Raw genomic sequence first — 72,089 nt, forward strand, 5'->3', positions numbered from 1 at the left:
AGAGTTTTAAAGTAACGATGTTGGATCTAAATAACCTGATTATTACGGACCTATTTTTCAGAAGCAAAAAAAATATTATTGGCATTGCAAAAGAGAATTCTGAAAGCTGTAATTCATCTGGAGGCCACAACAAGAAGGCTATGTTTGTGAAAAGTAGGCAGCCAAATAGAAGACAAACACTTCTCTGTTCTGTTATCTTTGATAATATTTTTATTATCTATAAGCATATATGGTTTTTTTCCCTTTAGCTGGGGCCAGGTTCTATAGTGAGCATCAGAATCAGTGCTTTATATTTCAAGCAAAATGTAATTATTATTTTTTCCTCTGGTGATGTTATATTGGTATTTTTCAAACTCATAAATTTTAGGATGTGTGAACTTTAACTCCCAGATTCCCATAGTGTATGACATACTGGTTGTGGAATTGCCAAGATGGAAGTTGCCAGAGATTGAAAAAACACTGCTATGTATTAATAAAGGAACAGTTCACCTCTGAGTTTGTTATGCATATCACTTCGTGATGAGCATATTTTTTTTTGCTCAGATAACTGGGTTTCCCCCAAAATGCTAAAACATTTCCTCAACCACACACCCAGTGTGTGCAAACGTAAGTGGCCTGGCAGCATTTAGTTTCTTGAAATTGATATCTCCTTGGTGGAGTTATGTTGTGCCACAACATAGACAGCTGCTGTCTTCAGAATGTTCCTTGTAGAGGGTAACTGGTATTAATTTTGTTATGCATTTAGCTTTGGCCAAATAAACAATACTGTCATCGTGTATGCTTTTGTGTGTGTGTGTGCATATACATACATACATACATACATACATACATACATACATACATACATACAGTGGTATCTCTACTTAAGAACTTAATTATTTCCATGACCAGGTTCTTAAGTAAAAAAGTTTGTAAGTAGAAGCAATTTTTCCCTTAGGAATCAATGTAAAAGCAAATAATGCGTACAAACCCATTAGAAAAGAAATAAAACCTCGGAATTTGGGTGGGAGGAGGAGGAGGAAGAAGAAGAGGAGGAGAGTCACTGCCGAAGGAAGAAGGTGAGGTGAGGGGAATCAAAAAAATCCAAAACTTTAAGGCTTAAAAAAAAAAGAGGGATTCTGAGGCGGTGAGGAGGAGCATGTGCCTCCCATACATCCGTCAAGAGGCTACCTCCCATACACTGTGCCAGAGAGAGAAACCCAGGGGGAATGGCATGAAACTGGCCGGGCCTTCATGCCGTTTTCAGATTTCCTGAGAAATTTTTCCGGGCTCAGGTTCTTAAGTAGAAAATGGTTCTTAAGAAGAGGCAAAAAAATGTTGAACACCCGGTTCTTATCTAGTTCTTATCAAGTTCTTAAGTAGAGACGTTCTTAGGTAGAGGTACCACTGTACGTACGTACATACATACATACATACATACATACATACATACATACATACATACATACAATATAAAAGCAGTGGTACAGATACGCAATTAGAATTCAAGATTTTATATCTTCATCACTATTTAGTAAAGCCTTGTACTCTATATTCATTTTTGTTTGTTTATGACATCTACACACTGCCAGAATTTAAGGCCATTGATGGTGATAGTGATTCATCTCAAAAAGCAGTTATTTGACAATACAGGACAATTAAGTGTATTATTTCCACTAGTTAGGTTTATGCTTCATCCTAAAATAAAATTAAACAAATGGATTCATAGTTCGGATGAATCTGTGAATCCAGCTGCCGTCTGCCTCTTAAACAAGGAAAAATATACTTACAGCAACACCTGGAAATAGATTTGAGAATAAATGGGGTTTTATAAGTAAAACAGGGGAAAAAGGACATAAGCAGATAACTGGAATCTTGTTCAGAGTAGGATCTGTTGACCTGTATATCATTCTGGGCTTATCATTTACACAACTGAAACTGTTGAGGTGTTTATTGCCTGTCAACTAAAACGCTGGACTGATTTCAACATTTATACAAATATCTGTGTGAAATTCAACAACTTAAAGAGACATTGAGGCGAGGCCTTTCCAATGAACTAAGTGAGAAATTTAGGCTTTACCCTGAACATTGGTCTCACTACTGTTCTCTTCCTTCCTTCCACTACCCAAGGCCTTCTTCCTCTTGCTGATCCCTACTGGAAGAGGAAAATAGTCACTGTATTAATGACTTAGTAGACAGCAGAGAGTTAGGACAAACTGGAAGGACCTCACTCAAAAACATTCCCCTTATTTCAATCCTCTTCAGTATTAATACTCTCTCTTCTGAACCTTGGCCCAAAAGGATGCTGCCAACAATTTTTTATATTTTTTTCCAATTTTTACAATGTGGTTGGGGCCATTGGCTATGCTTTCTGGGATGGATATAAACCCACATGAGTTTACAGCCAAATAATCAGCAGTAGCATGTTTCCACCCTCGACAACAGTTCTCACATATTTGAAGCTGAGCAAATTCATGGCTTTTCATACTTTTTTGGATTTTCCCTTTCTTCTGTCCCAGGGATGATAGGGAATGGCAAGAAATTGTGGAATCAGTACAACACAACCAGAAAACAAGAGATTGTTTGATCCTGTGCTAGGTTATCAGCTGGAAAGCTCTCATGAGATCTCTCGCATCTCCAACATAATCCTTTTGCTGTCTACTTGGTGCTTCCTGTTTTTGCAAGTTAAGTGTTTCCTTTAAGGGACTGAAGATGAGGTATCAGATCTATCAAGTCTAAAGGCTGCAAGTAAAATTAAGGTTATCTGCTTAAAATTATCTGCTCTGACATTAATTCACACATTTAAATTAAACATTCTATGAAATAAATGGAGAAAAGGACTGAGAACCAATATAGTTGACCAACTACACAAGGAATATGGAATGGCCAAAGAAGAAAATACTGTATATGTCAAGCAAAGTAGGCAGGAGATCCTACTTACCGCTGCTACCAGTGTGATGCGCGCACAGCTCTAGCTGACCAGTGAGCAGGCACGCGCGTCCCAGTGAGATTTTGATTCTGCGCATGTGCAGGAAGCAAAATCTCATGAGAGGACACGTATGCAAGATTTTGGCGACTTTTTGCTGCTGCCCATGCGCAGAAGCAAAAAATCACCAAAATCTCATGCGTGCATCCTCTCACAAGATTTTGCTTCCTGTGCATGTGCAGAAGCAAAATCTCACTGGGATGCATGTGCCCACCTGCCAGTCACCTGGAGCTGCACGCACATCACCATTTTCACTATCAGTGCACAGTGTGGCCGGTACCACTTAAAAACCCAATATTGAAGCAAAGCGATGCTACAAGTCTGTTACAATCAATTATAATAATTACATAGTTCCGAGTTAGCCTTTCAAAGGGAATTTGCATTAGGACAATCAGATTCTCATAGATTAGAAGAGATGGAAGGAACCTTGGAGATTTTCTAGTCTAATGCTGACAATTCGGGGCAAATGGTTGTCCGGTCTCTTCTTAAAAGTCTACAGTGATGGAGCACCCACAATTTCTGGAGGCAAGCCATTCCACTGACTAATTGTCCTCACCTCAGGAAATGGTCTCCTTAGTTCTTGGATCTCTCCTTCATAGATTGCTCTGGAGAACAGGTTCTCCAAGTTGTTTTGGAGAACAGAGTGACTCCCTCTTCTCTATGACAGCCCCTCAAATACTGGAAGACTACTATCATGTCATCAGTAGCCTTTATCTTTGTTAGGACAAGATCTACCCAGTTCTTGCAACTGTTCATCATATGTTTTAGCTTCCAGCCCCTTAATGTTCTTTGTTGCTTTTTTTCTGCACTCTTTCAATGTCTCAACATCTATTTTTATATCATGTGACCAAAGCTGCTGCTGTTGTTGTTTAAATGGCATTTTCAGTATATGTAACAATCTGCAAAATAAGAAGCGAGAAATACAGTGAGACACTTTTTCCACTTGCAAGCGCTTCCCAGCAATGCTTCCTTACGCATGACATACTACAGTTCCTCACCCATTAAAACCTCTACCTGTTTGAGCCACAAGGTGGCAGCCTGATGACCCCAAATATCCCACCACAGGAGACTGCAAGAGAACGGGGTTCAGTGAGGGCATCTGGCTATTTGTTTGCATCACATCCCTTTGGAAGATTCTGGGATGAAAACCAAGTCTTAGGTAACATAGCAAATGAACTATAATTAATAAAAACACAGGTACATTAATGATGCACAGCTCTGGGCCTCTTGCAATATATTTAAAACTATAGGGATAAACAGGGTGCAAGTGAAGCTTTATCCCTGGAGCTTGTTTTTATCAAGAAGTGACAGCCAGGTTGGCTTGCACTTAATTTCATTTTTATTTAGAAGAAGAGAGTTTATTTAGGTCTTCAATGAGCCAGAGTTCTTTTTTTTTTTTTAGAAAGAATCCAAAAGAGGATTAAGGAAGCGCAACTTTCAGTGCAGCCTTTGTTTTGGTATCCAGTTACCACATCATGTGCTTTCTCCTCTGTGAAAGATAATAAGCTTGGACTCAGGATGAGATAATAGCAACCTCTGGTGATGCCCACTGGATTTTTCCCTCTTATCTGGCACATCTTTCAAAAATGAAATTTACTTTACCTGTGTATTTAAGTACCCACTGGTTTAAAGAAAATCTAGGAACCATCATAATTAAAGAGCAGTATTATTACCTTGTTTATATACTTCCAGCTATTGATGACCTTCTAACTACTACCACTATTATGTAGAGACAGAAAAAGGATGTAAACAGAACTGAGTCAGATGGCTGACTTGCTGGCTTGTGTCCAACTCAACTGCCCCAAAATGGAAGCAGAGCTGTTTCTCTTATGCAAGGATTCCTGGTGAAATACTTGACTCTTCTGGTTATAGTAAGCCACTTGAAGCTGAAAGGAAAGCTGCCTCCCAAAATATCAAGCAGATTTAATTTTACATCAGCATTATAAGATTGAGGATAATCTGTGAGATCCTGCTGGCTTTGGAGTCTGTTTTTCCCTGGTCTCATATCTTTTCCAGAACCTTTGCTAAGGAGCTGTTCATCTGATACCATATGATCTTCCATCTCTGGAAGTGGAACCTGAGCTATAATTTAGGAGAGAGAGCATAGGATTTTAAAACCTCCATATGGATTCAACATTTCAGAGAGCATTCTTCCCAGGAGCACTTTCACATTTACCAATTCTTTATGTGGTCTGGCATTTACCAAACTGGTTAGTTTTCCATTTGGGTTACTGAACACTTAAGGGTTTCCACAAGATTGGCAATGTCTATCTACTGTACTGAAAACAAATGTTCTTATACCTCCCTCCCCTTAAAGAATGATATAGTTATGAAAAGTTATACTTTCAAGTATTCTAAGAATCTTGATATCCTGCAGAATTTTGGAAATCACTTGCACAGCTAATGGCAAAGCAGTCTTACATTCATTCATTCATTCATTCATTCATTCATTCATTCATTCATTCATTCATTCATTCCATTTCTACATCATTCATCTCACTTAAATGATTCTTTTACCTTTATCTTTCCCAACTGTGCCTTGAAATGTGATATAGGTTTGTGTATTTTCCTGCATTAAAGAAGCATGAAGTTTGTTATTTAAGGACACTAAAAACACCACTTAATTTAGATATTTCTATTACCTATAGATCAGTGTTTCCCAACCTTTTTTGAGCCGCGGCACATTATTCATATTTTCAAAATCCTGGGGAACACTGAACGGGGGGGTGGGGGGGTGGCTAAAGAAAAGTTTTGACAAAAAAAAATCTTCCTCCATTTCGCTCTATTTCTCCCTCACTCTTTCTCTCTCTTCCTTCCTTCCCTTATTTCTCTCTCTCCATCCCTCTTTCTTTCTTCCTCTCTTTTTTGCTCTCTTTCTCTCTCCCTCCTTCCCTCCCTATATGTCTTTCTCTCTCCCTTGCTCTCTCTGCCTCTCTTGATATCTCTCTTTCATTCTCTTTCTTTCTTTCTTTCTTTCTCTCTTTCTCTCTCTCTCTGTCTCTCTTTCTCTGTCTCTCTTTCTCTCTCTCTTGCTAGCTCTCTTTCTCTCTCTTTCTCTTTCTCTGTCTCTCTCTCTCTGCCTCTCTTGCTATGTCTCTCTTGCTCTGTCTCTCTTTCTCTCTCTTCCTTTCTTCTCTGCGGAGGCCGGCGAAGGTTTTTCTTATTTTAAATGTTCCGGGTGGCAGGGGGATGCGGAGCCCGCACGCACACACACCCCCGACATTCCAAATTCTGTCTCAGCTGTGAGAAGAACGCCTGCCCCGCCTGTCCTGCAGCCCTTTTGCTGACAGCCTGGGACAAAAGCGCTCCGTGAAGGGACTGCAAAAGGGGCCGGGCGGGCATTAGCAGCCGGATGAGGAGGACGAGAAGCCGCTGCAGCCACCCCCAATCCCCCCCTTCCCTGGGTGCCTTCCAAAGGCCCCTGGAAAAAGGCAGGAGGTAGCAACAAGGCGCGAGGACAAGCAGGCAGCTTGGCGGAGGGGAAGCGCTGAGGGGCTCTCCTCCTTCCCCACCCCCGCACTTCTCTCCCGCCCTGGCTTTTGCTTTGCCCGCAGATTTCCCCGCAGTTCAAAAGGAGGCAAGAGGTGGCCTGGATGAAATTGTGGGGAAATCATGGGGCGAAGCAAAAGCCAGGGCGGGAGAGAAGCGCGGGGGTGGGGAAGGAGGAGAGCCCCTCAGCACTTCCCCTCCGCCAAGCTGCCTGCTTGTCCTCGCACCTCGTTGCTACCTCATGCTGCTCCCACCATGGCTGCGCGCGGTTCCAGTGCCCCTGGCTGAAGGTCGTCCTGTGGCTGGTCTTGGGCTTTACGGTGGCTTCCTGGTTCCCTCTCCTCCCTCCGCCTCTGTCTACCGCCAGCGCCTCATTCCTCGGAGCTGCCGCTTCCTTCCAGGCAGCCCAGCCACGCTGCCGTAGAAAGTGCAGAGGTTATTGCCGCCACCTCTGCCTCCACTCAGAGAGCCACCGTGGTTGAGCTGAGGGAGAGGAAAAGGCGCGGTGACCACGGTGGCTCCCTGAGTGGAGGCAGAAGCGGTGGCAATAACCTCTGTGCTTTCTATGGCAGCGTGGCTGAGCTGGACGGAGGGAAGCGGCAGCTCCCACTCGAGGAACCCACGGCAACAGGCGACGGCTTGGTGGGAGGCGACGACGGGAGACGCAGGCGGTGGGAGGAGAGGGAACCAGGAAGCGACTGTGAAGCCCAAGACCATCCATAGGACGACACTCAGGCAGGGGCGCCGGCAACGCCCCGCCCAGCTTGAGCTTCTCGCGGCACACCTGGCCATGTCTCGCGGCACACTACTGTGCCGCGGCACACCGGTTGGGAAACGCTGCTATAGATAATGCTCTTCCCAATTAATTTTTATTCATTGTGTACACACTACATTTTCCTTTGGTTTATATCAGATAAAGGCAAACCATGAACCAATTACTATATATCCCACAAGTCTTATTTTTATACAAACCTCTGAGATCATGCTGACTTATAATAGAGTTATAAAGTTTCAGGGTTCTTTTTCTTTGTAATTAAGAAGTAATAACATAAGTACAACCAACCCATTAATATGTCTATTTTATTCAAAAGCTCTATTCCGTCAAAATGTTCAGTAAAACTAATCTTCTAAGAATAAATTAGTGCTGATTTCCCCCCTCATTTCTCAATAGCTATTATTTTCAATTAAAAGAAAAGAAAATACATAACTCCTGCAAAGGGTATCAGTGGTCCACATTTTCAGTTTTCCACCCACAATTTAACACTTTTAAGGGAAGGATACTCATAAAAAATTCTTCTCATTTGCCTCCAATAATACCACATCTGAAGTTTGCCCAGAAAAATCCGTGAGCTACTGATTGGAAATTACATAGTTGTAGATGAGTAAGTATGTTTTAGTTCCTCAGGAGACTAGTTAACCAATGAGGGATTGTCACAAGCTAGGTTTTCAAGAGCAAGTTTAAGAATGCTTGTAATGGGAATTAAGAGCCATCAACATACACTTAAAAGAACTGGTTTGTCTGGTTTACAGATTACTTGTTGAGGTTTCAAAATAGAAAAAGAAAACAAAATGCCCTGATCTAGTTAAGTACTTAAAAATGAAAAGTAAAATAATAGCTGGTCTCAACTACTGAGGAGAAAATGTTTATATATTAATTTTAAAAATTAGGCTTAGCATTACTGTACATTATAAAATTCTGTTTTCCTCAGATAGGCAGAAATAACTTTTAAGATTTTCTGAACAGAAATATTAAATTATTTTAAAACTGCTGTTTGAAAATACTACAAATGTAGACTTGAATATATTTGACCTTATATCATCACATCCGATCAGTAACAGTTAAATTATTAATGTAAAGTGCAATAAATAAGGTGCTTTTGGCAAAATTAATTACTTGTTTTTATTTTTCTCTGAAATCACTATTTTCTCCTCATAGTTTATATGTGACCTTAGTATTTTTTTATGTATCATTTTTTTAAATTTGTAATTTTAAACAAGAAAAAATGCATACATTGAAGAAAACTCTAACAATTTATAAAGAAACAAAGATTAGTTGTGCTAAAAGATTAAAATAACCAATTTCAAAGCTAACTTGTCAATCTCCAAAAATTATATAAACCTGGATCAATTCCAAAATATGTCTAAATTGTAACTAATATGATTAATATTTCAAATAATTCTCTCTTTGCGAATTCAGGGATAACAAGTTAGAATTTTCAATAAATAAATTTTAGTGTCACTATGCAGAATGTAATAATTTGTGAAAAAGATAACTGTTAACAGCTAGTTATATATTAAAAGGCATGTCAGAGTTCAATCTTAATATGTCATTTGAGGATCCGACCACTAAAATTTAAGTGAACTTTGTGCGCTTGATAGCTTTTATAGTTAGTTGTACAGTTCTGCAAAAGTCATTGATTGCTAAATCTGGGATTCCATTGAAATTCTGCTTAATGTTGCCAGAGATCTGTCATATGGCAGCTCCAATGGACTGGAAATTTTGACTGATTCTCCGGAAACTTCAGAATGAATAATTAAAGCATCAGCACTAAATGATCTGATTCTGATTCCTGAGGAGCAGGATGAAGAGGAGGAAGAGGAAGAAGAGGAGGAGGAGATTTCTGGTTCTCCATTTGTTGTCTTATCACAACTTGTATATTCTAGTTCCTTTTTATCCAAATGCTTGGCACTATAATAAGGAGCGTAAACCTCAGTGGTTTCTTCAAATTGCAGGCAATTGACTTTATAGTATTTTTTCTTCAGTTGCAGAACATCATTGAATCTGTGTCCCCAGAGGATTTCTCTAGGTACATAGGAACTCCTTGACTGATGTGATGTTCCTGTTGAATCTCCAGTGTAAACAAATGTAACCAGGATCTCAAAATTGTCCTTAGCCAGAGTTTTCCTGTCAAAATCGTACAGTGGGCTATCCTGGTTAATTTCATGGACAATGGTCACTGGAGTGGCAAGAATGATCTGATCATTTAGGAGTTTTAAGTCTTTGTACTCCAATATCATCCTGCCCACCCTGTCTTCCACATACCTTAAGAGCTGAGCTCTTACCGTTCCTTCTACCATATGATTAGGTCGAAAATCACCTATCCGCCACATCAGACAGAGTTTACCATCCCGTAAGCCTACTGTTGCATAGTAGCTAAAGCGGATGGTCTGAGCTCGCTTTCGGGCAGTGGCCATTTTTGCTAAGGCAGCTCCAATAATGAATGTGTCAATGATGCAGCCTAACACAGATTGTAGGACAACTGTCAGAATTGCTGCAGAACACGCATCAGTCACACAGCGAGATCCATAGCCTATGGTGGTTTGGGTTTCCAGAGAAAATAAGAAGGCCCCTGTGAAACTATTGACATTGTCCACACAGGGTGTGACTTCCTCTTCTGGCAATAAGTCTCCATGGTGGAGTGCAATGAGCCAAAACACTAAGCCAAACAATAACCAGGATAGGATGTAAGATAAGGAAAAGATCACAAACATATGGCGCCACTTGATATCTACCAGTGTGGTGAAAATATCAGTCACGTAGCTCTCCCATTCCCCAAATATATGTTTGAAGTAAACATTGCAACTTCCATCTTTCTGAAGGAATCGCTTTTGCATTCTTTTAATCCCCACTGATGTAGTTTCCTGGTAACTCTGTGAATGTTTGAGTTTATTTGCTTCCATGCTGATCAGTTTGTCGGTGTACTCCGCCATGCTTTGAGTCGGTATTGTAAAATTCGTTTAGGAGACACGTTCATTCATCTGTTGATCTGTCCTTCTCTCTTCATTTATAACCTGACAGGGAAGAAAACAAAAAGCAAATTTAAGTTGGACCCCAGTTAAATTTTGAAGCCATATGTGGAATCCTTATTAACTTAAATGGGATATTGAAACAATACATTGTTTCTATGTTGCACCCTTAACTCAATATACAATTTTCAATGGAACACCCTTTTCTAGTGATAGTGATTCTTTCAATTTCTGTCCATCTTGATCTTATTTGATCTTATCTTTAACTTCATACATTAAGTGACTGAGATGCTGAGTCAGTACTCATGGTCAAAGTATCCTTCAACCTGTTTTTGACAACAATTCTGTGGATACAATCAGGTCATTTCCCTTGGCAACTGTATGGTCTTCTCTGGAATGTGTTTCCAACTTCCCAATCTACTATTTCCTAGAGATTTCAGGTGTTAATGTCCAAAGATCCCTCCCAATGAGAAACATATGGAGAGTGCTCTAGACAGCAAAATTTTTCCATTGTAGCCTCAAGGTGATCGACTTGGCTTTCCCTATATCTTCACCTTTTGCAAAGTAGTAAAAAACAATAATTTTAATGTACCTTTAGACCAAATTATTTGATCTAAATATACATATAAATGGCATCCACCATTTATATGTATAAACGTCATGATTTTTACAATTCCAGTGGGGTTTTATCCATGTTTTGTTGTTCATCTTCTGGATGCTCAATTGGTTGGGAAGTTTGCAAATATTGTAAAATAAATAGATATAAAATAGGTCCAACCTAGCTTCCCTTCTAAACCTAAAAAAGTTCATACAGGTGCTGCCACCTACTGAGATGTATTTTATTTCAGTTCATGTTTTTGGCACCTCTAATGAAAATCTCTAAGTCTCTCATAAAAGTATTGGATTCCTCACCCTACAAATACCTATGAAGCAAAAAGAACCTATTGTTTAAATTTTAAAATCAATGCACATATGCTTATTTCTGACAATAGTGTGACTGCTTTCTTTATGTGGCTGTTCATTCAAAATTAATTTATGGTTTCGCTTGATTTCTGCCTTTGGTAATAGAAGACTCATATGAGGAACTCTTGGGTTTATATTAAGTCTTAACATCTAGATGACAAGAAAAGGTATCCTTGACACTTAAAAAAATGAGTGTGAGCCATTGTACTAAGTGCAATCTGATTGCTAAAATACATACCAAAAAACAAATTAAGTTACTATAGTTTTTCCAATTTCTCTGTTCACAAATACAATAGGAAATGTTGAGAAGATGATGGTGCATAATTTCCATGTTTTTCCCGCTTAGACATTAAGTTTACATTTGTAGAGAATTTTGTTGCTTGTTAACTGGTTGTATAACTTGTAGTCTGAAGTAGTATAATCAGTTCTGTTACTTCAGCCCTGTATCTTTTTAGTATCATTTATTTGCTGTGCTACTTTACCTTTACTTTACTTTATTTTTTAGTAGCAAGAGAAAGTTCCCTATCTGCCATAAGAATTCATCTGGTGAGAATGATGGAAACTTGAGCTCAAAACAGTTGTTATACATAAACTTTCCTACTTCAGTGATACATTTGTAATTTTTTTTCCTCCTTGCCCCACCCCCACCAACCTCCCTCTGTATTGTGTTTCTTACACACATAACTTTTACAAGCAGAGATTACCAATTTAGAGTTACCAAAAAGGTTAGTAAAATAATGAATGCTTCCCCACACTCCAGCTTTTTATTGTGAAATATTTGCCTCACGGAGTGTAGTCCATTTCATTCAGGATGTGTTAAAGATCAAGAATTCCTTAGCCATATGAACAATAATGTCAGCTGCGCGAATACACTTTTCCAAAACACTTAAAAATCTAGCATACTTTCCTTTTCTTTTCCGGGACGAAAACGAATGTGACATATGGTGACATATCCTCAGAATGTGGCCTTCATTAAAACAATAACAACAACATAACATTCATGGTTCCAAAAATACTTCTGGAATGCAGTTATTGGAAATATTCATAGGCTTGATGTAGCTGCGGCTTTACGCACCCCTTCCCACTTTCATTTCTTGTGTTTTCAAGAGCTATCTCATATAAATAAGAATGTGATTTGTATTGTATAACTGAAAGTCTTCTCAGTAGCTAGAATGCAACATTTCTCACAGAGGAAAACAACTAGGAGATGTATTTTGAGGAGATAGGCCAACTCTGGCATCTGGAAAGAGATCCATTCCATAAAGCCAGTTCTTCAGCACCTGTCTTCTGGGTAGACATCATTATCTTATCTGCAGCACTGACAAAGTTGTTGAAAATGAAATATAGTGCCAATAATAAAATTCTTTGACTTGGAAACTGCTCATCATTTCAGCCACCCAAATTGTAGACTTCAGAAGGACTTTGTGTGAAAGTAGTCCCCAATTTCTGTCTAGCCTCCTAGTCCCTGTTCAGAGTTCCCTGACAGGCACTTACAACCAGTAATGGGCAGCCAAATTTTTTACTGCCACACTGTGGGTGTGGCTTATTTTGTGGGTGTGGCTTGCTGGCCATGTGATCAAGGGGGAGTGGTTTGAATGATGATCATCATTCAAGTGAACTGTTAAGTCCTCGACTTACAACCTTACCAGTGTCGCTCGCTGGGGTGACACTTTGCTTCGCGTTTCCCGTGCTCTCCTTCCTGGGTCACCCCGCCACCTCAGGCTGGGTAGCTAGGCAAACAGGTGCTGCCAGAAGCATAAATGCTGCCAGCGCCGCTTCCACCCACGCCTTCTGCTTGCACCTCAGGTGGGAGGTGGCCACGTGAGGCTGGAGGGGAGCCAGGCAGGAGAGAGAAAAGCTCATCCGAGGCCAGGAAGGAGGAAAGAGGAAAAAAGCAAGGAGCACAGACGCAGCAGCAGCAGGGAAAAAAAGTAGAGCTGAGCCGAGACCAGTAATCCAGGAAGTGACAGCCGCTGATCAGCTGGAGCTGTGCACGCATCTTCATTTTCGCTGGTGGAACTGCGTTCCACTCCATCCTGCCTGCTGCCCATTCCTGCTTACAACCCAGATTCAAAGTTCTGCTGGTTGGTCTTGTGACCACATTTTGGGCAGTCTGTAACTGGAGTGCATTTATGACCATCATGAGCTATGACCATGATAGGTAGTTTGTAACTCAAATACTACCTGAGAATTATAGTATCCACTCACATCTCTCTCCTCGATGAACTCAAGCATGTGAAAGATGGTAAAACATCTTTCTGTATCTTTATTATGTACCCTAATGAGAGACAGGAAAAATAATTTGAAATGTGAGCAGCCAACAGAGTATTGTCATGGAGACATCTTATCTAAAGCAGGGGTATTTTCTGGCTGGGGAATTCTGGGAGTTGAAGTCCTCCATGTTTAAAGTTGCCAAGGTTGGAGACATCTGATCTAAAGGATGATAAGCCCCTTGTCATCTGCTTCCAGAAACTGATGGAATCTAAATGATGGCAGAATACTCTGGGTAAGGCTGGCTCCTGACTCCCAAGCAAGATATCAGAGAATCCAGTTGAAACTCTATTTCTTCTATGAGAAGATGGGAAGATACCACTCTTTGGCCAATCAGGACTAAATCTATATTTTAATTTTTTGCCCCTCTGTCTACCTTCCCCCTCTTTAGATGGACAAAATTCAGATTCTGCGTGCTGCTCCCTTACAGATCTATAAATGACATATAATCCTGGCCCAACATAATCCAGCCAGGCTTGTATAGAAATGGGAGGGACTTGGAGGCTAGCTCCACCCCAAGATAAAAAGGCATATCAGGTAGGTCCAATGCCCATTCTCCATGGTGGGTGGAGCTAGCCTGCAAGATGGGACATACCAAAGTAGTCACCAGGAGTCGGAGGGTCAATTAATCTGGATGATACTTTCTCCATCTCTTGCCACTTGGTTCAGAACCCTCCTCTCAAAGGCTGCCGCCTCCAAGGTGAAAGTGTCCATTTTGTAATGACAGACAAAGGAAATCAGCTAGGGTAGACCATGCAGCAGTGGTGGCCACACTGTGAGTCGAATGTGCTGTTTTTCCTAAGGGCCAAGGTAGGGCCAATTGTTGACATATGAATCCATTGGCCCATCATGTATGAAGAAGCCTTACGTCCCATGGAGGTGGGTTGGAATGAGACCTCAGTCTTGTGGCTTGAAGAGGTCCATGTCAGAATTATTTTGAATTTGCTTTGGAAATGTGGTGGATACAAACCAATGCGAAGTCTGAGCCAAGGCCCTGATGCCTGCCTCGATCCCCCTTTTTATAGCCTCATTTATTCTGTCCTGCACCTCCTAACTCTCGAGCTTGTCTTCAGGGGGTTCCCATGAGAAATGTCATCAATGGCATCCCTGTCAGGTGACCCCACACACACACATCAGTGTCCCCTAGTTCCAGGTCCATGTTATCCAGTGACATGAAATTCAAAGCTTGTGTAGATGGGTTGCGAGAGAGCTGCGAGGAAGCCATGCTGTCCTGTTCCTTATCAGGGAGTCCAGGCTGGGCCTAAACTCCAGAAGGCTGACTAGATTTGGACGTATTCTTATCCCTTTGACTGGGTGTTTTTTGGGTAGGCCTAGCCTGCTTGAGCTTGTCAACTTGAGTTGAGGCCTTGGCCCTCAGGGGGATTGATCCCTCTCCAATTAGGATTAAGGTTGCATAGGCCTGGGAATCCGCCTCCTCTGGGGCTGGCCTGTTGGACTTGGCCCTGAAACTTGCTACCTACCTGGGGCCTCTCTCCGCCTAAATCAGCCGTTCCACCATAATCCCACTCAAAAAAGTCCCTGGGGTTGCCTGAGGTGAAGGGAGGTGATCTAGGGCTGCGGGCCTAGGTAGTTGCTTGTTCATCACATGTTCTTACTCAAAAAGAGAGCCAGCTGGGATGAGTCTCACATGCCTTCCATGTGGCTTCACTGGAGGATGGCTGCTGGGAGTGCCAGAAGTCAGATAAAGGCTAGTAGGGGCTGAGGGCTTCTGTCAGGGCAAAGGGAAGAACAGCAACTATGGGAAAAGCAGGGATGATAATCTGACTGTAAATCCTTTGCAAAGTCATTTATCTGGGAGCCCTGCCACTGCATTTGCCGATAATAGTATTGCCGAGCTAGCGCTTGAGGCATGAGCCTTCACCATTGAGGAGAGGAGCGGGAGCGGCTTGCTGATCTTCTTTCTGCTGTAATTTTCTCCACTCGGCTTCTATTCCCCTGTCGTGTGAGCTGCCAGTTCCTATTCTGAAGATTCAAGCCCCATGATCAGGCAGACTCACAGATGCCTTCACAGCCAGGATCCGTTTCAATGTTTATTGAAACGGATGTCCAAGTGCTGCCTCTATGTTGGTTGAGGCAGGCAGGATTCTCTTGATTACCACTTGTTGGGGGTTAAGGGAAAGGAAGAGTCTTGCCTTCTCTTTCTGCTCAAGATCCCCATGGACAATTCGTGGACCACTGGACTTGATGGGCTTTGGCCTGATTCAGCATGGTTCTTCTTATGTTCTTATGTTCTTAAGAGCACAGGCTCAAAGGTGAATTCCTGCTGGCTGGAGGCACGGTGTGTGGTTGGGCTGAAGCACATAGCTGCCCTCGACCCAGGCAGCAGCTACCAGCAGCACTAAGAAGGACCTCAACCCAGGCAGGGATGAAATTGAGTGCTGGGGAGGATTTATTTAAGATGAAGTGCCAAGCAGTCTCCACAGAAACTGCGGAGTAGTTTCCAAGGATGGGAGCAAATGCCCCAAGGACTGAATCTAAAGAGGGGGAAGGTAGGTAGTGGGGTGAAAATTTAAAATACAGATTCAGTCCTGATTGGCCAAAGGATGGTGTCTTACCATCCTTGGAGGCTAGCTCCAGCCACCATGGAGAAAAGGCTGTTTTCTACATAGCTGTTATTTGTACAAGCAAGTACATGTTTGTCATATCAAATGGGGTATTAGCTACTCAGTAAAAAGAGTAAAAAGCACACCTTATAAAGTTTGTGGCTTTTGTTGTCCATCCTATAATGCTCAGTTTATGAGACAAATACTGTACAAGTCGAGTTTGGACTCTTACTAAAGGAAGGCAAATATTCTTTCATAAGATATGAGAAACTTGGTGGAGTGACTCCTGTGAATAAAGAATATTAATTGAAGAATTCATTTTGTTCAAAGGGAGCTGTAGTAGGGGGGAAAGAAGGTGTTCTCTTCACTAAAACTCTCCCCACCAGTTCAATAATTCAAAGGAACAAACTTAGTGACGATGTAGATAATATCCAAGTTAGTTTCAGTTTTTTATGGCTGCCCATCTTAGAGCACTGGGTGGTTCACAATAACAAAAATTAGTAAAGGAGGGCATGCAAACTATTGTTTGTTCAACCCTGGAATACATGTGAATAATATTTTCCAAAAGTAAACAGAAGATCTTTCAAAAGAACATGATGTATCACTGATGGGGAACTTTAATTACTTTGCCATCTGTGAGAGATAAACTCTGTTAAATGGGAAATTCCTGACTTGTCTTACTGACAACTTTCTTCTTCAGAGGCTTGAGGAAGGCACAAGAAGCTTGATATTAACCTGTATGGAACAAGTATTATGTATTTACTCTAAATGAGTTTAAAAACTCAAGGGTCAGGTGAATTGAGACCTAGGGTTCTTAAGATTGCTGTTGAGTTGAATTCCAGCATATTAGACATAGATGGTTCTGGTATTTTAGATGGAAACAAAAATAAATAAAATAAATATTTCCTATCTCCCCATTTCCCTATATAATGGCTCTTAATCTTCTGGTCCAACTCTGCTGTCAATGTAATACATGTCCTGTCCTATTTTTATGCAATACAGTATATACGATATGTGAAACAATACTAACATCTCCATACAACTGTCATGTGGCGTATCCCAACATTTTTCACCTTCGTTAAGCCAGGGCATCCGGCCCATGGGCTGAGAGTTTAACACCCCTGGTATACAACACAGCACTAAGGTCCAGAACACAATCATTCAAGACTAATCTGTGAGGCAGTCCTCAGGAAGCTGAATCACTGCCACACCATGTCCCCAATTCAAACTCACAAAGGTGGCCAGGAATATATGGGCAGTAGAACCAAAAGTTACCGAGAGATTTAAAAACAAGTATCAATAGAGCCATATCCCCTTTGTTTCTCTTCAACAAGTGGTTATCTATCACGGTGAAAATGACTGCCAGTGCACGAGAATGAGGCTACAACCTAGACTGAGATAATAAATCTCCTCCAAGAACATGTGCAGCTGATACAGGTTTGACCTCCCAAAATAGGGGTATTTCTATTTGGACAATAGTTGACTATGTTGGTGTGGCTTCTTGACCTTTCAACTAAGTGTAAGAAATGACTCTGTCTAAATCTAATTGTAGATATTCCATAGTTTATTTAAGGCAAGGAATGTCAATGAATGATGTAACAATATAGTCAATGTTGTCTAAATCTACTCAGCTAACATAAGTTAAGACAACATACAATAAGCTAGGCAGTCGCAATCATCTTTCCTCCATTCTCAGACCTCACAAATTAGATAATTGTATTTAAGTAATTGCATCAGATGAGACACTTCAGTGTGATTTTTCTCACAATGTATGGCTGTTGGCATAAAGACAAGTGATTTTTATCTTCAAAATGTCTTCTGAAGTAGTTTATAAACCAGAGGTGGGTTCCTCCTGGTTCGGACCAGTTCGCCTGAACTCGTAGCAACCTGCTGGTGATGGAACGAATAAGTCATGGAACCAGTTTGGTCGCTGCTGGTCCATGGGGCTCTGCCATCTTTTTCTTGAACTTTTTTTCAATTATTTTTTCTTCTTCTGAGCATGTGTAGAAGCTGCGTTTCCAGCACTATACTTGCAGTTGCCATCTTGTTTTCAGGTTTTTTTTCCTCATATTTTTCATCACTGCAAGGTGTGCCCACGTGGCATGGGAGGAAGTGAACTGGCAGCAAGGTAAGTTAGAACCCATTCCTGTTATAAAATGTTGCATTTTGCTTTGCTTTGCTTTGCTTTGCTTTGCTTTGCTTTGCTTTGCTTTGCTTTGCTTTGCTTTGCTTTGCTTTGCTTTGCTTTGCTTTGCTTCGCTTCGCTTCGCTTCGCTTTGTTGAATGCAGGAAAGATTGAGAGTAGCATGCAATGTACTGCTACCTCATGTCTAGTTAACTTCAAAATAAGTCTTATACTCTTTGAAAAGCCTCATTCAGGCTCCGAAAAACCTTTAAAAAGCCATTGCTTGCTTTTTGGAGTTGACTCATTGAAGTTAATATGACTCTTAAAGCAACCACAACTATTTTTCAGGCTCATATGTAAGATCATAAAAAAGACAGGTTGCTTTAATAAATAACATAAACGCTGTGCTTGCACAAGTTCTGAAACAATTCTTCCTAATAATTTTCAGAGTATGAAAAGTGTTACTCTATTTTTTTAGCCAGGGTGGCACAGTGGTCAGATTATAGTACTGCAGGCTACTGGTACTTCTGCTGACTGCTGATTGCCAGCAGTTTGGCAGTTCAAGTCCCACCCTTCCATCCTTCCAAGGTTGGTAAAATGAGAACCCAGATTGTTGGGGACAATAGTCTGACTCTATTGTCAGTCAGTAAGTAAAACTGCTTAAAGAGGGCTTTATTAACAGGGGGGTTTTTTCAGGTGGTTTATTTAGATACCAGTATGACTAGTTTAATTCTTTTAAGAGTAAATCCACCTTTCCTCTTCTAATAAATACAGAATTTTGAAACTTTTGATGCTGTTCATCCCATTCATGTTCTTAACGCTTGTCAGAAAACACTATTTGATTAGTGCAAAGACAGCCTTAAAGTACTGGGTGTCAATTTTTAATGTTTAGTTCTGTCATTGGGATAATATTTAGTATAACATTTATTTGGGAAAGATTGGAGGCTGAAGAATTAAAGGATTTCCTTGTGTTTTTTTCTCCATCTTGCATTGTTTAATAAATTATCTTTGATTCTTGCTGTAAACTATCTTAACAGAGCAATGAAATATGCTCTGAAGTTTTTCAGTTAATTCCCAATTTAATGACTATAGGTAAAAAAAAGAGCTCATGATATTTGTTCTTTAAAACCACTGATTATGTACATACTACAATATATATGTGTGATGGCAGACCTATAGCACTTGTGCCACAAGTGGCTTGGAAAACCATATTGGTGGGGAGGTGAGCTCATGTCCAAGATGGGAAACAGGCCCTTTCTGGTTCCCGGAGGACCTCCAGGGCAGTGGGGAAGGCCATTTCCCCCCTCGCCAGGCTCCTAGAAAGGTTATGAAGCCTGGCGAGAGAGAAAAAGTGTGTGCCTTTGCATGCCAAAATTGGGAGGCATGCAAACGTGTGGGTGGTGCATGAAATTATAAATGTGGGCACGCAACACCCCCCCCCCCCCATCCTCTCCCCCTTTTGACACACAAACCAAAAAAAGGTTTGTCATCATTGGTATATACATTGTATTTTTTCCCATACAATATAGATAGGAGATTGATTCTTCACGCAGTTGTATTTACCGAATAGATAACTAATTTATGAAGATAATGGCAGAAGTGCCATTATAGTCAGCCATCGATAATAAGAGTTAGGAAAATGCATTACAAAGTATCTCAGCTTTAGGCAACTCTTAACCATCTTCCATAAAAACTATCTGAAGAAAGGAAATTGAAAAGAGGGCATGATGATCTTAAAGAAAGGAAAAAATGAATTTGTGAGGTTCCTCACAAGCAAATGTCCTTGAAATATCAGCCTTAAAGGAATGCAGTCTCCACCCTTATCTAAAGATTCTTTTGCAAATGTGTTCCATCTTCACAACTTCCCCTGTTAATGTTGCTTTGGCTAAGCTTTTTATCAACAACGTTTCTCTTCATGCTTAATCTTAATTTTCCTTCCTGGAAGGCCACTGTTTCCTTCTGCTGTTAATTGTCTTGGAATATAGCGTTGCATTCAGTTTTGGCATTTTTTCTATGGACACTGATGCTCATACAAGTTGGAAAGCTGCAACCAGAGAAGCCGTCAATAAACTAATCAAATAATAACCATTTGAACCATCTGACTTTCATCTGACTATGAATGGAAACAATCTTCTAGTTACAGCATTGTCATCACTTAAGAACATGGTGGCTCCAAATATTTCAACACCCATCTCTCTCTCTCTCTCTCTCTCTCTCTCTCTCTCCCCCCCACCCACCCCTTTGTTTCCCCCTTATTTCTTTACTTAAAATAAACCTTGCTCCAAACATTTTTGTAGAGTGCATATTGTGTATTCCTGGAAAATCCAACTTCTAACACTGCCGGGGGAGGGGGGGATATCTGCCTGCTTATTAAGTATATACCATACCAACATATAAAAGCTTCTGTTTCGCCCTATAGTTATCCTTTTTATGAATGAAAATATTCATAGTTTGGCATAATTTTCAACTAGGGAAAGAGATCCAACTTTTTCAGCATATTATCTTTCTCAGCTTCGTGATATTTCATTTCCAGTGCCTATAATATACTGTCCTATAATATACTGTCTGTGGTTATATTATGGAATTCCATGGGTAACACTACACAGGCTCTTTCCTAATATTTAGACCAGTGCCCTTTTCCTTGTAATTAGAACATGAGTAGCTATTTTCCTTGAGTTTTCTGCTTTGATCTGAAGTTCTTTTTCATGGGAAATCTGGGCAGGCATCTGAATCCCATCAGTTTACAAAATTTGACAAATTTTAGGAAAACCTAAAGCAGCCTTTCTCGTTTTACGCCATTTTAATATGTATCCAGGTACCCTCCAGATGAATATCACCACAGTATACATTAAAGATACGGGAGCACAAACACTGTTACATTGACAAATTTGTAGAAAATACTGGTGGTTTTCCCTGGCTCTCATCATGTGCTTACAAAGATCTACCTTATAGGTTTTCCTTTCCATCCATGAAAACACCTTAGTGTGGGGAATTCCAGCATAAGATGGATAGAGAGAAGGAAATGAGAATAAAATAACAGTCACAATAGTAGGAGATCTACGAGTCTACGGAGAGGGGCGGCATACAAATCCAATAAATAAATAAATAAATAAATCTCAGAAAATGTCTTATTAGAAAACTTCTTCCTCCTCTCTTCATTGCAAAGCCTTTGTCTAATTTTCCTTGCTTTAAAAAGAGATCAATGTACACTAGTGGAATTTTAGAAGCATTGATAGTTGGCTTTTATATTTGTTAGTAGGAGCAACATGACACTTGGATCATAGCCTCAATGCCATGTGATGTCATTATGAAATTATTTAAAAAAATTGACAGACAGATATAAACAGCTCTGCGTGAAAGGCCATTCTAAAAGTCTTGAATATCATGCAAAGGTGTTGTTATCCACAGTGGAACATCTTGCAATGACATTTAATCCATCCAACTGAAACCCGATCCTATAGAAGGAACAGCAGGAGTAGAAAGTGGTATTTGGCCATGGAGAGATGTACTTTGAAAGGTTCCTTCAGGGAATAGATTCAAGATCACTGTAGGGTCGTTGCTTTCACCTGACTGGGCTTACTGAATTAGATAAAGTATGAACACTATATTATCCGATTGTATTTAACAATAAAAGTTGACTTTTATTATATGGTAATGGCTGCAAGAATTCTGTATGCATTTTATTAGAAAAGACCTCAATCTAGGAAGTCCGTAAAGGGGGCATGCATCAGCGCATAAGCGTGTCTACCATTCCTTTCCTGCTCTCCCCATTTATTTATATTCATTTCTCTTGTTCATGTAGATGTTCATATTCACATCTGCTATCTTGTACATGTTCGACAAACAAATAAAATATTTTTGCTATTTTATACAAATAAAACCATCTTGATTATTCAACAGAGTTCCCTGTAAATTTTTTTTAGGATAGAATAGAATAGAATTATTGTATTGGCCAAGTGTGATTGGACACACAAGGAATTTGTCTTGGTGCATTAGTTCTCAGTACATAAAAGAAGTTCTCAGTTCTTACATAAAAGAAAATATAGATTTGTCAAGAATCATGTGGTACAACACTTAATGATTGTCATAGGGGTCAAATAAGGAATGAAGAAACAATCAATATTAATAAAAATCTTAAGGATACAAGCAGCAAGTTACAGTCATAAGTGGGAGGAAATGGGTGATAGGAATGATGAGGAAAAACTAGTAGTAATAGTAGTGCAGACTTAGTAAACATTTTGATAGTGTTGAGGGAATTATTTGTTTAGCAGAGTGATGGTGTTCAGGAAAAACTGTTCTTGTGTTTTATTCTATTTTATTCTATTCTTAAACTGACACCCCCCCCCCCCTTCTCTTTGACTTTCTATGCTTATGATCCTTTCCCATGGTATTGGTGTATTTTGATCTGACTTTATGGTTAGGATGACATCACTGGAAAAACCACAGATATTCCGTTTCTTTAGACTGCTTTTTCAGTATTAGTTGGGTCAATCCACTGGGATTGTGATGTAGTTTTCACTAGTAAGTAAAGATATTTATCCAGAGATTAGATTTAAGTTTACTAACTCCTGCTTTCCACTGAAGTACTGCCTTTGGAATACAGCGGGTTGATTTTAAGCAAAAGAGTGCTTGGTTAACTTAGTTCAAATTGCTGGAAAGATTGTAGATACTTTAAAAAGACATGGTAAATTAATATTATACATGTACTTTAAACTAAGAGATGAACTCTAAAATTCAGTTTTGGATTCAACATAATTCTATAAATAATATTCTGAGAATAGGTTCCACTTAAAATTAAATTTTATTTTTTGCATGCAAAGTTATTATGTGGGAGGCATAATTTAATTAGTCATTCTTCTGCAGAGGGAATCAGAGATTTACCTGTAACTGCTTGTGATCAAATAATTGTAAGCACCACCTTAATCGAACCAGCCAGCTATCTTCCAGGCTGTTGATAAGAAAAAGATAAGAAAAATTGATGTGAAATATCTTATAATATCAGAATCTTCTAATGATGCATTGGAATATGTTATGGCATTTCAGATTATTTTTTATTTCATTTTATTTCAGTATTGCATTGCCTGTAGCTAATAATTCCATTTGTATCATCTATTTTTTATAATCTTTCATAGATAGTTAATAATATGGAGGAGGGGTGAGGGAAAAGAAAAAAAGAAGACAATATTTAAGCCCTATAAAACTACCTACAAAGTATATTTTTAGCAAAAGAGCCTAATAAAGTAAGGATTGGAAGTCAGTTTGAAAAACCATTTGCATTATTAGAACTATGGGATGCCTTTAGTCTAAAAAGTATGTCATCATTAAGATTCTTGTTCAGTGAATTCAGAAATCATTGTTGTTAAATGTAATATTTTAATATTTTTCCTCCTCCACCCTACTTTTCTTCCTGGTTTTTTTTTAACAAAGAAAAAGAAATTAAGGAGTCAGTTCCCATATTCAGAAATTAATGTATCTTTGCTATCCAATTCTCTGGCCATGCATTGACCATAATATTGATAGCTGAACTATACATTGTGTGAAATGTGTATGCCAAATCTCTCTTCCAGAATACCTGCTATAAACTAATCTTCCTTTCATGTTGTATCCTGTATCATTCTCAACATTCTTAATGTTCCGATTACATTTGCCACTTTTTTTTCTTCTCAGACTCATTACATAATAATATAGCATTTTATGTTGGGAAAAACTATTGATTGAGAAAGGTACAGGTAGCTGAAAAGTATGTTCACCTTGTTTTAGAGCAGAATTAACAGAAAATATAACATTTCTTTGGAAATGGGAAGAAAATAATATGATGTTTTTTTTAAATCCAAATAAAAGAAGCTTAGCAACTTGACAAATTTGCCTATCCCTGAACAAAAGGTTTTTTCCCCATCATCTTTACAAACTAATATTAAAAGGTCGACTTTTGTTGCTGCTTTTTGATTATTTTTTAAAAATAAAATGATTACATTAAAATTGTAGAGTAAAAGGCATGGGAAAATTATTGAAAATAAAGATGTTGGGGAAAAGGCATAAAATATGAAAAAATGTTTCTGTAGAAATTTTACAAAACTAAATTTTGAACTTTTCCTTCAAAATGCCAAAAGTATCTGGTGGTCTGTTGAATCAAAGAGAGAGAAAACTCTGAACAGGTGATAATTTGAAGAATCTACCTAAACTCTGCCTGTGTCAATGTTGCATATATTCAAATATAACTTTTCCATAACTTATGCACTTGGTATTCAGTTTCTGATTAATAGCTACTCTAACGAGAGAAAAAACAACCATAAAAGTCTCTGGAAAATATTAGTGTCACGTATTTCACCCAGATTTTCCTTGATCCTAGAAGTCTTTATTAACATTTATGTAACTGTTTAAGTTTTGTTTTCTCGCTCCCCCCCCCTTTTGCATGAGCATGTAATTTAGGTATTTGGTTCAGGTTAACGTTCACAGAATTTCTCAGAGATGCGTAAGCTAGTGGAATCTAAAGCTGGAATTAATATGAATCCTATTTTCCACATCTTATTACTAAAATGTCAATAGTCACCAGTTGCGTGTTTTGGAAACTCCAGCTTCAATTACTTCCTCTCAGGGCTCCCATATAAACATTTCTTTTTTCTAGTTGTCTAGAATTCAAGTTGGTTGCGGTTATGGCCTTGGGGCAAAATGCTTGTTTATCTGTAGGCATCTGAATCTGCAGAAAATCATAGTAGAAGGAAGGAAAGAATAAGAATGTTTGCCTAGACATTAATTGAAAATACTATTGCTGGGCTCTGAATCAATATCAGTTTCCTGAAATAGTAAGATGGTGTTAAGGGGCCTCAGAGAAGGTTACTCATGAGGATTTGGTAATATAAGCTACTCTGTATTTATTGAAACTCTTTATATCAAAGTTAGCACAAGGCTAACGAAATCTGACAGCTAAAGGATTCGCCTAAAAGAGGTATCGAGGCAGGACGTGGAAGAAAGTCTTTCAGCAAACACTTAAGCAAGATAATTATTTCACCATCGGTCAGATCATAGGACAAGCTCAGGCAGCCAGATCAAGGAGCTGTAGGGGAGGAGGAAGAGACAACTGCACAAGAGAGACCAAGATACCTGCTAAGAGTTTTGAAGGAGATGGGGCCAATGGAAGTTGGCAATTAATAAGACAGCTTGTAGAAAGATAGAAAATCCATAGTGTAATGTTGAAAGAGAGAGAAAAAGGTGGAAATATATCCATAATGAAGGTGTTTTGCAAAACAGGAGAAGAGCAGATTCTCTATATTTTACTCTCTGTAGGTCCAAGATTTGACCTCCTTACTGCAAATTTATACTTTCTCAGAAACAAACTCATCACTTTTTCTGTTACAGTTCCCTGTAACTTTTAAACTAATGTTATCTTTTTTTCTTTTTTTTTTGCTGGCTTCCTTCCCCAGTATTTCGGTTCCAATTATCCCATGATCTCTGTTTCTGGAGATATAATTTCATTAAAGTAAGCTCAGAGAACATCACTAATGAGATTCTGATTATACAAGTTACTCGGTGTTTATTACCAATGCCGTTACCTCTTCCAGAAAGCCTAAGGTCAAAAAATAGCAACAAGGGTAAACAACCGAGATTCTATTTGGAACTATTTCTTTCATTGTAGATTTATTCTGGTAAATGAGTCCAATTAAGATCAGTTTGATTTGATTTCTGGACAAGTATCACCTCTTGAACTACTGAGGAGCAACATGCCCCAAAGAAAGTTGAAGGGTGTTTAGTATACTAAAGAACTGTTCTTTAAATGGAAAGCTTCACTCCTTGGACAAAAGACAAAATTTCTACCCCATGGATTCTTCTCTGTAATTTGCAGTTTTGTCAATGAAACTAGGATCTCGCCAAAGTTTTGAATCTAAACAGGATGGCCTTAGTTGTTTTATAGTAGAGCATCCTATGCTCCTTTTTTTACCCTCATCATTAGTTTGCTATGTAGTGGTACTGGACCATCCTCCCATAAGGGCAAGCTGCCTGCTCTCTGCAAAGTTGAAAAAAGAATAAAACATTTATTTACATCACCTCTACAGAGCCCAGTTGTTGTTTTTTCAATACATCTATTATCATAAAGTTCCCTAGTTCACTCACCAGTTAGGTTGGCCAAGGTGGGAGAAGCACCATCAGCACAAGCTGCTTGCTACTACGACCGCTGAGGTTCACCAAAGTGGAACCAACTTGTGTCCTTAATTTCCTTATTTACATATGCACCCTATCTCCAAAAGCTACAGTACAGCTAGCCTTTCTTCTCCGCGATCTGGATTCTATGGGGTGCTAAGCAACCTTGGCTCCCACAGCTCATTGAGCATTTAGGACAAACTGGCCCTCTACAATACCACTGGCAGACATTCAGATTGGTGCTTCCGCATTAAGTATTGGATATTTCCAAAAGGGGAGGAAAAAACATAATAGGAGGGTGGAGGAGAAAGTTTGCATGCTGAACTTCAGTTAAATTCTAAATCACTGTTGTGGCTTTGCTCAATCCTTTTAACAGATTTTTTTAAATGGATTATTTTCCTGTCCCCTTGCTCCCCCTAAATTTGGTTCTCATGTTCTGGTCAAAGGGGTCTGTTTTAATTTTTGCTTGTATTTTATAATTACTTTTAAAACCTATGTATAGTTTTTTTTTTGGAAATAAAAAAATGGATTGAGTTTTAATTGACTTTGTAATTGTGTATTTGGGCAACACTTCAAGCATCAGTTGGAGAAGAGGATGTGACTTGCAAGTGTTTGAAAAGGATATAGAAATGCAGCGCGCTAAAAATATACAGCATGCCAGCCTTTTCGGAGGCAGACAATTAAAATAATCTGTGTGTATTTTCTGTGAGGCCCCCATTCTTTGTGTGACTCTCAATGGAGAATCTCAGCAGTTCCCCTGCTTCTAATTAAAAGCGTCCTTGAGTTCAAAATTTATTTTTCCACTATAAGAGAGACACGCTCAGAGCTGAGCTAAAGCAGAGGAAATAGGTTCCACTTCTAAAATGTTTGATTTCGATGAGATTGGACAAGAATAAAGGTGTCAATGAAAAACAGGACGAATCGTCTTCATTTGGGTAATATATATATATATGGCATTCTAATCTTATCATCCCTTTTTCCAGCTGGAAATATCCCTCCAAGGACATCCATCTCAGGGATATCCTCTAGGACTTATTACAAGCAGAGTTGTCGCAGGGCAGCACCACAAAGTCTTTTTTTCATTTAAGACATAGCTGGGCTGCCCAAGTGGGCTCATTACAAAGAGAAGGAGACAGGTTCAGAAATGGCCCTATTATCTCCATAAGGTCCACAAATAGCCAGCCTCCTTCATTAAGTAGAATGAAACAACTGTTTCAGACAGCAGAGTTTGATAGTATGATTATATTTATATTTTTTTCCCATAGAAATCCCAGTGGTGCGTTTCAACTTTTTAACTGCCGATTCTGTGGGTGTGGCTTAGGGGACATGGTGTGGCTTGGTAGGCGTGGCTTGATGGGCATGGCATGGAAGGATACTGTAAAATCTCCATTTCCTCCCCACTCCAGTGGAAGGTTATTGCAAAATCCCCATTCCCTCCCAATCAGCTGGGACTTGGGAGGCAAAGAATAGAACCAATCAAAGGTGGTATTTACCAGTCCTCCAAGCTACTAAAAATTTCCATTACTGGTTCTCCAAAACTGGTCAGAACCTGCTGAAACCCACCTCTGAGAGATCCTTATAAGCAATCCCACCGTAGCAAGACTTGGTCACTTTCTATCCTGGACTATCTTTAGACAATCCAACAAACAAAGCATTGTTTTGATGTAGAAAAGAAGAACTTGTGTTTACAGTGAAGTAATCTAATAAAAGATTTATGTTATTCAGTCACCAATTCACATCTGGTTCTTCACAACTCTGTGGCCCATAGCACACCAGCCCTTCCCCCACCCTACACTCTCCCCCAGACTTTCTTCAAATTCATGTTCATTGTGTTGATGACACTATCTAACCATCTCATCTTCCAATAAGTCCTCTCTCCTCATTTGGGGGCCAAAGTATTTCAGAATTGACTGATTTGATCTCCTTGCAATTCCAAGGGACTCTCAAGAATCTTCTTCCAACAACACAATTGGAAAGCATTGATCCTTTGGCAATCAGCCTTACTAGAGGAGATGTTTTTGTGGATGGGTCTGTGTGTTCCTGTGTGGAATTGACCCTTAGCTATTTGCTACTTAGCTATTACCAATCCCTACATAGATATTTGAGCCTCCTCAGACCATCATTATTTTTTTAATATGATTTGTTATTTTTTCTCCACAATTTCTATATATGCGTATATCAACGCATGTAGCTTAAAATATATCAATAATATATAAAATTATACATTTCCATCCAATCATTCCTCAATCAATATCCTACTTTATATTGCTGTTCATCGGTTTGTAATTCTTAATTTCTTTACGCTGCCCTCCCTTCATCTCTATCTCTTCCCTCTACCTTCTTTCTCCTTCTCTCTCCCTTCCTACTTTCTTCCACTCATTCTCATTCCTTCACCTTTCTGCTTTCTCTTTCTCCTTCTTTACTTTTCCCTGAATGAGTCTTATCCTGATTTATAGGGTTGAGGCAATAGGGTTTATAGGCAACAGGGTTGATATTCCTGGAGACATCTGTAATATGGTAAATGATTTAGCTTTACTAGATAAATGGTCAAAGCAATGAAAACTGCAGTTTAATGTTTCCAAATGTAAAATAATGCACTTGGGGAAAAGGAATCCTCAATCGGAGTATTGTATTGGCAGTTCTGTGTAAGCAAAAACTTCAGAAGAGAAGGATTTAGGGGTAGTGATTTCTGACAGTCTCAAAATGGGTGAGCAGTGTGGTCGGGAGGTAGAAAAAGCAATTAGGATGCTTGGCTGCATAGCTAGAGGTATAACAAGCAGGAAGAGGGAGATTGTGATCCCGCTATATAGAGCGCTGGTGAGACCACATTTGGAATACTGTGTTCAGTTCCGGAGACTTCACCTACAAAAAGATATTGACAAAATTGAATGGGTCCAAAGATGGGCTACAAGAATGGTGGAAGGTCTTAAGCATAAAACGTATCAGGAAAGACTTAATGAACTCAATCTGTATAGTCTGGAGGATAGAAGGAAAAGGGGGGACATGATCGAAACATTTAAATATGTCAAAGGGTTAAATAAGGTTCAGGAGGGAAGTGTTTTTAATAGGAAAGTGAACAGAAGAACAAGGGGACACAATCTGAAGTTAGTTGGGGGAAAGATCAAAAGCAACATGAGAAAATATTATTTTACTGAAACAGTAGTAGATCCTTGGAACAAACTTCCAGCAGACGTGGTTGGTAAATTCACAGTAACTGAATTTAAACATGCCTGGGATAAACATATATCCATCCCAAGATAAAATACAAAAAATAGTATAGGGGCAAACTAGATGGATCATGAGGTCTTTCCTGCTGTCAGTCTTCTATGTTTCTATGTTTCTATGTTTAACAAACTGATAACTTGTTCCCATACATTTTAAAACTGCTCAGACCACCTTTAGAAACTGGGCTGTGGTGTCCCCATTGACCACAATATGCTAAGATTTTATTTTTATTTTTTTTAAAATGATGCTCTAGATTTCAAAAGTCACGCAGCAATGTTAAGAGGAAAGAAAAGTGAGATTTTTCTGAATAAGGGGGCTTATGCAGACTTTCAAAGCAAAATCACTTGTGTTATCTGGCTGCATCTAAAGTAGCAACTTGCAAGCTCCTTCCATCTTGGCAGGGTGAGAAATAAAAAATAACTTTAGCTTGACACCTCAAGGGAAAAGCTCTCGCTTTTAATAGAGATTGCCTGTAGGCAAATGAAAGAAGGGAATCTCTGGGCTACATAATCAGAGGAAAAAATGGCAGGAGGTCAAGGTCTCAAACGCAGCAATTTTGTCTTGGGGGCTGCAGGAGTGTGTATGTGTTGCTGAACGTGAAATCGGTTCAGGAAACAAAGCTGCAATTGTACTCATATGGATTACATATTACTATTACATTTATCTATCTATCTATCTATCTATCTATCTATCTATCTATCGTTCATTCGTTCGTTCATTTGTTTGTTTGTTTGATTTGTATGCCGCCCCTCTCCGTAGACTCATAGTCCATTCGTGCTAAATAATTGGTATATTTACTGAATAGTTTGTTTTAAATAAGTCAATTATATCTTTCCAGATTGCTTTTCAATTATCAAGAACCACATTAAGTGGCAAATGTGGGTTTGCGGTCCTGTTTTATAGGGTTACAAATCACATGCAGTTTTTCTGGTGGGTGAGACAAAAGCATCCCTGTTACCTAGCTGGCCTTCCTTTTGTGCACCTTCTAGCTGGTTCCTGAAATACCAGTTCCTGAAATACCTTCGCAAAAATATAAAGTAATCCAATCAGTATTCTAATGATCTACAGTCTTCTATCCTTTCAGTGTTATTTCCCTGACTTCCCTTCCTGGATGTCTTGCTACTGTTCACCCAAAAGTTTCACAATGAACGCAGTGTTTTGCTTTAGTGCTTCTAACACTGTGCACGCAACACATTCTCCCAAGACCCAGAACTAAGTTTTGTTTTTGATTTCTTTGTTTTTTTGCAGCCAGGGATGAAGGATACATTTTAAAGAGAGGCTTTCACAGTGAGAGAAACCTCAACAACTTGCCCTGAACTGAGGTCACCTATCTGAGTCTCCATCAAATGCTGCTTTAAGATTTTTAAATGTATTCCCAATGGATGTTGATCCATATATTACTTCATTTTTGTTTCATTCTTTCAGCTGAACTTTAGAGAAAACCCTTTCACTAAACTCTATTACAGGTATTCCTCGACCTGCAATATTATTTTAGTGCCCCTTGAAGTTACAATAGCACTGGAAAACATGACTTATAACCAATTTTCACTCTTACACCAATTGCAACATTCCCATGGTCATGTGATCAGAATTTGGGCGCTTGGCAACTGACATGTACTCATGACAGTTGCATTGTTCTGGGATCATGTGATTGTCATTCATAACCTTTCCAGCCAGTTTCTCACAATCGTAGTCAATGGGGTGGGGGAGTACCACATACACTTAATAACCACATTATTCCCTAAACTTCAGAGATTCATTTAACAACTGTGGCAAAAAAAGGTTGTAAAATGGGACAAAACCCACTTGACATCTGCCTTGCTTAGCAACAGAAATTTTGATTTCAATTGTTGTTGTACATGGAGGAGTAGCTATATGTTTCCTTATTCAGAAAAAAATACCACGAGTCATTACCATGGGCTTTGGTAATCCTACCACATTTTTTGATTCTACTAAGCAAAAATTGGTGAATAAACCCAATCAAACATTGGCAGACTTACTCTTGAGCAAAGAGTCATATAGGATTGCCATGTTAGTAACAGGACAATCACTTTAACAAATTAACTTAATTAAATAATAATATTGGGTAAAATGTGATCCAGTCATAAAATAAAACTTTTTTCAAGCTTAGTTTAATACAAAAAGTTTAGAAAACCATACTATATCTTTCTTCTGTGCTGACATAAGAAACTCAAACCTGGATAGAAATGACCTGGGGCAAACTCATCAAGATGCTGCTTATTTATTAATATGGCTATACACTACCAAGTGACACATAACAACAAATCTCAAAGTAATGATACATAATACAATTTGTTCTATCACCCTCTCTCCAACACTCTGAAAATTAAGCATTTATTACTGTAAGAACTGAAAGGAGGAAAGTACAGAAAGAAATGTACAGGGGGAAAATCAAAGGCATCAGAGAATAAAATACTCTATCAGGTTTTTGCCCTCCAGCTGTCTAAAGCACATGGGCAAGTCATTCTGACCCACCAGTTAGATTCAGTTGCCTAAGCTGATCACATGTTTCCTTGAAAGTAAGTTCTAAATAAATAACATTGCAACATTTTAGTCATCTCATTGCTTGGGATCGGGGAGAAGTATACAGAAATGAAGTGGAACAAAATTCACCAAAAATACGAGGAGGTTTTATAACATTTTGTAGACTCATTGCAAGAAATACTGTCATGATCTCAGGTCATTTCACCTGATTAATTTATGAAAGCTTATGCTGCAATACACATTCCTCAAACTTAGGATACAAAAATGCTTCACTAACTTGAGATAGCAGCCCTTCTATGGCATGAAGAAAACGGAATTTTAGGCAATTTTGGACACTGTCAAGGAAGGAGGGAGGGAGGGAGGAAGGGAGGGAGGTTTCTTCTCCATACCATTTTGACAAGCCAGGTTATTTATGTTCTACAACATATAAAATAGTTTCACATGATAACTAAAATACAAATTTCATTCACAGTTTTAACTTTTAATCTCCAATGGCAAAATAATCCTTGTACATTAATTCAAATATTAGAATCTCATGTTTGGAATATATACAGTTATATCATAGTCTGAAATGCCATTAAATGTTTTTCATCAACTGCCATGAGTTGAAGCTGTATCCAAATTCTGAACCTATTGTCATTCCTCATTTGTAAACACACAAGCCAAATGCTTTCAAGATTTCATATTGAAGTATCGCATTCTGTTCTCTTTGATATTTGTTCATGTACAGTGTGCTCGTAATATTTTCCATGGAAAGTGATGTCAGTTGTGTTATGTCTACAGTCAATATAATGTACAATTACAAGTAATATACTGAACCTCTGTGGGTAACCCTTTTTTTAAAAAAGCAGGATAGATTTCAAACATTGTTCCCCCCCTCCTCCCACCCATGCATCCATCTATCATTTTCTTCCTTCCAGACAAAATCATAATTCTTAAAGCCTTTATATGCACTGCAAAATTATATATGTTTTAACATGATCTCACATAATAAGGAACTACAATAGGGACAAAGAAGCCATGTTTACTATGACATCTATTAGAGTACTCAGAATTGCTGAGCTACAACATTGCTGGACAGATGGATGGATTGATTGATTTTCTCCCAGAGAACTACAATATACCTCAACATCAATTGTTACTTCACAACTTCATCATGAATTGTTTTGACACTATAACAAGTTTGGTGTAAGAGTTGGCTTTTTAGTGGGGAACGGTGGGTTTAATTCTCTACTAAGTTATACTCTACTAAAATCTTCTAGTGACCTTCCAGAATCTCTTAGTCTAAATTATCACCAACAACAGGTGGGGAAATTGGTATATACAGTGCTCAGTTCTCTGCAAGAAGGACAATGTATACAATACAGTAGTCCCTCGCTATATCGCGCTTCACCCACCACGGCTTCACTTCATCGCGGGTTTTGAAGTCAGCGTTGGCACAGATACGGCGCTTAGAAGTTTGGAAGGGCAGGACAAGCCAACCAGCCCGCGGCTGGGCAAATGATGAGCGGGGCGGGGACTGAGCTCCGGCGGAGGCCCATCCCCTCGTTCAACCCGCCTCGCCAGTGCCGAGAAGGCAGTCTTTGGAGGCATGCTTAGTGGTTGGCGGCGGCGGCGGTGTGCAAAAAAGAGGCAAAAAAGACAACGTTTGGCCAAACTGCTGCAAAGAATAGCAGTGGGTCGGGAATGCTCGGGGGCGGTGATTCTTTTGCCCCCCTCCCCTTCTTTTCGTCAGGCACAGAGTAAGTAGTAGTGGGGGGGGAAAGGTTAGCCGGCCGTTGCTCGCCTCCAGGCATCCGGAGCTGGTGGGAAGGAGGAGAAATTCCCCATCGCGGATTTCACCTATCGCGGCCGGGTCTGGAACGTAACACCAGTGATAGGTGAGGGACTACTGTAGATGCAAACAATACTCTGTGCATGTTATATAGTCACTGGTTTTATAGCACGCAAATAGGGTTAATAGGCTACCAAGTCAGCTGTTCCACCCCTCATTAATTCTGGTTTGAAACAGCTTTGCTTTATATTGTTTTCAGGTCAGTCAGAGATTCATTTTGTTCCTCAAAGGCAAACATAATGAAATGAGTAGGTTGATCATACTATAAAGGCATTAAATGGGATATACAAATGAAACAGTAGAAATAACAAGAAGGGCAATAAAATCAGCCTAAAGGAGCCTTGGAATCTGTTTATTGCCATTGAGTAACTCCTGAAAAATGTTTTGAGAAACAAAACTTTCTTAGCCTTGCTAAGATACAACTGACCCTTGAGAAGTTAATGTATTACAGTTTAATGTGTAATAATCCCTACACAGTTTATTGCAGGTTGTTTTTTTAAAGAATTGCTGGAAAATATCCAACTGAACGAAATGCAGTTTCATCCAGTTTGAACATTTCAGAATAAAGTTTAACTCTCCACTAAATAAACAGCAATGTTTATATGTACTGAATGTGTTGAGGGAGAGAGAGAAAGAGAACTAAGCAATATCAACCTGTTCAGTTTCAACAACAATTTTGTTTGTTTATTATTTATTTATTTATTAGAGACCCTCCAGTTTGGATGATCTTGAAATCCCATAATTAAAAGGGGTTGCTAGAATGCCTTAACTCCTCTAGTAGTGCCTACGGAGATGGAAGAGGATTATTTATTTATTTATCTATCTATCTATCTATCTATCTATCTATCTATCTATCTATCTATCTATTTATTGCATGGCAATGGAAGAGGGTGTTTCATAGCAACCCACCAACTCTTTGTTCATCATTTTCTTCTATTAGTATGCAATAATATTCAAGAAAGATGGCCAGTAACTTTATTTAAAACAAAGCATTCCAGATTTTAGCCTCATAAATTTTCATATTCTGACATTGTTTTAGTATTCCAAAGAAAGGTTACCAAAAACGTAGTGAGAGTGAGCCAAAAATAAATGATATTATGGTATCTTCTTATGTGAGGAAATTTCCCATCTATGTAGTCAAAAAGTACAAAGAAAATTGATTAAGCATGACTTTCTCTTCTTGTTGATTTTTATACCAGAGAAAAAAAGGGAAACAATTGAAAAGATCAAATCACTAATTTAGGAATTAAATAAATTGTTCTTATTGACCCTTTTTATATCTAATATTTAGGTTAACAATACTTTAGAGATAGGATAATCGGTATGTGGGTTATATAGTAGTTTGAAAGGCCAAATGGATTTACCTGAATGGAACATCACTGGAAGACTTTAAACATGAAGAATGGCAGAAACTCCAAATGCTTTACTCACATGGAAGGATGAAGCACAATATCACAAGGGTATGTAGCACTTGCATCTCTTAGCATAACAGGGTAGCTGTCATGTTTACTGTACTTTGACTCAGCGCAGGAAGCACAGATAACATAAAACAATTTGGAAGGAAGCCAGTAATGCTATAAGAAGGGATAAACAAGTTGGTAGCAGTGACGTCACGCCGTATCCTGAGGAAAGCAGAAACAAGGAATCTTCACTCCCAGGCAAATGGTAAATGGATGAAGTTATCTTATAACACATTGTTAGCAAACATTCCTGAAGAACTCTGCCATCTCTCTCTTTCATTGCAGGCCAATCCGAGAGCTTGAAGCACAAATGTCAACAAGTGAAATCAAACCATACTATGATATTGCTGCTAATTTGGACCCAATTACAATCCACTGAATTTCTCCATGCTTTTCAAAACAAAAAAAATTGTCTGTCTTTGTTCTTACCCACCCAACACCATTCTGAGGACATTGTTCTCCACACACGCCCTGTTTATGAAGACTTCAGTAACCTCAAAGCCCACTTCCCATTCAAGAACAAAACAAAGAAACACAAAACACGCTGGACCATTGTCTACCTCAGTTTCTTTGCTTAATAATGTGCAGGGATGAAGCATTATTGCATGGAGATCTTATTGTCTTTCAAGAATGCATTGCATTCTTTGAGGACACACAAACTGTGATAAACACAATAGCCTTGTTTTAAAGCTTTATTTATCAGTGATATTTCTGATCAGAAATGCACAGATGCCCCCAGCTTTCTGATTGACATTCCATATCATGTTTCTTAAATTGTGCTGTTGCTGAAGGAGACTATTTTTCTACTTGAGCGTTAATCAGTGTTGTGACTATCTAAGTACTTCATGAGATTGGCAAATGTTTTCTAGGAAGTGGGAGGGGAGGGGAGAGAAGAAAAGGAGAGGAGATTAACTGTTTTAGAGTTCATACTCATTTGTCCATAATAATGCCATTAACAGATTCCTGGTAAACTTTCCTGTATTGCTGGCCTCCAGATGTTGCCTTTGTCACAATCTCATCCATAACTGAGGCAACTCACTATAAGTTTAGTTGCTTCAGTTTTAAGCTACTGTGTTTTCTCCTATCCTGATACAATTTTGCTTTGGATACGATCTTGTAGACTTCATTAATGATGGTATGGTTTTTTGGGGGGGAAGAAGGCTAAACCTGGTTTTTTAAAAAATCCTCTGCATCCAAGGTTCATTTAAACCAAGAAAGAGAGGAATGTCTTGCTTCTAACTTCATTGGGTGTATTACAGATTTTCCACTATTCTGCCAAGAAGGGTTTCACGTGGCTATAAAGTTTACTTGTTTTTATTATGTTGGTGGAAGATGGATGCCAGTTTATCTACTTCTTTGAAGGTCCATGGCTGTCCACAGGTTATCTCTAGGTCCTTCTGGCAACAGGGAGACTGCTGCTGGCATTGCTGTCCTCTTGCAGCATACTTGTCAATATTAATAGTGATTGATTATTTATTCCCTCCTACACCACCTTAGGCCCTTCCTCTTTGCTACCTACCTGTCAACTGGGTCACTTTTAATGGTATTTGGGTTTAATGCTCTTTCAGAAGACTGCTACACTTTTCTTCAGAAACAGCCCAACTCACAGGTGCCACATACAGAGCCCTCACACCTTGTTGGCTATAAATACCACTTACTGTAGTCCTAATTGACTCAAAACACATTAAAGAAAATGATTGATAATTCATTTACCACTGGCGGGCAATGTTTTGTGGGAAGAGAAATAAAGGCAAGGAAATCCATCAATTGCTTTCCTTAATTTTATTCCCATTAAAGTGGGCAGAACCAATCATTGACCAGAGGAAAAATAATGTTCAGGTATCAACAGAAAACATTTATATCAATACCTAAATTGTGGACCTGATCTAGCTGGTTCTGCTTGTATTACTCTCATTATAGTAGAATGCCTAAATTCCCAAAACTATCCCCCGACTCTACCTTGAACCAACTAGATCAGGTCCATAAGTCTGGATGTTGATATAAAATGTTTTCTATTGATACCTGAGCATTATGAAATCTTGCAGACAGACTGATTTCTAATAAATTGTAGAAACTGGCCATCAAATCAAATCAAAATCTGTTACCTAAGCAGGGACATGTTTGTTATTCATAATGGATTTAGTGACCTGATTTTAAACCACGTTCAAAACCAATTATTGATTATAAATAATTTCAGGGGACATTTTATTTAATATTCAATAATGTTTAACACCATTATTGAAGCTGCATTACTCCAGTTAGGGTAGTTGTTTAAAATGACAAATCGTTACTATGATGAGGTAGCTTTTTGCAGCATGAATGTCCCACCGGTCAATCTGCAATCCATAAGTTACTTAAAAAGTTGGATTCCACCACTGATTATTACTTTTGCAATCATATAACTTTCTTAAATAAATAAATAGATATAGATAGATAGATAGATAGATAGATAGATAGATAGATAGATAGACAGACAGACAGACAGACAGACAGACAGACAGACAGACAGACAGACAGACAGACAGACAGGGCGGGCACATTCAGCAATTATGAATATGCTATTTCTGCTATGGATAAAAATGAAGAAAAAACAATTGCCCATATCCTCTCACAAAACAGAGGAGGAAGTTTGTACCTTGTCATATTAAGATTCCTAAACTGGATGATTTGTTTTCATCCATCTTACTGTACTTTGGAACTTATAAGGAAATAATGAATGGACAATTAGGTCCCTAGATTTCTGAAGAACTAGACAAATTAATTTTTTTTAAAAAACAGAAATATGACCTTGGTTTGCCCTGCGGAGGAAAACAGCAAAATGAGATTGCAGGATTGCCCAAAAGTGAAAACAACTAAGTTATTTACCTGTTCTTTCCTACATATTTGCGCACAAATTGCATAAATTATGAGATGACTGAATACATTATTCTTTTAACTTCTGCAGGAACGGTTCAGTTTTTGAAATGAAGATATAATCAGGAAACTACTTTAGATTAGATTAGTTTCTATAGATTGTGTAATGGTGTTTTTTAATCAAAATTCAATATAGGGAAAAAATATGTATAGGGCAATAGCTACCATGTTTTCCCAAAAATAAGACCCTGTCTTATATTTTTTTTGACTGCTGAAATAAGTGCTTGGCCATTGCCATGCACTCAAAAGCAGGGTTGGGCTAATTATCAGGGGATGTCTTATTTTGGGGAAAACAGGATACATATAGTTACTTCAGACTAAAATGACTAATGTATGGAACTGGTGACTGATTGTCCCTCTTTCAAGTTTTTGTCTTATCCATTATGTTAATTCATGACATATTGCTAGGCCATTAAGCATATTGAAGCACATGCTAAAGCTTCCATGAGCTGACATATTTAAAACTGCAGGCAGCATTGTGGAATACTGCAGAAATAAGTTCTCTAATTTTCCATTTCTGTAGCCTAAATGTCTGTGAAGTCAAATAAAGCATAATTAAACCTCAAAATAGCCTGCCCCTCTATATATTGCATCACAGAACAATAGGAATCCTTAAACTGAGAACTGAGTACAAACAGATCTAGCTAGAAATAAGTTATGTACAGGGAATTTTGGATAGTTAAGTTTAGTGAAAATCAAAAAAACTTAGACTGGAAAAAGTTCTACATTCAGAGAACAGAATGTTAAGTCAGGACAGAGCTTTTTTTAAAAAAACAAACAAATCCCATTCATACCGTTAGTTTGCTCTGCTGGAAGACAGATCCAACATAGAATATAGAAATTTCCTGACAGTGAGAATAATTGATCAACAGAACAGTTTGACACATGGAGTTGTGGGTACTCAGTCACTGGAAGTTTTCAAAAATAAATTGGACAACTACATGAGTGGGATGTTATAGGGCCATGATGGCAAACCTATGGCCCACATGCCACAGGTCACACAGAGAGCCATATCCAAGGGCATGTGAGATGTTGCTCTATGTCAGATCCAGCACCCATGTATGTGCTAGCCAGATGATTTCCGACCTTGGGGAAGGCCGTTTTACCCTCTAGAGGCTTCACTGAAGTTTCCCTGAAGCCCCGTAGTGCAACATACCACCCAACAGGAAAACTAGAAGTTCAGAAAAATGAACTTCCAGTTTACCAGTTGTGCTGTTTTTCACACTCTGGGGCTTCAGGAAGCTTCCCTGAAGGCTCCAGAGTGGGGTGTACCTGTTTTCCCTGGTAGTTGCCAAGGCTCCCTCTCGCTCGGCAGCATTTCGCTGAACCGTGGTGTATTTTTCTTCCTTGGACCACTCATCATTCTCCAAAGCCGCCTGAGCCTTATATTGGGCACTGGATTCTATTTCTTCTGCTAATTGGGTCACTCTCGCTTCCTGCTTTAAATAATCTTCTGAATTATCTCTTTCCAGGGGTACTGTATAGGAAGCTAAACTGCTATTGTAGGTCGATACCACCCCATAGTTTTCTTCGTTGTAGCAAAACATGTCATTGGGATCCCATCCGTTGGAGACATCCGTTTCTAGAGCCTCCAGGTCATCTGTGGTGGTGCCTTCTCCTCCGTCCCAAGGCTCCAGGTCCTTCTCTTTGTGCTCGCCATTCACTTTAGCACTGATGGCTCCAGAGTGCAAAAAACAGCACAAAGGGCAAACTGAAAGTCCATTTTTCTGAACTTCCTGTTTGGCCATTTGGCCATTTTTTTACTGTCCCATGCTGTGGGTCGATGCACATGTGCTGGGATAGGGGTGGTTGTGCACATGCACAGGGGCAGCACAGGTGTGGGTGTGTGCATGTGTGAGGGGGATGTAATGGGGGTGAGCATGTGCTAGCACACGCAAACACACCCTTTTGGCATTCGAACCAAAAAAGTTTCACCATCACTGTTATAGGGTCTCTTGCTTTGAGCAGGGAGTTGGGCCAGAAAATCTCCAAGATCCCTCCCAGTCTTCTGATTCTATGTTTTACATTCTATGAAGTACAGGCTACCATATTCTGGAGAACAGGAGTGGATACAATCTCTGCATGAGTTTTTCTGCTCTACTGTGAAAACAGTGATTTTCAGATGATGTTCACCACAACTTGGACAGAGATTTTTAAAGGAAGAGTCCAGCCAACATCAGCCTGCTCAGAGTTAGGGTGGATGTGCCTTAAGGACCTTCTTTTCAAATGATAAAATTACAGTTTTCGTTTGCTAAGGTAACTATTTTAACATCAATGCAACTGAAGTAACTACACATTATAATATTGGAAGCAGCAGCCATTTCAGTTATAGAAAGAAAAAGCATGACCTCTGATAAATGAAGCTGAATGTAGCAAGGCGATACTGTTTGTTTCATAGGAGAGAGCTTGTCTGTTTTCCTATATTTTGCAATAAAATGCATTAGGTCTTCCTGATTTTTAAATAGGAAAAGGAAATGCCCGGTGCCTGGAAATACTCCCAAATAATTCATGCTAAAATTACTATTCCATGCTAGAAGTTGAATATACTTCACATGCTGTCCTCATTTATACCTAGGTTTAAATGCATGATGAAGAATAATCCTAATTCTATATGGAGGGTATTCTTTCTTAGTAAATGGCACCAAAATCTGCACTTAATATACAAGATGAAGGCCACCCAAGTAACCAATATATTAAGGGTTTATGCACTCTTAAAACTATTAACTGTTAAGGAAGAGTTCTTTTCTGATGTCTCTACCCATTTGTCTTGAACCTGATCATGAAGTATATTTTCTATTTAATTTTGCTTCACTTGGTTCTAGAGAATGGAAAAGAAAACAGCATAGACAAGATGTGTGTACCATGCTGCCTTGATTGCATCAGCAGAATCCCACCTGGCTGCTCTGTTTAGGGTGACTCACTCCCTTCTTAAACAGGGGGGGATTTGGGGAGCCCTTGCAGAGCAGTGCCAAGGATTTTAATACATTTTTCGCTAATAAAATCACTCAGATCCGGATGGACCTTGACTCCAATTGGATAGCAGTGTCGGTCAGTCAAGGTGACTGGGGCCCATACTTATCCATACGTCTGGGAGGAGTTTGACCTGGTGACACCTGATGAAATGGACCAGGCCATTGGAGCTGTGAGTTCCGCCACCTGTTTACTGGATCCGTGTCCCTCTTGGCTGGTTTCGGCCAGGAGAGGTGAAATGGAGCTGGGACCAGGAGATTGTCAATTCTTCTTTGAGGAGGGAGTCATTTCTGGCTCCCTACAAGGACCCCCTCCTCAAGAAGCCTTCCGTGGACCCAGCCATAATTAACAACTATCATCCAGTCTCCAACCTTCCCTTTATGGGGAAGGTTGTCAAGAAGGTGGGGTTGCTCCAGCTCCAGTGGTCCTTGGAAGAAGCTGATTATTTAGGCCCTCGGCAGTCAGGATTCAGGCCCGGCTACAGCATGGAAACTGCTTTGGTCGTGCTGATGGATTATCTCTGGTGGGCCCGGGACAGGGGTTATCCTCTGTCCTGGTGCTTCTTGACCTCTCTGCAGCTTTCGATACCATAAACCACGGTATCCTTCTGCACTGGCTGGAAAGGTTGGGAGTGGGAGGCACTGTCCTGCAGTGGTTCTCCTCCTACCTCTCCGGTCGGTTGCAGTCAGTGTTGGTGGGGGGTCAGAGGTCGACCTCTAGGTTTCTCCCTTGTGGGGTGCCTCAGGGGTCGGTCCTCTCCCCCTTACTATTTAACATCTACATGAAACCACTCGGTGAGATCATCCAAGGGCACGGGGTGAGGTATCATCAATATGCTGATGATACCCAGTTATACATCTCCACCCCGTGTCCAGTCAGTGAAGCAGTGGAAGTGATGTGCCAGTGCCTGGAGGCTGTTAGGGTCTGGATGGATGTCAACAGGTTCAAACTCAACCCTGACAAGACAGAGTGGCTGTGGGTTCTGCCACCCAAGGAAAATTCCATCTATCCATCCATTACCCTGAGGGGGGAATCACTGACCCCCTCGGAGAGGGTTCACAACTTGGGCATCCTCCTCTATCCACAGCTAACATTAGAGCACCACCTTTCAGCTGTGGCGAGGAGGGCTTTTGCACAAGTGTTGGTAATGACCTATAAAGCCCTACATGGCATTGGACCAGAATACCTTCAGGACCATCTTCTGCCGCACGAATCCCAGTGGCCGATAAGGTCCCACAGAGTTGGCCTTCTTCAGGTCCTGTCAACTAAACAATGTCATCTGGCTGGCCCCAGGGGAAGAGCCTTCTCTGTGGTGGCCCCGGCCCTCTGGAATCAACTCCCCCTGGAGATTAGAATTGCGCCCACCCTCCTTGCCTTTTGTAAGTTACTGAAAACCCACCTATGTCGCCAAACATGGGGCAATTGAGGTATCCCCAGGCTAATATGTTTTATGTGTGGTATGATTGAGCTGTATGGTTATAGGTTTTTAGATATCTTTTTAAATATTGGATTTGTTACATTGTATATCACTGTTGTGAGCTGCTCTGAGTCTCCAGAGAGGGGCAGCATACAAATTTAATAAGTTGTTGTTATTGTTGTTGTTGTTGTTATTATTATTATTATTATTATTATTATTATTATTATTATTATTATTGGTCTTTTTTCTTCTGAGCGGTGGTCAGTTATAGAAAATGACTTCACTGTCAGCTTTCCCAGGTAGACCAGATAGGAAACACAACCAGATGAGTTGATTCTATTTTAAGGAAACATTAAGAGAATCTTGCAGGTCTGAAAGTACAATTCTTCCACCATCTGTTTTACAGTCTGAGAAATTGGGGAAGGTCTCTCTTGAGTCTCTTTCTATACTCATTATACAGTTATGGACCATGCCCCCTCTTATCTGAACAGACAGCCTCTCTTCACCATATTTCTCAAGTCTTCTTCACATACCATTTTAGGCTCCCAGAGAAAGTGCTCTAGGCAAATCTTTTCAACAGAATAGAAGTTTTCAATGGGGAGATTTGAAAAATATGAATGATCTCTGGACACTTTTCTGGAATTTTAAATTTAGTTGTCTTTTTTTAAAACTTCAATCCTATAAACACTTTCGTGGAAGCAAAGTCCATGAATAAGAACTAATTGCAAAAGTATCAGAGATACAGTATCCAGGCTGCTAAAATCCAGGCATCTGCCAAATGGCATAAAAGAGATAAAAAGTGCTAAATTGTTGTCATCATCTCCTGATTTACCAGTATTTTGCAATCCACATGTCTCTTATTTGTTATCCGACAGTTCTACAATGGTTTTACACTCATTCAAGTGATGCCATGATTGCAAATTTAACAAATTACTTAGTTTCTTCCTATTAATTGGAAAACATGTTCTTAAAAATCTTATTAACATTTATAATAAAATAATTGCAGATAGCAGCTGCTAAATATTGCCCCTTTTATGTACATTGGGAAAAAAAGATTTGTTGAATAATCAATTAGATAAATGAATTCCAGATAAATTATCAATAATCTTAATTTTTTTACAAATAACCTTCAATTTACAACTGTTCATTTAACATTAATCCAAAATTAAAATGGGCCAAAAGAAAGTAATTTATAGCCCATCCTTTGTACCACTCTTGCAATCACATGACCATAATTCATGTGTTTGGCACCTGGCTCATACTTATAATGGCTGAAGTGTCTTGTGGCCATGTGATTATGATTTTCAATTTCCCATTTGGCTTCTGACAAGCAAATTCAATTGGCGAAGCTGGACTCACTTAATAATCTCTTGATTCACTTAACGGCTGTGGTAAAACTGATTGTAAAATTGGGTCCTGTCATGTGATGACTTGCTAAATGACCAGCAACTGAAATTCTGCCCCCAATTGTGGTAATACATCAAGGGGTATCCTGTACTTCAGATCTTGAGTTACAACTTTTTCAAAAGTAGCAGATTAAGGAAAAATGTTCATTTTCAGGAAACATTCTCTTTCTAACTTCTTCAGAGTTTCCCATCTTTTTCTTCTTCCCTCCAGGGAAACCAGAATAGGCTGTTTGCATAGCTCTTCATAAACTTTACCATAAAACTACTCAGATGAACATGTTGTCCGCAGAATTGCCAGTAAAACAGATTCACATGAAATGTAGAAGTAATTAATCTAGATTCAATAAATCCTGAAGTGACAGGTAATAGGCAAAAGGGCAGATAAGCAGTTGAGAAATAGGAAGAAAAAATATCTCTTCAAGAATAGATCAGGCTGAAGAAGACATGGACCAGTGAAAATTCTTTCTTTCTCAGCCGTTTTATAAAATCATGGGATGGTGATGCTCAGTTAGATCTCCTCTCTGCTTGATGAAGACTTTAACTATGTGACAAACCAGCTTGGAAGACTTTATCCTAATATAGTTCCTAAATAATTAGGTTGCAAAAGTTGTGCACAAATATTCCATAGTAGTTTTTATATTTGTTCTTTTTGACTTTACTGTTGTGCTTGGTCTCAGGATCATTTTATGAGTTGCTGCATCTGTTAGTCCAGAACTCTGGTTTTGATTATACAAGTAGTCCCCAACTTACAACCATTTGTTTAATGATTGTTTGATGTTACAACAGTACTGAAAAAAGTGTGACTTATGACTGGATTTTATAGTTACAACTGTTACAGCTTCCCCATGATTATCAAAATTCGGACACTTGGCTCTTATCTATGAAGGTTGCAGTGTCCCAAGGTCATGCCATCACCATTTGCAAATTTCTGAGAAGCAAAGTCAATGGGGAAGCCAGATTTCCTTAACAATTGTGTTACTAATTTAAGAACGGCTGCGATTCACTTAACAATAATGGCAAGAAAGATAAAACTGGGTAAAATTCACTTAACAACTGTCTCACTTTGCAGCAGAATGTTTGGGCTCAATTTTGGTTGTTAAGTTGAGGATGATTCACTTAACAACTCTTGTAAAAAAGATTGCAAAATGGAGCAACTGTTTTGCTTAGTAACAGCAATTTTGGACTTGGTTGTCCAAGGTGTAAGTTGAGATTACCTGTTAACAGTTTCGTAAAATTAAACAATCTGAACTGGGCTTAACCTGTACTGCTTGAAGAGCTCAAAGGCTGTATGTCATTATTAGCAACTAATACAGAGTTTGCAGAGCTTGTTGTAGAGCTATTCTTGCACTATAAATTTAAGGACTTCTTTTTCATTGTGAAATATTTCTGTTATATTCTACATCCCAAAAGTTGCTTTTAAATTATAGGTATTTTCTCCACGTTTTATTAGAAATATACAGTTGAATTACCTTTTTGAATCAAGAATAGGTCAAACCAAACACTTGCCCATTGAAAGCTAATATATCAGTAGAAAGTGGCTTTTGATATAGAGGGATATTGATATCCTTAGACAGTTTTTACAAATGTTGTAAAAAGGTCATAGCTGGTAAATTATGTCTTTTATTGAAGGAATTGGAATTTGGACCGTATTAAATTTAATATCTCCTATAAATGTAGTCACATTACATAATAATTCAAAGAAAAGGACTTAATTATTCTTCAAAATAGGCTTGGCATAGAATCATCTGTATCTTCTTCTGGAGTTATAATACAGATTCAGTTTATTTCAGCAAATAAATGAGAACTGGATTACTCCTGGCCCAACAGAGAGTTTGGGTGACATTGGGATTAAAAAAAAAAAAAAGCCCTGACAATTCTTTTAAGAATAGGCGCTATCCTTTCAGCACCACAACAGCACATCACAGATTAAGATAAACAGAATGCAGACTCATGCATAATAATATAGATCTAAGGCTCTATGTAGAACTTGGTAAAACAGGTTTTTCATCTGTTGAAAAGAATAGTATGTAAAATGCTGCACAAACTTGTACAATGTTAATTTTTAAATAAATTTCTGCAGATGTACCTTGACTAGCAGCAGCAGCAACAATAAGGCTATAATCTGTAGAAACTGCCTTTCTACAGTTTTCGATACATGTAGGCATCAAAGCAACAAAATCTGTCATTTTTTTCTGCATGATTCAATATTAAAACTGACTTTACTGATCGATCAGAAGTAGACCATTAAGACTGAAAAGCTTTGAACTCCTTCAAATTAAGTTCAACTGCCACTTTTGTGAGAATTTTTTCTTTTTTTCAGTCATAGAGAAGTTTTTGTTCATTGCCCTGTTTCAAGATATGCTTTTTTATTATATAAAAATATTATTATTATTATTACTATTATTGTTGTTATTGTTATTATTATTGTTGTTGTTATTATTATTATTATTATTATTATTATTATTATTATTATTATTATTATTATTATTATAGCTAGCCTTTATATATATCCTAGTGGCATGCAATCTGAGAATTAAATTGTTCACTTTTTGACATCAAGCAAGGTCAGCAAAATACTGTGGAATAGCTGAAATGAAACTACAAAGTACAATAAATGGAAATGGAGAACACATTCTCTAATTCCCCTATCATATTTCATATTTGTGTCACATAAAAAATTAACACTGCTATTTACTGAATATATTTCCCCGTAAGGGATAGCATATTAGAATTTGCATGAGTCAGAAAGAGCAACAATTTCTTGGCCATTTCAAGGAATATCTTAAGTACCAAACTGATGCCCTTACTTCATTTCACTCACCCCCATCTCCATTTGGTGATTCTTCAGCTAAATCTGATTTTCATCTCTGGAGTATTATGATCACATACTGGTATTTTCAAACTAAGCACAGAGAGATGACATGGGACAATTTGATTCAGTCATAGTAAGAGAAAACTGAGGTGTATTAAGAGTTAAATCCCAAGCTACCATAAAAGGATCTGACCAAAGTTGAGGGAAGTGAAAACACCAGCAATGTTGATATCTACATGTCTGCTCAATCATACCTATGGATTGCAACATGTAACCTTAAATGCATGTATTACAGGATTTCAGAGAAGACAAAGTAGAAGAAAAGGAAAAGGAGCAAAAATAAATATCTTCCCATGACCACCATTTAAAAAAATGTATCAGGAAAGCTTCTTCATGTTCTGTCTTGCATGGCAGCCGGCTGGTAATTAGCCCCAAATTAAAATTCAAACAAATTGTTTTCAAACAGAACAAGAGTCTTTTTATGAGACGTTAGTTGAACTGCAAAAACACAAACCAAAACAATGTCTTTTCCCCTGCCAAAATCCAGGCTTGAGGCCAACTTGATAAGATAAAATCACACACATTTGCTTCTCAGCCAAAAGTCTACTCACAATATTATTAACCCTAGTACTGTATCCAGTACTGTATCCAGGTTTGCCAGGCAAAAACACTCTTTACAGGCTCTTCTCCTCCAGAGGCACCATTGGCTTCTTGCAAAGAGCATCCTCCAATGCCTCCCCCATATATATTCTTGGGGAGTGCAGACTATACATAGCTGAACTCACTTCCTCTTTCTATGATTTCTGAACTGCTCCTGCGGCCCCCACATCCTTCTCACCCATACATTCCAGATCGGGTCACTTATCTCCTCTTCCTCCTCCTCAGACCCTGGCAAATCCCCAGTTGGGGGCTGTGAATACCCAATTGGGGGTTCTATAGCCTCTGTAGGCTCCTCACACCCAGACTCTCCCACCTCCTCCAGCTCACTGTCTGACTCCTCCTACAGCCACATAGGCCGACCATGCCCACATGGCCCCATGCCCGCAAAGTCCATTGCCAGAGGACCTGGCTGCAAGCCAACCACAACACTCTCAAAGGGAATTACAAAGATAAGGATTCTGCCCAGTTCTCAAGGTTTACTGGAAAGACCAAGCAAGACTATTGAAGCAATCAGTATCTGGGCCAGTTGACATAGATGCAGAATTCTTTCAGGATCTCATTTGCCAAGTTGTTTATGTATTAAGGCCAGAGTCAGAGAAGAGCAGCAACTATTCTAACTGCTTCAGACTCAGCAAGTTTTCCCTCCTGTGACCGATTCTGCATTCTGCACTATGTGAAGTTTCCAGTGTTCAAAAGCACTCCCACTTGCGTTGTTCAACATCCAAACAAGTTTTATCTATCAACGAAGAGATTCTAATGGTGTATCTGCCACAGGTAGTAAAAGATGCTTTAGCCTGTCAAAGTGGCTAATGTCTCCATGGATCATGCTCTAGTCAATCTGCTACATCTCAACCCATAATTAGCCTCTGTAGCTTTGAGATACAGTCTGCACTCTACTACTATTAATTGTTCTCACTACTATGTTACCTTCAGGCCCAGAATCTGTCCAAATATAGACTTTTTGGATTTATGACATGATCAAATAAAATGCAGCTCATTAAAAACAGTGGGAGTAGTTGAGAAGTTATTGGCTAATATGAAGCATCACCAGTTCAAAAGTATATGCTCTGCTAATATAACTTGGTCTTCAGCTATAATTTTTAGGGAGATACACACAAAACAGGACAGTGCAGTACTGACCGACACCGGGCAGTAAGATACTATACATCTAATCTGTGTTTCATTTCTGTCTTCTATTTTTGACAGCCTTGTCACCAGATGTACATGGAACATGTTTGACAAGCTTGTCTGAAAGGTATTTTAGGGGATGTATTGAAAGATGGGCAATTATTATCAAAGAATGAATGAATGAGAAAAATTTGCAGTGTCACATATGATGTTAGGAAGGAATTTTCTATCAACGAATATTACAATGTATACATGCACACACACACACACAGTGTGTGTGTGTGTGTGTGTGTGTAGAGCCATTTTTAGCTATTTTAATGGTCTGGGGTCTTTCCCCATTTTGCATGTATGTGTGCATGAGGGATATACGTTTCATGTTGCAGATTTTTTTTGGTATGAAAAGGGTTGTTATAATTATAGGACAGCTTTTCAGCAGCTGGACAAAACAATTATGATGCTCCATGAAATCCCGAGTATCACAATCAAGGTGGCTTCTGCTAATTTAATTTGGCTGTGGGCTTGGTTAAAGCACTGAATACTTCTGAATTAGAGGTCCAAAGTTTGGCATACTGTATTATACCATACATTCAATATTTCTTTCAGGGTGAAGATTTTGCCAGGTTTTAGTCTTCCATATAAGGGAACATCCAAAGGGCAGTCATCTCATCTCATAGTCATCAAATTAGTTTCAAAAAATAATATATGACTACCATTAAATTTAAAATGAAATGCAGGGGACCACCTTCAATGTTTCAGAGTTATAAACTCCATTTCTGAAATAAAGCACTTCTGTCCATTTTCTCAGTGTTACTAATTATGAGGAACACATTTTGTGCCTGGCCTTATATGGCTTAATAACTGGTGAGATCATTTTACAAGCCATTTGTTAGATAAGGCTGCACCTGCTTGTCAAATCGTCAGCATTCAGAAAGAGCTAAATATACCCGGGCAAAGAGGCTAATGGGGAGTCCCATTTCTGGGGGTCTTGATTAGCTCATTGTTCACACCAGTCTTCCCCAATTTTGGCAACCTTCGGATTCTAATTCCGGAATATCTAGTTTGACACATTGCAAATGTTTCCAAGTTAAGGTCCTACGAAGACATCCCAAATAGATGGGATTCTTTCTTTTCTTTTCTTTTCAAAATCTCATTTTTGGGGATAGTATGATTTGAGGGATTTCAACAAGCAAGAGGATACATTTGAAAGGTTTGCAAAAACACCTAAGAGATATAAAATACATATTATTTCGAAAGTCACCTTATTAGTCTATTCCAATAGAAATCTGTGTGTGCTTACAGAGTTGAAAATTCAATTAAATGAATAGATGGTGTTAATTTTCCAAAGTTTGAAATAATGCTAGTAAGATCCATTTAGAAATGTAGTTACTATTCATTGTCTGGGACAAAATGTTATTTAAAGGGAATTAGGAAAGGGACAAAGAGTCACTACCTTGTTTTCCTATTATTTGACAAAATTATTTCTCTTTGGGTAGAATGCATTGAAGCTATTCCTGCTTCTTTCGAGAGAGAGAAAAATACAAAACCCCAAAGTTGATTCTCTCTCTGGTATTGTGAAATCAGCAGATTCAATTCTAGTGTAACTGAAGCATCTGGATAACCAGTGGTGGGGAGAGTGTTTTGTACTAGAATAGCTCTCTCCAATCTGGCGCCATCCAGATGTCTTGGACTCGGCACTCAGAATTCCCAGCCACTTTGGCTGCTGTGGCTGAGAATCTGGACAAAGTAATCCAATGCAGCTGCAGGGCAAAAGGTTGAGGAAGGCTAGGCTAGACACAACCTTGGCCTCCTCCAACAAGTCGGTGCTCAGAACCCCGATGTGACTGCTACTATGCTTGCCTTAAAAGCAGCTAGGTCCTGCAGGGAGCATAAGAGCAATGTGAGCTCAGTGTGCATTCCCTTATAGAAACTGCAATCTGACAAAGGGCTCCTCTATCCATGCAGCTGGGTGAAGTCCTAGGATTGAGATGGTGAACCAATGGCACACGTGCCACAGTTGGAGCCCTATCGGTGGGAATGAGAGCTCAGGTCCAGCTTGTATGTGCACACTGGCTAGCTGATTTTTAGGTCTTCTGGGCCCACTGGGAGTCAGGAAACAGCCTGTTTTCAGCCTCCAGAGGGGGTGGGGAAGGGCCATTTTTTGCTCTCCCCAAGCTCAGGAGCTTTTCTATGAGCCTGGGGAGGGCTAAAAATGAGTATGCCATTGTATGCTGAGAGAGGAGGGAGTCATGGGTGCATATGCTAGGGTGTGTGCATGGAATTATGGGTGTGGGCATGCACACATGTGACCCCACCCACTTTTTTGGCACGCGAACGAAAAAATGTTCGCCATCACTGTCCTAGCATCTTGAGGCAATTAAGTGTTGGTACCATTCCAAGCTGATGGGGTACCTTTTTATTGCTTTTTTTTTTACAGACTGAACTTCCTGTGGTGGTGTTTTACTACAAAGTTTGGGATTCTTTGACTGATAACAGTGCTAAACCCATAGTGATTTCACCTGTAGTCCACTTTTATAGCTGCAAGATGCTTCCCCAAATTGAAAATGGTAAATTTTAGTAGCTGTAGAAGAGAGAGGATGATTCCCTCAAGATAGATACTGCAAAGTGAACTAAGCCAAGATTTTTCTCTTGAAGTATTTTGGGGGGGGGGGTTCCTAGGTGTTTTAACTATGTACAGGTAGTCCTCAACTTACAACCATTCATTTCGTCATTGTTCAAAGTTACAACGGAACTGAAAAAATGACATTATTATTTTTCACACTTATGGTGGTTACAGCACCCATAGTTCAGGGGCAGGCCACGTGGGCACACTCGTGGCCTGCCCCAGTACTAAAAAAAAGCTTCTGCACATGCGTAGAAACTAAAAACAAGATACTGGCAGCACTGAGAGAATTGGTGTCCGGGATGGCATGCCTGGATCACTGCTGGTTCCAGTGACCCAGGCCGCCAAATTACTACAAGTTCTTTAGAACCGGTCCAAACCGGGAGGAACCCACCTCTGACCTGGATCATAGCTTTCCTTTACTCTTCTGGTAAGATGTAGTTGGCTAAGTTCTAATCTTTGCCTATTCCTAGAATTCATTTCCTCTAAGTGAACCTCCTTTCTGTTCCTGTTATAAAACCTGTTTTAGTCAGCCTTGCTGAGATTGAATTCCTGCTCTCAGAAATGCTCATAAGTACGTACCAAATGCTTTTGCCTCAGGCATGGAGAAAGCTGTGACCAGAAATCTGAGTAGAGAAGAAAAAAAGATTTAAAAGAGGAGAGAGGGGGACAGCACTAAAAACACTGAAAATAATACCTTCCCCATCATGCTTTGCTTCAGACTAGCTCCCCCAAAGGAATGGACACCTGGATCTGCCCTATTTTGTAAAAATCATGCCTATCAGCTGTCTCTGAGTGTTATTGGATCTTTTTAATTACCATGAAAATGAGCCATAGCCTACAAAGGGTGAATAATAATGAAGCCTTGCCCTTATTTGAAGAAGCAATGGCTTTTCAAACTTCCCATAACTATGGCAGCCATGAGTTTAGGTGGGAAATCTGACTCTTTTATGATACTTTGCCTGATTCTGAACATGCACAGCAATTTAAGAATAAAAGCCATTTCGAAATAGAAGGCTGCTTAGAAATCTGTCTAGAAAGCCTGTCTAGAAACCCTTCCATCTTAATATCCCTAATTTATTTGTTTTCAAATGGTCTCCTGAAAAAAGCCTTCCTTGGAAATTTCTCAGAAATTTCAATCAGAAGGACCAGCAAGGGCAAGGAAATGTCCATTGACTGTGGCCAGCTGCGTCCCATCTGTCAGGGTGGAAAAGGCGAGGGCAGATGTTATTCTGATGCACAAAAGCCGAGTGCTGCATGGTGCACAAGGGATACATCATCATCTACCACAAATGATGATGTAATCGGCAGCATGCCATGTCTAGCTCCTCCTGCACTGAAGTTGACCAGTTCAGCAATGTGCAACATGAGGAACATGGTCTGTGGGTTCTGGCAATGAGGGGGCCCAACAAAGAAGGCTATAAGAACTAAGCATGCACACTGAAAGAAAACCAAGAATATTAAATAATAATCAGATGTTTTGAGGCAGACTTGTGGGAATTCCTAGATAAGGAAGTAACTGCAGGAAGAGTTAGATGGATGGTAGGAAATCAAAAAAGCCAAGATAGTGTAGAATGTCTATGGAGATCCTCAGTCATCCATTGATTGCCTCGATGGTGTTTTTTCAAAAGGCAACTGGACTTTCTTTGTTTTTCCTTGAATATATTTCGCTTCTCATCCAAGAAACTTCTTCAGCTTGACCCTTCTTTGGGTCAAGAGAGGTGAGTTCTGCCAATCTTTGTCTGAAAATTCTCAGACACTGCTCTGTTATTGCTCTAAGGACCTTTGCCTGGAGAAAGGTCAACATTCTGAATATGCTATGAAGGAGATCTCTGAAAATATATTTTAATGTAATAATAAGAAACAATAATTGGCTTTCTAGTTTGTTGCTGGACTACAACTCCCAACAGGCCCAACCAGCATGAAAAACTGCTGAAAGCTTTAGATCAGCCTCCACTTGAAGAACTACAAGGTCTATACTTAAAAAGTGAAAAATGTTACTCTCAGTCATTATTTGCCATTTGTGCTTACAAAGTCACCCTATAACTAAGTCATATAACTGAATAGAATCTGTGGATCAGATTCTCTAAACGAAAGTAGAACGTACTTATATATTTCAAAGAATTATTCAAATAAAAATACTACTATTGAAAGCATATAATAATACGTCAGAGCAAAGATACAACACAACAGCACTATACACAAAGACACCATTCATATAATAGATAAAGAATCTTCTGAAGATTCTTATCTACTGTAATTCCATATTAATTCTATTGTATTTTTAACCATTATTGCTACCAATGGAGTTTTCCTTTTGAATTCTTAATCAAAATTGACCTTTATCCTGACTTCTTTATGAATACCTATCTTCTAGGACCATTTCTCCTCAGATATCAATCTTCCAAATAAGCATAACTCTGAGGAGACTATTGAGTCTTTCCTGGAGGGGCTATATTTATTGTTCAAACTGCAGCACCCCCAGAAAAGAATGAGAGAGCTCATGAGCAATGGAACATTTTTCGTTCTCAGAAAAATACCTATAGAGGAACACATATGGAAAATGTTAGGGTGTCATTAAGATCCCTCTCTCCTTCCCTCCCTCTTTCTCTCAAAACTCTTCTTTTAGCATCAAATCAAATTTAATATGATTGCTTCTCTTTCATTAGATTAGATTTCCTGTGCGCTCCTGATTATGAATCTTTTAAAACCCATGTGGATTTCATATTCCAATAGTTCTCAAATGAGGTAGTCTGAGAATATTGATTTCTAGGGGGAGGAGGAAACACATTCTTCACAATCAATCTTGAGTTTTTCAGGCTACTCTCTTTCTTCCCCACACACTTTGAACCTATAACTGCTTTTGTACATGGGGCCCAATTGGCTAAAAACACAGAGGCTGAGAAAGCAAAATAATACCTGACTCTGTGCTTTCTTTCCCAAATCCCAAAAACTTTAACCTTACACTGTCTATAGTCCACCTCTCCCCATCTCTAAGAGGTCTCTAAGGTGCATGCATAAGTGTATCACTGTGTCTACTGTTCCTGTCCTGGTGATCTATTGTCCTCTTTTATTGTTACTTTTTACTTATGTTATGTTTATACAAACTACTACTATCCTATACAATGTATAGTATACATGATAGATAGATGATAGATAGATAGATAGATAGATAGATGATAGATAGATAGATAGATAGATAGATAGATGATAGATAGATAGATAGATAGATAGATGATAGATAGATAGATAGATAGATAGATAGATAGATAGATAGATAGATAGATAGATAGATAGATAGATAGATAGATAGATAGATGATAGATTTACAACTTCAGGTTTTACTGCCAGACAGCTGTGATTTGTCCCTTAGCTTTTTGGCTAAGTCATTTATCTTCTTCTTACTCCTAGGATAATGTTAACACTGTATTGATCCCCTAGTTGTGTCTATTTTTGATTCAGAATACCAGCAGAGAGAGAGAGAGAAAAAACCACCTCTGGTCTCCCATCCAATTTTATAAATATAATAGTTTCCACAATGTGGAATATAGAGCTACTTACTGTGTTTCTTTCACTCCTTCATGCCTTCAGTCACCCTAAAGAAAGAAGTGACTGAGTTAAGAATAAACCAATTCAAAAGCCGCAACGTTCATGAATCCCAGTTAAACATTTACCCCAATTCGGAGCGGCATTCTCGTTCCAGGAATCTGCTTAGGTCGTTGCTGGCATCTCAAGAATCAGGTGACAAGCAGTCCATTCGCTCGCTGTTATGCCCACCCCGTCAAAGGTGTGCTGAAACTTGCACAAAAGTCACGGGAGACATTCAGGCTAGAATTGCAACAACAGCAAGGAGGAGGAAGATTTTTAAAAATCCATTCAGAATACAAATATTTGCAGTCAAGGCTAGTTTGGTATTACCCATTGAAGGGTTGCTAAGAGACAAAGACATATTTAGAAGGGGGAAGGGGAACTCAGACCCTATCTTTTTTGTCAGTCTTCTGTTCCTTTATTTACCCTTAAGTTGGAGTGGAAATTTTCAGAGCAATAAGGGGCTATTAAGGAGAATTGTGCCTTGAATGGGACTGCCTACACATCGGGGGAAATGGTTAGTAATAAGAGGGGTTTTTAAGCACCACATAATGTCTTTCAATCACCTGGTAGTTTTTAAATGCCCATTATAATGTATATAACATGGAGTATAATGTATATACTCCAGCTACAGGTAGTCCTCGATTTGCAACAGTTTGTTTAGTGACCGTTCAAACTCACATTGGCATTGAAAAAAGTGACTTAAACTGCTTTTTACACTTACGACCATTGCAGTATCCCTATGGTTAAGTGATAAAAATTCAGACACTTGAAACTGTCCTATATTTATGATGGTTGTCAGAAGGTCAGCTTTACTGACCTTCTGACAAGCAAAGTCAAAGGGGAAGACAGATTCCCTTAACAACCATGTTACTAACTGAACAACTGCAATGATTCACTTAACAACTGTGGCCAAGAAAGGTCATAAAATGGGGCAAAAAAATCACTTAACTATTGTCTTGCTTAGCAATGGAAAAATTTGGCTCAATTGTAGAAGTCTACCTATAATACTGAAATGTTCATTATAATGTATACTCCAGCTATTTCACTACATAAATATAATTTACCATATTTTTCAGAGTATAAGACACACTGAAGTATAAGATGCACTTTAGATCTGGGGAAGGAAAATAGGAAAAATAAAATCTGCCTCCCAGGTATTCATCTGGCTAGTCCTTAGTCTCGTCAGCTTCAGCACATTAGTTTGCTGGTTTTGAGCACACATGCTTGCTTTTTATCCCCTGGTTGGGAATAAAAAACAGTTTCTAAAACACTTCTCTCTCTCTTCAGAGAGAAACAATAAGAAAATCAAGCAAATGGACGATCGCTTAGCTAGCAAAGCACAAAAGATCTCTTCATTCGTTAACACCATTTTAGGGCTGAAAAAAAGGCTAAGCCGATTGTCAGAGGGAGCAGAAATGAAAGAAGCAGGCAAAAGGAAGTTCACTTAGTTAGCAAAGCACAGAAGATCATGTTAGCACCTCGTTAGGGCCAAGAAAAGCTTAGTAAAAGCTACATTCAGAGTATAAGACACACCCAAATTTTCAGCCACTTTTAGTGGAGGGAGGTGTGTCTTCTACTCCAAAAAATATAGTAAGTAAAATGCAGAACTCTTTCAAACACACCCGTTAATACTTCTTCCATGCTAGCAAGAGCATGGAGCAAGCAACTCCACCTTTCACTTAATTTTCTGTCAGCAGCCTATGAAGACATCACTAGATTTCATAAGAAGAACCAGTGTGAAATTAGGTGAGGTTGCAAATAGGTTTGCTTGGCCTTTGCCCTTCCTGTTTTATAGAAATGGTCAGAAGAAAACTTAACATGTATGGAAGTTATGAACAACAAAATACACTGCTCAAAAAAATAAAGGGAACACTTAAACAACACAAAATAACTCCAAGTAAATCAAATTTCTGTGAAATCAAACTGTCCACTTAGGAAGCAACACTGATTGACAACCAATTTCACCTGCTGCTGTGCACATTCAACTTTGTACAGAACAAAGTATTCAATGAGAATACAGTATTTCATTCATTCAGATCTAGGATATATTATTTGAGTGGGCCCTTTATTTTTTTGTGCAGTATATTATTCCTTACAAATTGGCCACTGAGTTCATTTGCCCATTCAGTGTTTCCAAAGAACTTGTGGAATCTGCTATGTCCATGGGATTTGGTTTAAAAAAACCCCAACAACCCCAAGATATCAGCTGAAATGGAACAATCAAGGTGGCATACAAAAATGATTGCATCATTGTACCTGCCATCTTGATTTTTTTTTCTTTTACCAAACCCTTCAGATACCCCACCACTATTCACAGTGAACTATGAAAGAGAGGAATGGGTGATGGCCTCCACCAGGGCTGGGTTCTGGGTTCTGCTACTACTGGTTTGTTCAGGGATGTGCCACATGGGTGCATGCACTTCAAACGCCCTGCGCACATGCACGCACAGTACTTTTTAAAAGCTAATAATAAATAAATAAATAAATAAATAAATGAATAAATAAATAAATAAATAAATAGTAAGCTAAGTGAGTAAATGAGTAAATGTAAACAAACAAACAAACAAACAAACGAACAAATGAACAAATGAACAAATAAACAAATAAACAAATAAACAAATAAACAGCAAGCTAAGTAAGTAAATGAGTAAATGTGTAAATAAGTAAATGTGTAAATGTTTAAATAAGTAAATAAGTAAATAAGTAAATAAGTAAATAAGTAAATAAGTAAATAAGTAAATAAGTAAATAAGTAAATAAGTAAATAAGTAAATAAGTAAATAAGTAAATAAGTAAATAAGTAAATAAGTAAATAAGTAAATAAGTAAACAAACAAACAAACACGGTGGCATCTGTGGCACTGCCGAGAGAACCAGTTCAGCAGTGTAACAGGCCTAGGCCACTGCCGGTTCCAGAGACACAAGCTGCTAAGTTACTAACGTTTCTATAGAACCAGTCCAAACAGGTAGGAACTCACTTCTGGCCTGCATCCTCTCAACCCATCCCCCTCCCCACCCAAAAAAAAGCCTGAGCAGAATTACTTAGAAATGCTTTTTGGGGGGTGGCAGAGGAACTATAATCCTTTCCACTTTAGTCAACAAAATGAATAGAGGCAGGGAACTTTTCCATTCTTTGAATTCTTGCTTATTATTTTGTCTAAGTTTGCCCTTAATTACTATGAGGTTACTTTTCAGGCTGACAGATTTCCATCCTGTCTACACCTTTTGTTTTCTCTGGGGCACTTCTGGGGTTTTGGATTGGGTTTTTTGTTTTGTTTTTTTGAACATCCTTGCCACTGATGAAAACTCTGCAGAGCTTAGAAATTTGCCTTTGTGCAGGTTGAAACCTGAGAGCATTTGAACCCCTCTGGGTAACAGAACTGGAGGCCATGCTAGCAAAAAAAAAACCCTATTCCTGTTTATCCCTTAACAAAGACATATTATATTCTGTTGCAGACACTGTTTTGCCACTTAATCTGAAGCTTTGGGTTAACTTTCCAACATATGGAAGTTTATTCCCACCTCTCCGACATCCCCCCACACCCCATTATACTTCCTGGTTTATATATATTTAGACCAGACAGGGCTCAACACGAGTGCATGTCTGTTTAATATTTGGGACTCTTGAGGAATGCACTGGCCGTCATTGCTGGCCCTGCTGGAATGTGTGGCTGTGTCTCATGTGGGCAGCCTGAGTCAATACTTTCAACATTAAAACAAGTCATAATTAAAATATGCGTGCTCCACAAAGGTTTTAATTATCATAAGGTGCCGGGTGCCTCTCCCTGGCAACGTTGCGCCTGTAGGAAAGACGAGGCCACACCACTACAAAGGCAACGCCAGCAACGACGCACGCAAGATATAAAAAGAAAAGACGATTGCAATGGAGCAAGGAAAATGGGAGGAAAAAAATATCTCACAGATGAATGTCTTCGTTTTGCAAGCTGGGGCTTCCTGTATGCGCATGCAACATGCTGCTTGGAAATTAAAACAGTTGCTTTGGGGCCTAGCTGCCAATCGGAATTACTACGTCTTCACTTGAAGATTCCTCCCCCTCCCCTTTCTGGCTCTATTGTCTTTCCTGGTATGGTTACGAATGAGTCAGGTCTTTGTCCTTCCCTTTAAAGCCTTCTTTAGGGCAAGCTGCTTAAGCTTAGGAAACAGATCAGAAGGAAGCTTATTTATTTATTTATTATATTTGTATGCTGCCCCTCTCCATAGACTCGGGGTGGCTCACAACAATAACAAAGACAATGTAAGAACAAATCTAATAATTTAAAAAACACTAAAAGCCCCATTATTAAAAGCAAGCATACACACAAACATACCATGTATAAACTGCATAGGCCCGGGGGAGATGTCTCAGTTTCCCCATGCCTGACGGCAGAGATGGGTCTTAAGAACTTTACAAAAGGCAAGGAGGGTGGGGGCAGTTCTGATCTCCGGGGGGAGCTGGTTCCAGAGGGTCGGGGCCTCCACAGAGAAGGTCTTCTCCTGGGTCCCACCAAACAACATTATTTAGTCGACGGGACCCGGAGAAGGCCAACTCTGTGGGACCTAACCGGTCGCTGGGATTCGTGTGGCAGAAGGCAGTCCCGGAGATATTCTGGTCCAATGCCATGAACAGCTTTATAGGTCATAACCAACACTTTGAATTGTGACCGGAAATTGATCGGCAACCAATGCAGACTGCGGAGTGTTGGTGTAACATGGGCATACTTTGGGAAGCTCATGATTGCTCTCGCAGCTGCATTCTGCACGATTTGAAGTTTCCGAACGCTTTTCAAAGGTAGCCCCATGTAGAGAGCATTACAGTAGTCGAACCTCGAGGTGATGAGGGCATGAGTGACTGTGAGCAGTGAGTCCCGGTCCAGATAGGGCCGCAACTGGTGCACCAGGCGAACCTGGGCAAATGCCCCCCTCGGCACAGCTGAAAGATGTTTCTCTAATGTGAGCTGTGGATCGAGGAGGACACCCAAGTTGTGAACCCTCTCTGAGGGGGTCAATAATTCCCCCCCCAGGCTTATGGACAGACAGATGGAATTGTCCCTGGGAGGCAGAACCCACAGCCACTCCGTCTTATCCAGGTTGAGTTTGAGTCTGTTGACACCCATCCAGACCCCAACAGCCTCCAGGCACCGGCACATCACTTCCACTGCTCATTGACTGGACATGGAATGGAGATGTATAACTGGGTATCATCCGCATACTGATGATACCTCACCCCATGCCCCTGGATGATCTCACCCAGCTTGAAGTCCCTTGGTCCTGTGACTGGTCATATCCTCAGATGGGAGAGTTCCTTAATGAGCTTTCTTTGAAATTTTTGTTTCTCTGAGTATCTGCTATATGGATCCACTCAGGGGTGGGTTCTAACAAGTGAAGGGCTACCAAAAATTTTACTACAACACTGTGGGTGTGGCTTATGCAGGACGTCCTGCATTTTCTTTCAACATCTTTCAGTGCAAATTGGGTGCTCTGGGGTGGAGCTTCATTTTCGCTACCCCACTGCGTTTCCCCTCCCATCTGGGCAGTAGCCCACCCCTTGCTATACCCTACAGGCATCTAGGTTTCTTTTATTGACAACTAACTCTTCTTTTCTGTTGGATGTGCTGGGGATTGAACCTAGGAATCTTTTTCACAGAAAATGGGTATTTTGTCATTTGTTTTTCCTATCCTGTGTCCAGTAAGCACACATCAAATTGACCAGCCTGCTTTTTTACAAAAAGAAAAGGATGGCTAAATTCACATATACCCCTGATTAGATTAGACAGTTAGACATTTTCCCCATTCAGTATTAATAAACATTAATATTGGGGTTGTTAAATATGTTAAGCAATCCTAATGTATCCTATAAGCAGTTTTGCATCTTAAATTACAGATGAGTTAATTGCCTGGAAGAAAGACACCCTTTGACGTGGGATGGACTAAAGCCAGAACATTGTTGAACTTAATTGAATCTGCAATGTATATAACTGTATTCAGTTATTAAAATATACAGAATAAAATATATCCCACCCCCAGTCCAGGCAGTAGCCCATCCCTGCTTCTGACTTACTTCACAGCTAGTTTGCTTTCCCCCACACGGGGTGAGATGGCTTCCACATGCACAGTGCCGGATACTTGACTTCTGCACATGGTCAAAAGAATTTTTTAAAAATAATATATATATATATATTTAGAAAGATGGCAATTCCCATGGACCAGCACTGAGAGAACTGGGTCTGTGACATCATCATGACATCACCAGCGGATCACTTCCAGTTCAGGTGATCCAGTCCGAAACAGGAGGAACCCACTCCTGGATCGCCCTTGAAAATTGAGAGATATTATCGTAAAAACAAAGAATCTTAATCCTTCCCATTTTCCCAGAAGAGATCTGCCCCTCCAGTTCTCTTAACCTGCTTGGTGATGAACACACCCATCCTGGTCAGACTGAAATGTCAATTAATACATGAAGAAGATCCTATTTCTGGGTCTGACTGTTCAGTTTTCCCCCCCCTGTTCTGTTCTTGTTCATTCAGGCTGCTCCCAACTTTTAAGGATTCCCATTGGGGATATTTCCAGAACTTTTGACCTGCAGAGCACTGTTTAGCATAACACTGTTCACATAAGCTTTCAATGTGTTTTCTGAAAAGGGCAGTGGTATCACATGAATGGATGTACGCATTTACTTCTGTATCAATGTATTACATTTTTCCCTCCTTGCTGTGTCAGCCTTATGGGTCAGAAACCAAGAAATTGACTCCAATAAATTCATTCTGTGTGTTCATCTTATCTCAACCTAGTCAACCTAGGCTTTCTGGAGGCCAGTGATGGGCTCCTATGAGTATGGTCAGGTACGCAGAACCGGTAGAAAAATTTTGGTCAGGCACACAGAACTGGTAGAAAAAAATTGAATTGTTTTCTTTTTTCCCCTTCTGGGATCTGGGTATGTTTCTCCTATCACAGTAAATGAGGTTGAATGTGTATAATTTTAGAAGAGTTGTGTGTGTGATTGTGTGTGTGTATACATACACATACAGTTTATATAGTAGATAATGTATATTTCTGTGTGCCTGTGTGTAATATGTATGTACATACATGGCATATATACATAGAATTAAATAGTTTATTTTGGATGTTCAGTAATAGTAAATAGATAGGGAAATTGTATCTCTTTGAGATGAGGAGAGGCCAGGCACCCTAACCCTAACCCAAACCCTTTACATGAGGGATGTCAAGTTGGCCACCTTTAAGCCAGTCACATGATTGTCAAGCCACTCTGCCTGGTCACATCGCTGGCAAGCCACACCCACAAAATAAACCATGCCCACAATGTGATAGTATTTTTTTTTTTGCAGCCCTTCACTTGCTGGAGGCCTATTAAAAATCAACAAAACATATCAAACATTGTGTAGGTTAGATGTTAGATGGTTAGATGTAGTTCACATAACTGCAAACCACCACACTAAACCTAAATGTTTGCATGTTTCTGAAATCCCAAGGAAGCCAGGAAGTTTGCCACGTATAGAGGAAGTGTTTGGCTGGGTTTTTATGAAGGTAACTACGCCTGGTTTTCTTACACATTGCATAAAGAGGAATAAATCATGGAACTCCAACCAAAAGCAGATGCAGCAGTTGTTTATTTCCTTGTTTGTTTTGTCAAGTATGTATTGGTGGTACACAAAGATATAACAATATTTATATTTTTCCATATTTATTTTTTTATTTTTATTTTTTTATGTTTTTATTCTTTGTCCAATATACAATACATATGAAAGAGAATAGACATTAAGTAATGTATATAAAGATAGAAAGTAAGAAAGAAGAGAAGTAGAAGGAAAGGAGAGAAAATATATGATATATGAGATAAGGAAAGACAATTGGACAGGGGACGATAGGCACATCAATGCACTTATGTACGCCCCTTACTGGCCTCTTAGGAACCTGGAGAGGTCAATCGTGGAGAGTCTTAGGGAGAAATGTTGGGGGCTAGGGGCTGACACCACTGAGTCCGGCAATGAGTTCCACGCTTCGACAACTCGATTGTTAAAGTCATATTTTTTTACAGTCAAGTTTGGAGCGGTTAATATTAAGTTTGAATCTGTTGCGGGCTCTTGTGTTGCTGCTGTTGAAGCTGAAGTAGTCGTTGACCGGAAGGACGTTGCAGCATATGATCTTGTGGGCGTTAATTCCTAGGGCAGATCATGCATTCTCGTTCTTCCAGTCATTTTATAAGCTTTATTTTGGGAAAGGATTAACTATAGGGAAAAAAGGTAAATGTATCATTATTCTTTAGGCTACAGCACATTCATTAGCTCCAATAAAAGTCTTGGCTGATGCTATGAAGACAACATATTTTCAGTGTAAGGCATAAATGACTATCCTCCAAAATCTTCTACATTCGTATAATTCTGATGTGATTACTGAGTTCAGTTATTTGAAAAAATATTAACATATTCTATATTATAATATTGCACTGTGGTAATGAAACCAAAACATAGAAACACAGAAATATAGAAGACTGACGACAGAAAAAGACCTCATGATCCATCTAGTCCAGTGATTTTCAACCTTTTTTGAGCTGCGGCACATTTTTTACATATACAAAATCATGGGGCACATTGAGCGGGGGGCGGAGTGGGGGGGCTAAAAAAAGTTTGGACAAAAAAAATTATATCTCTCTCTTCCTCCCTTTCACTCTATTTCTCTCCCTCTTTCTCTCTCTTTCTTTCTTCCCCTATCTGTCCATCCCTCTTTCTTTCTCCCTTCCTTCATCTCTTTTTTGCTCTCTTTCTATCTCTCCCTCCTTCCCTGTCTCTCTTTCTCTTGCTTTCTTTCTCTCTCTCTCTCTCGCTCTCTCTTTCTCTCTTGCTTTCTTTCTCTCTCTCTTTCTCTCTTGCTTTCTTTCTCTCTCTCTTTCTCTCTTGCTTTCTTTCTCTCTCTCTTTCTCTCTTGCTTTCTTTCTTTCTTTCTCTCTCTCTCTTTCTCTCTCTCTTGCTTTCTTTCTCTCTCTTGCTGATCTTCGCGGCACACCTGACCATGTCTCGCGGCACACTAGTGTGCCACGGCACACTGGTTGAAAAACACTGATCTAGTCTGCCCTTATACTATTTTTTGTATTTTATCTTAGGATGGATATATATTTATCCCAGGCATGTTTAAATTTAGTTACTGTGGATTTACCAACTATGTCTGCTTGAAATTTGTTCCAAGGATCTACTACTCTTTCAGTAAAATAATATTTTCTCATGTTGCTTTTGATCTTTCCCCCAACTAACTTCAGATTGTGTCCCCTTGTTCTTGTGTTCACTTTCCTATTAAAAGCACTTAAGTATCCCAAATGTGGTCTCACCATCGTTCTATATAGCGGGATCACAATCTCCCTCTTCCTGCTTGTTATACCTCTAGCTATGCAGCCAAGCATCCTACTTGCTTTTCCTACCACCTTTCTATACATATACATTTCTATAGTCTGAGTGCCTAGAGAAGCTTATCCTAATCAGAGTTCATCTCCCTTTCCAGCTTTAATTCCAGATAAGTAAAAGTACCTCAATTTAAAAAAAAATGATTGCCACGTGTTCTTAAAGTTTTATTGAAGTCTATTTATTCATTCAATTTGTATAGCCATCCATCTTAAACCAGTGACTCTGGTTTCATAAAAAATCATAACCAGTTAAAACACAATACAAAAAGAAAAATGAAGTAAGAGCAGCCAAGAGATAGTATATCATTATTATTATTATTATTATTATTATTATTATTATTATTATTATTATTGGATTTGTATGCCGCCCCTCTCCGCAGACTTGGGGTGGCTTATATAATTATAATTCATTATATAAACATAATTATAATTCATAGGTGTCAACATAACCAGGAAATGGAGCCCTTACACATACTTAAAGTGGTGGGCTCCTACGGGTACGGTCAGGTACGCAGTACCGGTAGCAAAAGTTTAATTTTTTCTTTTTTTCCCTTCTGAGCTCTGGGTATGTTTTTCCTATCACATTAAATGACGTTGAATGTGTATAATTTTAGAAGAGCTGTGCGTGTCTGTGTGTACATACACTTTATATAGTAAATAATCAGGAGTGGGGTACTGCCTGGATGGGAGGGGAACGCAGCGAAAATGGAGCTCCACCCCAGAACACCCAATTTGCACTGAAAGATGTTGAAACAAAATGCATAAGCCACGCCCAGAGTGTGATAGTAAAAATTTTGGTAGCCCATCACTGCATACTTAGGACCATAAACCCTGGCGCATAAACCTGGTCTTTAAGACCTTCTCAAAGGCCAATAGGCTCAGGGCCATCCTAGCCTCAAAAAGGAGAATATTCTAGAGGGCAGGCAGAAAAGAAAATACTTCTTAGTCCCTGCCAACTGACATTCCTTGGCTGACAGGACCCAGATTATGTCCATCTTGGATTGGATGAATAGAAATAGCTGGGAGAAGACAGGCCCTTGGGAAACCTTTGCTTCATGCCAGCCTCCTCCAATGGGGGTTTATTAGGTCACCCTAATTCTCAGCCATGTTTATGTGTTATGGGAAATGAATTTTTGCATCTGGAGACCATCCAGTTGTCAAAGTCTGCCCTGCACTTTCAATCTGAAAAGCTTTGTATATAACTCAAAGAGTTTGAACAATTAAAAATAATTCCAGTTTAAAAAAAAAGAATTATTTATCTGGTATATAATAATGATAATGTTGCATGAACCCAGTAGCCTATGAAAATAAGGTGTGCACTGAACATGGTCTCATTAGTCATTGGAGGGGTTAAGTTGCCTGCTTCCTTCAACCACTGTACTCTTTTGGAGGGATTTGAAAGGCTGGGCTCTTTTCAACACACCTGGCTTCTTTGCAATAAAGCTGCTTCTGATGTGGTATATTGCACATTATTTCTGAAATTACCCATCCAAATTTTTCATTTCTTGGAACTTCATTTCATTCCTGTTGTTATCTACTGGGCAGTGAGAAAGTTAGTGAAGCACATCAAGAACTAATTGGTTGCTTTTAGAGAATTTGAATAGAAATTGCTGCCACTTATAACTTAGCTACTTATTTTTGAGTTAAAAGACACCAGCAAGAATGTGAAGATTTCCCCCTGCTATCATGAAAACATGGAGATCCAACTGCAAAGATGCATGTCTTCATAATGGTTTCCTTTGATTACATTTTTCCATCACTAAACATCATTTCTCCCTTCTTCTTCACCTAGTATAAAAAATGTCATCAAAAAAGCAAAACAAAAAATGTTCTTTCTGCTCCAGCTCAGGAGGCTCAAACTGTCATCTACACCTCTATAACTGTCTGATTCGGTTCTGCAACCCAACAGAACGCACACAGACTTCAGAGGATAATCAGAACTACAGAAAACCTGCCTTCCATTGAGGACGTGCACACTGCACAAGGGCCGTAAAAATATTGACTGACCCCTCGCATCGTGGACATAAATTGTTTCAACTCCTATCCTCAAAATGATGCTATAGAGCACTGCACACTAAGACAACTAGACACAAGAACAGTTTTTTCACTGTTATGGTCGGCTTCACGCTACGAGCCCCAATTAAAAGTCAGAAATGTAAATTCAAACACACACACTGTTATAAAGTAAACAGAAAGCAGCTTATCCAAAATAAAGCTGTGCACACACACTTTAAACTGAGCAAATTAGCTCACACAGAGATAACAGTCCTTGAAAGCTCTGAAAGACAAAAAACAAACAGAGAAGATAAGAGCAACTGTGAGCAGCCAAACTTCTTCGAGTGAGTCCACAAAATTTACTTAGCTGTGAAATCCCAAAAAGTCTGTGAAAGTCCAGGAACAAAGAAAGCATGACCTATCCTTCTCCAAATGGATAAACTCCCACATGCGCTCTCTGCAATGCTGGTAATTTATCAGCAACCCATTACTCTAATTGCCTCAGCCACAGGTATTCTACCTTATCTCCGACAATACCTGTGCAGTTGGTCCCTTCTAGCCATGAGCCTGCACATTCTGGCATCTATCCACTGATCCTCTTCCTCCAAGTCACTAATGGGGTCATTAACTAATGGGCTGGCTGCATCCATCTCTCTATCTGATTCTTCTTCTTCCCCAGCATCTGACCTTGGCAAGGAATCCTCACTGTCAAAAGCTGATGGCAGTAAGACAAGTCTCTGGGAACCTGAGGACTCTACAAAGCCAACATCCAAATTCCCCACTGCAGGAGCTGGCCCAGAGCCAACCACAACATTCCCAAATGCCATCACTCTGCTAAACAAATAATTCCCTCACCACTCTTAAACTATTCATTAAGGCTGCATTACTATTATTTACTATTCCTCCTATTATTATTATTATTATTACTCTTCTCGTCTTGCAATCACCCATCTCCTCCCACTTATGACTGTATGACTGTAACTTGTTGCTTGTATCCTTATGATTTATATTAATATTGCCTTCCGATTGCTTATTTGTACCCTATTTGTACCCTATTACAACCTTTAACTTCTGGTGGATTATTTATACCCTATGACAACCTGTTGTACCTCGTGATTCTTGACAAATGTATCTTTTCTTTTTTTGTACACTGAGAGCATATACACCAAAGACAAATTCCTTGTGTGTCCAATCACACTTGTCCGATAAAGAATTCTATTCTATTCTATTCTATTCTATTCTATTCTATTCTATTCTATTCCATTCCATTCCATTCCATTCCATTCCATTCCATTCTCTTCCATGTTGTGAGCCACCCCAAGTCTCCGGAGAAGGGCGGCATACAAATCTAATTAATAATAATAATAATTATTATTATTATTATTATTATTATTATTATTATTATTATTCCATTATTCTTTTATTCACAAGCTTCTTTTGACAAGATTGCTTCTAAATTGCCTTTCCATGTGCTGCATACTGAATGATTTTATTTTATTCTAGTTGCTGTTCTACTTTAACATTATATTCTAAATAGTATACAGTCTTATGAATATTTTATGCTGTGACAATATTAAAAATGGTTGCTTCTTTGCAACAATTCCTACTTCTAAAAAGAATTGATGGAATTGTCTTGATTCTAACCAGTTAAGCATCATCTTTTAAAAACGTTAAAAACTAGATAGAGCAGCAAACCTCTCTTCTCCATTCTCCCTTTTTTTCCTCCTTACCTTTTATCTTAAGATTTAGTGTTAATTTAGCACCATAACTGAATAGACATTCTGTCTGTTCTATGAAAGGAACTCTATTCCTTCCATTAATCAACCTGAAACCAGAGTTTTTCAACTCCCTACTCCACACCTGCCACCTTGAAGAACATGAATTAGATTGGCATTTGAAAATTTACAGCGTCATGTCAATCAGAGAAGAAGACACTGGGAAACCTTTTAAGAAACTTAAATATATAAGCTCAGTTCTAAGGAATTCTAGGCTTTTCTCAGAATTGTTATCCTCTTTTGGTAAAGAATCCAGAAAGTTACGTTCCATTGTTCTTTCTTCTGTTTTCCTCCATTACTTTAAGCCTGAGTAATATACTGTAGGTGGTTTTCACTGAAAGGCCATTGCAAAGCCCATTTATTCAATGCAGATTAGCAAATTTTAAATGAAATCTTTGTACTTTTTACTTGCCTATTGTCAGTTAAATGTTCTGGTCCTTTTATTGCTTTCTGTTCAGCAAAGCCAGAGTATTAACAATTACAATAGCTGCTTAATTGGTCAGCTTCTTTTCCATGCATAAAACACTGTATACATTAAACTTCCTTCCTTCCTTCCTTCCTTCCTTCCTTCCTTCCTTCCTATTAGTAAAAGCTTCACAATCTGCAAGCCATTTAAAACTATTAATAAGTAAGACATGCCGCTACTGTATCAAAGATGCTTTGAAAGTAAAGAAACTGCTTGAAATTTTCAGGGCTCTTTTTATCCTTTGCTTTAATTTTGTGTTCCATTTATACTTTAGCAATGTTTGTAAGAAAAGAACCATTGTTCTAACTTCCCAACTGCCTTCTACTATAATTTATGTCCTCCTCAATCAACCACTTAATCAATACAACCCAAATCAGAAAGTCAGAATGAATTCAATATGTACTTACCGTATATCTCCCATGAGATTTTAAATGGAAAAAGCCATTCCACATTTGTATTCTTTAGGTATCATTCATGATTTTACTTTGATAATGATGAACATATGAGTGCTTTTATGTTATTTGTTTTAAACACTGATAACAGCTGTATAAGGTTCTATATAGGTTTTCTAAGCAGTAAACATAATTAGGTAGGTGCCATTCAACTTCACTGATCTTCCCGACTTTAAGCTAAATGCCTGCCATATAATACACATTTTTTTTTAAAAAAATCTTGATTTGTCTCCAGTGTAAATAGTCTGCAGATCTTCCAAGGACCTTCTGCTAAAGAACCTCTTGTAACATAATGAGATTGTTTTCCTCCTTTTCTTTCCAATCTCCCTTTCTCCCCAAATATGCCTTCAAAATATTTTCCAGAGAATTAGGAAAAAACATATCAAGAGAAAAGCAAACGAATATGTAGAGGTAGACAATTCCACCATAAATAACTCATTACTAAGAAGTCCTGGTTTCTTCTACCCACCAGCTATTTTGCTATTTTAGAGGATTTTGCAGAACTCACACCAATACTAATAACTTGATTCCAAATCATTTAAGACATGGCTATAAGAATTAATAGTTTGAGCTGAACATAAAATTTTATAGGCTGTTTATTACATTGGTGTAATGCAGGACTGCACCAGACACTCCACAGTCGTATGTTCTGTTAGCTGAAGCTAAAGACAGGAAAAATAATTTAATCTACTCTAAATATGTATGTTCACCTTTCACAATTCCTCAACCTATTTGTGAATCAGAATATACTTATGTAGCTAACAATGCATTTTCCTAAATTTTGTAATACATATGGGAAGGAAGGAAGGAAGGAAGGAAGGAAGGAAGGAAGGAAGGAAGGAAGGAAGGAAGGAAGGAAGGAAGGAGCTATTTAGTGCAGAAGGGAGATTGGATTGATTAAATCTTGACCTGGATATATTATTATATTATTTCTTAGGACTTCAGTTGGTTGCTGTGAAAAGTCAAATCACCTAGAACAGATGAAATACTGTAGGTTTATTTCATGGCTGTAAATGAGCAAAGCTTTCAAAGATTTGAAAATAAAGTCATTGCGACTCCTGACAAGCTGACAGGTATCATTTGCTACATTAAAAAAATAAAATGATTGCACTCAGGGTTTAAGCAATATATCACATTTCTTTTTAGAGTTCTTTTTTAATAACAGATGTCAAAATTCAGGTGCAAAACATCATACAGAATTGAGGATAAAGGTCTCATACTTTAAAAACATTGCATCAGATCTGAATGCAAATTCATAAGCTAGGAAGCAAATCTTCATATTTAAGCACCTCCACATTTATGGAACTATTTTCCCCTAAATTAATCTGAATACTTTGATTGCATTAACAAGGCTGTATGATGATCATTTTAAAAAACAGAAAGAAAATGAGATATTATTCTTGGATAGATATTTAATGTTTTGGATTGAACATAGTCCTATAAGACAGACTTCTAATGCATCAGCAAGAATGAATACCAATGGAAAATATTTTAAGAATTGCAAACAAGGTTCATCTTTGCTCACTCAGATATTTATGATATCTGAATAACGTAATTAATGTTTCCAGCAAGAAATGCTAGTTGTCTTTTCCACTGTAGAAATTCAAAGTAACACAAAACTCCCTCAATCTAATTTAAATGATTAAATGAATCTGATTTGATGCAAATATTTAGCATGTGAACAGTTAGCAGTAAAGCATGTGAAGCGGTATATAAGTGCTATTGTTATTTATTTAAACTCAATCAACTCTGTTATTCTGCTGCTGAGTGTGCACTTTGATGCCTTTCTTTGTTCATTTGAATTCAGAACATATTAATTTTACCACTGAATAAAAAGTATGGAAAGGGGAATTCATAGCAGATATGCAGCGGTAGGCTATGAGACAGAACGCTAAATTGCGCTCGCTGCTGCAGCTCGTAAGTTCTTGTGGGACCAGCGTGATTTTGCTGCTGTACCTGTGGAGGAAGCAAAATCATGCATGGAGCCGCAGGTAAAACCTCGCCAAAACACAGGCGCAATTTTGCTACCTCCACAGGTGCAGCAGCAAAATCGCTCTGGTCCTGCAAAACCTACCAGCCGTGGCATCAAGCGCAATTTAGTGTTCCAGCTCGTAGCCCATCACTGCAGATATGACATAATTATGTAGGGAGTTAGCACCCACCCCTCTCCTAAAAAAATGAAATATCCTAGGAAATATTAAAAAGGCAGACTATTATATAGAACATCCCTGGCTGAGAAATTGAGAAACATGCTTTAAGGCAGAAAACAGACTCACTCCCAGTAGCCCTCATCTTTGTTAATAGCCTGGACCAGTCTATTTTACATAACAAAGAGCTAAACCCCTTCAGGCAGACCAATCTAGCAAACATGGCACTTGGGAAGATTGCATCAGCCAGCACTCAAATTAGCCTGGGACTCAAGACAGCCTATAGAGTTGCCCCTGTGTAGCCCTATGCAAGTCTGACAGCCAATCAGAGTGCATTCTCAACACCTTGCTCTCCTCTCTCTCTTACTTCAGCATCCTTGAGGCATGTGATCCCCTTTTCCCTGGGACCTCAGACCTTGTGCTCCTGCTGTCTACCATTAAACCATCTTTCCAAGAAATCCCATGCTTCCAATGACTTTTTCCCCACTTGGAACTGAACCCAGAAGGATATTCCTTACAACAATTCACAATGTTTTTAAAACACATTTATCCTGTTTCCCCTAAATAGAAAAACACTGAGATTTTTTCAACCTCAGCAACTTTAAGGTGTATTGGACTTCAACTTCCAGAATTCCCCAAATGCTGCCTAGAAAATTCTGGAAATTGAAGTCCATTTGTTTTAATTGCTGAGGTTTAGAAATATTGTTTGAAATCCCAAACTATGAGATGACCCTCTCTTCGGGAGAATCCAGGGGAAGCATGAAGAATCATTTAGTGACATTGTTACAATAAATCTATCTTTCCCAATGGTTTCAATGTATTGTTTTCATTGTTCATCTCTATTTCTCTGAAATTTTAGGGGAAGTATGTACATTACAGTTATCCTAAAGCAGTGCTTCTCAATTATTTTCTGTTACACCTCCACTAGGAAGTAAATATTTCCCATGCTTCCAATTCTCTCATCTGGGGCCCAATGGAATTTTAGCGTTAATATTTATTATTTTACTTATTATAAGCTGCAAGCAAACTATTGGCTGGGGAAGGCT

At 39.0% G+C, this 72,089-nt stretch overlaps 1 protein-coding gene across 10 annotated transcripts; it reads right to left on the reverse strand.

The window, feature by feature from the left end:
- Positions 1-7,516: 7,516 nt before the first annotated feature.
- On the reverse strand, positions 7,517-54,960 carry KCNJ16 (potassium inwardly rectifying channel subfamily J member 16). Of its 10 annotated transcripts, none has more exons than XM_070740266.1 (7): positions 54,885-54,939; positions 54,772-54,806; positions 51,793-51,836; positions 35,256-35,446; positions 24,675-24,821; positions 23,006-23,072; positions 7,517-10,246 (listed from the first exon to the last, which is right to left on the reverse strand). In XM_070740266.1, the coding sequence occupies exon 7, from the start codon at positions 10,163-10,165 to the stop codon at positions 8,876-8,878; it is 1,290 nt and encodes a 429-aa protein (XP_070596367.1). In that variant the 5' UTR covers positions 10,166-10,246; positions 23,006-23,072; positions 24,675-24,821; positions 35,256-35,446; positions 51,793-51,836; positions 54,772-54,806; positions 54,885-54,939; the 3' UTR covers positions 7,517-8,875. The 10 variants fall into 10 exon arrangements, 9 of the variants coding, with proteins under 9 accessions (XP_070596367.1, XP_070596364.1, XP_070596370.1 ...); XM_070740263.1 differs by having other exon boundaries at positions 35,189-35,446; XM_070740269.1 differs by lacking the exon at positions 35,256-35,446.
- Between the last annotated feature and the right edge of the window lie 17,129 nt (positions 54,961-72,089).

The sequence above is a fragment of the Erythrolamprus reginae genome, chromosome 2 (genome assembly GCF_031021105.1).
Source record: "Erythrolamprus reginae isolate rEryReg1 chromosome 2, rEryReg1.hap1, whole genome shotgun sequence".
Taxonomy (NCBI): domain Eukaryota; kingdom Metazoa; phylum Chordata; class Lepidosauria; order Squamata; family Dipsadidae; genus Erythrolamprus; species Erythrolamprus reginae.

Coding starts and splice junctions, on each gene's coding strand:
- KCNJ16 (XM_070740269.1), bottom strand. CDS start 10,165: ATGGCGGAGTACACCGACAAACTGATCAGCATGGAAGCAAATAAACTC.